Source organism: Rhinolophus ferrumequinum, chromosome 12 (genome assembly GCF_004115265.2).
Source record: "Rhinolophus ferrumequinum isolate MPI-CBG mRhiFer1 chromosome 12, mRhiFer1_v1.p, whole genome shotgun sequence".
Lineage (NCBI taxonomy): Eukaryota > Metazoa > Chordata > Mammalia > Chiroptera > Rhinolophidae > Rhinolophus > Rhinolophus ferrumequinum.
Window position 1 is genome coordinate 18,630,913 of NC_046295.1, and position 72,089 is coordinate 18,703,001.

Here is a 72,089-nt window from a genome sequence, read left to right on the forward strand (position 1 = left end):
CTTGAATATAACAGTTGGTTTTTATTTTGATTATATCATTACAAAAAGAACAAGTGTGCCAAGTGTGCAGCTTCTCTCTGCAATGGGCAGCTATAAAGAGAGAAAAGGATCAAACTGCATTTCCTGCTCCAATGAGCTGCTAACTATCCTTATCAACACGGGTGTCTAGAGCTGGGCTAGCTGGGTGCGGAACTGCATTGGTGTATTAATTAACAGGAAGTGTTCTAGTTGATGGTTAAATATCAGTGTGAACACTAAATTTCCAGTTTCACAAACTCATTCCAAATATCTGATCCTGTCTGAATGTATAACTAGAAAATATACTCATCATTATATGGAATGATGATATTGGCAGCTCTTCCAAGTAGTCAGAGTTCAGATATATTTTCTGAACTGATAAAGAATTCTACCGCGTTTCCCCTAAAATAAGACATAGCTGGACCATCAGCTCTAATGAATCTTCTGGAGCAAAAATTAATATAAGAACCAGTCTTATTTTAATATGACTGGGCATAATATAAGATAGTGTAATATAATACCTGGTTTTATATTAATTTTTGCTCCAAAAGATGCATTAGAGCTGATGGTCCAATGAGCTCTTATTTTCGGGGAAACTCAGCGAATATTGCCAACTGACAAGCAGAGGCTTTTTCATTGAAGTGTAAGAATAGTGGTAGAATTCCGGAGATATTACTACAACCTGCACAGTGTTGTACTTAACATAGTTGCCCAGGGATTTTGTGTGTGTGTGTGTGTGTGTGTGTGTGTGTGTGTGAGTGTGTGGGCGTGTGAATTGTTCACATAGCGAGGAGAAATGTCACTTTGGGAGGATTTCTTGAATCTTTGCCTCAGTTGACCTCGCCAATGCTGTAGTTTGTTTCTCTATAAATTGTGGGTGGGGAGATCGTAGTAATATGTTAATACGTTTTTGTCCTTTATCTTCCTCTTCTCTACTACGTCTTCTGCGTGGACGAATTTAGCAGCAGGAGAAAGTCTTACCAATTCTGCACTTCTTCTTTATCTGTCTTTGATTTCTAATCTTCTTTAATATATTATAATGGCAAGTGCTTAGGACAGACCCTCGTCCATAGAAGGTGCTCAATAATGTCATCCTGATTTTTAATAGTCAGATAACTTTCCAGCTATCTCATCTTCTTGAGTATTAATGATATTGAGATGACTCACGTTTCGAATGGATCCACTAATCATTTTAAATGCACATTGAAAAGGACTAATATCCATTATTCTGCCAGATCGAATTAGGGAATGAGAAGTTTGGTGGTGTTGTTTCAAATGAGTCTCCAGTGAGTTTGTTGGCACGATTTCTCCTCCTTGTCCCCAAAATGATTACATCTGGGGGACAAAATGACAGAGGAATCATGCGGCTGGTTTTGCACAGCTGACGGCTGGCCTCCGGACTAGAATCACTCTCCTTTAAGTCCCCGCCGAGTAATCGGCTCTTTCTTTCCTTGTTTCCTTCTACTGGCCCTTCATCATTCCCTTTGCTATAAGCCTTAGACTCCAGTTCCGTTGCAGTGAATTTAGCTCAATTATATGTATATATTAAAGTTTATTGGGGTGACAATTGTTAGTAAAATTACATAGATTTCAAGTGTACAATTCTGTATTACATCATCTATAAATCCCATTGTGTGCTCACCACCCAGAGTCAGTTCTCCTTCCATCACCGTATATTGGATCCCCTTTACCCTCATCTCCCATCCCCCTCTCCCCTTACCCTCTGGTGACCACTGAACTGTTGTCTGTGTCTATGAGTTTTTGTTTCTCATTTGTTTGTCTTGTTCTTTTGTTGTTTTTGGTTTGATATACCACATATCAGTGAAATCATATGGTTCAATTATATTTTGTTATTTTGACATGCGAGGGTCAGCCTTTTGGTCTATTCAGGCCTTCAGATGGTTAGATGAGGGCCACTCAGGTCAGGAAGGGTGATCATTCCGCTTTCCTCAGTCCATCTACTGAAATGTTAAGCTCATCTCAAACCACCCTCACATACACTTAGATCATTTGACCAAATATCTGGACACCCCGTAGTCCGATCAAAATGACACAGAAAATTCACCATCACAAGAGTTTAAAATATTGTGAAGCCTAGTGGATTGGGAAACCCTGTATCTCTCTAACCCCACGTGCTTGATTGAATTAGGTTATATGATTTCAACCTGACATAAAGCCATGTATGAATATTCTCTGGGACACCATGGGAGTGATGAAAGCGTTTAAGTAAGTTTTGTTTTGGTCAAAAATATCCTTGCCCGTTACAATGAGAAAGTAGCACAAGGTTTATATACAATATTTTTTGACAAGATCACCCAAAAGGTCTATATTGTGTGAAATTGCATGGACTTGATGGATACCATGATTCCCTCCCCCAAGGTGGTTGTGTATTATCAGGACAGATCAAGTGCCAATGTGCCCCTAACTGGATCCCCACATTCATAGATAGCCTCTGCCTTGTTCACCCTGTGTCTGTCTCACTCCTCCCACTAATTCTCCTCCCATCCTTCTAGAAGTGAGGTCATAAGCAAATCTGCAGCACAAGGGCCCTTCAGACCCCAGTCCCCCCAGGGAAGCTGAGAGTTCCAGGAGCATCTAAAACAAGTCCAGAAAACATGGAGTGACTGAGCTTCATGTACGTTTAGCCCCAGCCACATGCGGTACACTAAGACAGGCCTGCAGGAAAGAGGAGACTACAAGTTGTTCAACCCCCTTGGCCTCAGGTTCCCCGGGTCCTGTGATGAGGAGGAAAAAATAATGGTTCCTAGTCCATCCTGTACGCAAATCTGACTGTACCTCACCAGCTCTGGCCTTTGGGTAAGTCCCTTCTCTTCTCTGAGCCTCAGGCCTCCCCATTGCCTTTTGAGACACAACTTTGAAAATAGGAATTGTAAGAACACATGAGAAACCATCTGAAAAGTGCTATGGTGAAGGTTAGTGGTTATTCTTCAACACACCTAACTGTATGGAATTGGCTTGTGCTTCCAGTTCGTCATGTTTTTCACAGCATTGTTTGTTGGTTAAAGAATGTGACTCTGCAGCCAGAGTTCCTGGGCTGGATCCCAGCTCTGCTATTTAATAGCAGTGTGACCTTGACAAATTAATATAAGCGCTTATGCTCCTGACTTTCCTCTCTTCAATATGGGAACAATAAGAGTATTTTTTCATAGGATTTTTGTCAGGATGAAATGAGTCAATACACACAAAAGGCATGAAAGTGTGCCTGGTAAAACTAATCAGGACTGTTAGAAGTCAGGGTGGCTGTCCTGAGAGAAGAGCCAGGAGAGCTGGGCTGAGGCAATGGCTGGAAGGCAATACTGGGGAGGCTTCTAGATCTTGGGCACATTTATTTTTATGTTTTTTAATATAGGTGCTAGTTTCATAGTGTCTGCAGTACGTGAAAATTCCTTGTGCTGTTTGCTGAGGATAGTTCCAATTTCTGTGTATTACACTTCTGAAAGTGTAATACTTTCAGAAGTATTCCTGGGGTATAGTGAAAAGTATCGAGAGATTTTCAGACCTCTAAAAGCTGAGGATGTGATAGGGTCCAAGCTTATAAGGAAAAAAGCTAGTGTCTGGGGAAAAACTGGAGTGGAAAAACTGCACTAAAAGAATATAAACATCCCTCCACTCTTTGATGGTCTTTCCTACTTTCCACTTAGAATCTTTGAAAACACACACACATGTATCTATAAACATCCCACGGATATTTTAGGTGCGTATGTATTAACGTTTACCACATATATATATGAGACGCTCAAGGGTTATTGTTGGATAATAAGGACCAGTGAACGCATTCCAATGGCCATGACAAGTGGTGGCATCTGCTAGGCGGGATGGGGCGGGGGGTTTGGATTCACCTTCCTGTTATTATCCCTTCCCCACACTCATGAACTTTATGAGTGCCACGTAACTGTGACATGTGGCTGGAATTCTGTTTTCAATTGCATTGGGCAGCAGTGTGCTTTACTTTTTTTAATTTATTATTTTTTTAAGTGTGTTTTTCCAGGACCCATCAGCTCCAAGTCAAGTAGCTGTTTCAATCTTGTTCTGGAGGGCGCAGCTCACAGTGGTCCATGTGGAGATTGAACTGGCAACCTTGGTGTTATGAGCACCACGCTCTAACCAACTGAGTTAACTGGCTGCCCCAGCAGTGTGCTTTAGATGGAGAACTTTGCCTAGTTTATTGTGCATTTTAATAAACCGTAAATCTTTGTTTCCATTGCCCTCCCATCTCCTATTTCTATACAGGTGGCATCGTCTTTGTCATGTTACTGCATTCCGTGGTGTCCAGATATACCAATGTTTAAAAAAAAACACAGACAATAGTGAAGTAAAGGAACCCGAGATACAGCCCAGGAAAGAGACTGAATCTTGCTTTTCCTTCCCTTTTTCCCACTGTTCTAAACCAATTATTAGAATGGAGAGACATCAGGAATGTCTCTCATCAGAGGGAACTCTCTGGAAAGATGAGCACATCATCCATCTATGAGAACTGGAAGGTCAGGGCCTGGGGTAAAGGGGAGACTAGGGCTTCTATCCAAAACTCACAGACCATATACTTAGGTGTGGTAGAAGATTCCAGGGCAAAATCCCCAAAGCTTGGATTCAGGGCCACGGAATGGCTTAAAAGAATTCAGGCCACCCGAGGGGCAGAGACCTTCAACCTTGTCTGTCAGCCACCTTCCCATCTCAGGGGTCTCTGGGCCACGTCTCTCCCTTGTGTTGGATCTGACATATGGAGAGCAACACTGAGCCTCTGAAATACTCTGATCAGATATGACCTGATTTGTTGTCAGGGAGCAGAATCCTCTGGGATAGAGCAGCAGATGTGTCGTAGACGATCTGAGCGTCTGTGCCCCTTTTCAACAGGACCCCTGTCTGAGATATCAGTAAAGGACCACAGGCACAAAACCTGTTTCTTTTTTTTTTATTTGAGTTTGACAAAGAAGAATCAGTAGACAATATTTTGATCAACTTTAAACATGAATAATATGGAACAGATAGAGATTCATGTAGAAAGTCACACATATTCATTAATAATGTTTGTTGCTCTTCTAGAACGAGAAGGGTAAAACATAGCTTCTGAACTCTTTTTGTCATTTAGTCTTTCCGCAGCAATCCAGAGGCAGGAAGAAAACAGAGGGATCCCTGAAAGGTAAGGTTCTGCTATTCAACCCTGGGCTCCCCCAGATTTAATCTTATTTCTCTTTTCTATAAAGTCCCAGGTCCATAACTGCTGACAATGTCACCTCTTACAGCAGGTGGGCTCTCAGAGGAGAGACTCATAGCAAGAAAGCAAAGAAATCAGAACACAAGACACCTCCCTAATCCATTATCTGCTCCTCCATGTGAAAGAAACACTGATGGAGCCGGACCATGGGTCTTACTCACTAGGTGACAGTGTGAGATGTAGGGGAAGAATCATTATTGTGATGGCAAAATTTGGGGGTTAGAACTTTGGACAAATGAACTTCCCTAAGTTCCAGACTCCTTGGAGAGAGAACGTGACCCACAAACCTTGTGACAATCACCTGGGACAAATGTGTGTGAAAACACCTTAAAATGAAATAGCCCTACACATAAGTGATCTCACTGTTGCTGTCATTGAAACTTTGACCCTGAATCCTAATGCCTGGGCATTAGTCTTGAAAGAGTCTATTCCCACTGGAACATTCTACTTAGCCTCCTACATAGGCTCTTTGCTCCGACTTTCACTAGACACACCCAGGCTCCTATCTTCCCAGTTTGGAGAGCTCACCAGAAAGGCACTAACCAGACCTACTTTCTCTTCAGAAAAGGTGACTTCAGGCATCCCTCTTGCTAGTTTGTCCTCTGCAATTCCAGGGCCCCAGGGCAACAGGAAGTTGACATAAAGGAGAACCATAGGAAAAGAATATGAAAGGAAGCCTTGGGGTGAAGGATGAAAAGAGTATCATAAAGTTGGGGACACGAAGCATGTGACCTCCCATGGTTGCCTGGCCAGGCTGTCCCCATTCTCCTCCTGGATGCGCTTTTTAAACTCTTGTCTTTCACCGGCACCTGTGTAAATTCCCTTGTGAGGGTAGCTTTGTGTGGGGAGGCTCTGAGAAAGAGACAGATGTGGCTTGGTGAGTCACTCACAGAATGAACTACCAAGAGGCCTAAAGGAGAAGCTGGACTAGAAGGGTCCTGGGTGTTTGTCTAGGACACACGCTGGGCAAGAAGATGAAAAGGTTCAATACTGTGAGGAGCACCCCCACTCTGCATTGCTCTGTCCTGGGAAGCGCCACATCCACGCACAAAACAAAAATGCGCTCCCTTACTGTGTCAAGATATTACCAGAATTCCTCTTGGAGGTTTTCTTTCCTTCATCCAGATTTTTGACAGATTTTAGAAGCCCATGTTAGGCAGTTTTGGGGCATCGGGGGTGGGGCCCACTCTTGGAGAATCATGAATATAAAACACTTTAACATGAAGAAGACCCAGTTCTGACTTTTTCTTCTCATCTAGGGATGAGGAAGGGCTTACTCTAGAGCCATGCCTGCAAAGCTCCTTGGAAAAAACCCTCAAGCAGGTCAGGGAGAAGGGGCAACCACAAAAGATCCAGTCCCTGGCCTTGCCCTCCACCCCCACCTGTGGGTAAGAGAATGCTAGATGGCCGTGAGACGAACCCCCTCCAATTCTGCTCAGAGGCTGGGGAAGGCCCCTGTCTGGAGAGGACAGCAAACAGGACCAAAATCCATCAACAATGAGAATGAGGATTCCAGGAGACTCGTAGCAGGAGAAAATGAAATAGAGGATGCAGGACTGTAGACCACCCACCTCAAGAAGAGACCCCTGCTCAAGGCAGGAGATTAGTGAGGGCTCCTGGGCACAAGGCCCCAGTTCCATCAAAGTGTAACATCAGGAAGAGAATGAGGCATTTTTTTCCATGCTTTCTGGTACTGAAAAGGAGGGAACAAAGATATCCCACTTTCATGCTCCCTAGAGAACCAGTGTCCGCAGCCAGGACACAACAATCTCATCCACGAATGGCTGGTCCATCAGGCCATCTTCACACCAGCCCCAGGCTCTATCTCTCGGGAGTGTGTTTCCTCAGGTTCACTGACAAAGTCCTTTACCCTCTACTCCTAAGAAAATTCCCTCAAAGAAATGTTTCCATAAAATTAGAGAAACTTCATTGCTTCTTACATTATTCATCCCCTACAAAGGATGGTCTGTGTTTCTCAAAAACAGTGAAACTTATTCTTCACAAACATATTTTTTTTTTTCTAAACAGAGTGCTTTCTTTAGTTTCTGCTGCATTTGGGAGAAGGTTAGAGTATTTCAGTAATGGGGGCTTAGAGAAAAGAAGACATTGGCTGCAGCTCTTACTGAGAGTTGCCTTTGGGCTTCAGAGGCTGAGTGAGGGAGTTTGACAGAGGCATTGCACACCCACTACCATCTCAGGTGCCTTCACGTGTCATTCTGAATATCGCTCTTCCAAAAACAAATACAAAAGCCTAACAACTTGACATTTGTTTAGAGGCTCGAAAAATCTGAGAAACTCCATTACAGACTGTGCCTCAGGAACTGGATTGATCAGTCCCTCCGCGAGCTCCATCGTGATTCTGAACTGTAAACAGCCATGGGGTGGACAGCTTGGGGTCACACGGGCCACAGTGCCAAAAACGTCCCCCTCAGTCTGTAGGAAGAGTAAGACAAGAAAATTCACATATCCCAAGAACAAAACTAGACTTTCTCAGTCTTGAGGCCCTGAGTTCAAAAGGAGCAAACCCCACAACCTGAATATTTTAATGGCGAACACCTTCCATCTGATCCAAGGCCGCCTTCCATTCCTGACGAAGGCTAGATAGCTCAGCTCAGCTCAGCTCCCAATTCATAGTTTAGCTTCAATGGAAGCTTACAAGTGAGCACTTTTCCCCACTCCTCTCTTTGTGTGACAGGCTCTGGAGAAGCAAGGACACAGAACTCCTGGCTGTGTTTGTAGTTGAGCAGGCAGGGCCCGGAGGAGGCCAAAGTGAAGGTAGAGCAGGTAGAAGGTCTTACCAAACCTGGGAGTGGAAGAACACGGTTTATCAGGCTTGGGAAAGAAATCCCCATCTACATCAAGTAGCACTCAGCTCACTCTCCAGCTACTTCAAGACAGTTGGATTCCAAGCTGAGGATATGACAGCTTGGGTCACCTTGCTCATGACAGCTCAGCTCTGAAAGTGTTCAGGGATAAGAGCATTGTCCAGAAAACAGTGACTTTTTGAATGTCGGAAAAAGTCCCACCGCCTAGTGGACAAAGCTGGGTGAGCTTTAGAAGGGAGATGTTTGGGAGGATATGGTTGACGTGCATTATCAGAGGGACATGGCAAGGCCAAGGAACAAGGTAAGTGCGACTTAAGGATCTTCCCTGTCTGTGGTGTTCATTGGCCTCGAAACAAAATTTGAATTCAACAAGGAATTCTTCCCACTGAGGAGGTACCCTAAGAAAGAGAAGCCACTCCCTACAGAGAGTCCACACGGTGCCTGGCTTGATGACATCATTGCAGGGAAAGGGTCACACAGCCTTCAGCGACAGGAGGTGTCACTGGGCAGTCACACCGTGCCTGTGGGCAATGAGGCTGATCGTGAGTAAAAGTTTGGAGGTTGAGTATGTGGACAATGAGGAAAGCCAGGGAAGACGGAAAAAGTAATCTAGCTATTAGGACGGAACGGGAATATTCCCACCGTCGGTAACCAAGACAATTACCACTCTCCATGTAAACATCCATGCACACACCTGATCCAGGTCCCTCCCAAGGACACTGCAGCACACATGGGTGCCATGTCACCAGTAGTGCAGGGGTGGGGCATGTCTTTGAGCACAAAGACAATGTCTTCAAAGATATTTTCAGGCCTGGAAAATCCCTTTATGGGTAAGTGCCCTCCTTACGGTCATGGTTTAGGACATCTTGTCCTTGGTACAAGGTACAAGGTACAATCTTGTCCTTGGTACAAGGAGCTGGCCTCTCAGTGCTGAGTCCTCTGTGGTCTCTGCGTGCTTGGTAGAGTGATGGTGTAGGTCCTTCAGGGATGTACACGCTAATGCTGCAGGAGCAGGTCCTGTAATTTGTGATAAAAGTAGTTAGTTGCTTGGCTCACCTTGGATCCCTACTCAGCTCACTGATGTCACCAGGGCCAGGTGTTCTCAATCATTCTCCATATTCCTTACATCCATGAGATATCTGGGTCACCATCATTAAAGGGCTGAGTGCAGTGACTGCTGAAAAAGAAGAACCATGAAATGGAGTCACCAATAGGTGCAGAGTCCTCATGATGTTAAGAAAAGAGCCACTGGAGCCACGTGTTGTACCATTTCCACCTGGAGGAGAGAAGACATGAGGGTAGATGTAGCTCATCCTGGCTCCACTCTAGTCTCTTCACCTGCCTTGACTTCCATACTCAGGGCCTAGAGAAGCAACTTTACCTTCTACCGCGAGGTTCACACTTACACAGCAAAGCTTGGGAAGGTTAATGTCTGCTTTGTATTACAAAATTAATGAATAAGTTGCACATTCATCTTTTCATTTGAGTCTCTCAGCTTGAAGAGAGGATGAATAACTGAATAGGCAGAAAAGCCAGCACTAGAGAACTCAGAGGACGTGACCCTCAGGACAGTGGCCTTTCTTATGTCCCATGGCCAAAGACTACTCATCCACAGAGAGGGTGAATGACTGGCCATGGGTCACACAACAAGTCACGTCTTGCTCCCAGATCTGTACTTTTCTCCAGAAACACACGAGGGGTGAAGCAATCAGACAACATGTGTATATACAGAGGGGCTACTAAGAGATGTGCCCAGATTAGGTGGGGCACATCACAGGATGGATCCCTCACACTAGCTCTGCTTCTAGCTGTTTCCTTTTCTCTTTATCTAACTTTTGCCCACATTGACGATTTGACAGTTTTTTGGGTTTTTTTTTAAGTTTAAACACTGTGTCAACGTAAGTGTCATCCAAGTGTCCTATACCAAGTGGAAATCTTTAAAGAAGGTGCCATGAAGTAAACTTTATTGGTCAAAATATATGCACATTACAAATACGTACTGCCAATTGTCCACGAATAAAAATGGCTATATTAATCTACATTATTCAAGAGTGTATAAGTTTATAGAGATGTTCCCACACATTGACCAACACAGGATATTATCATTTTTAGCTTTTCCCCATCTTATAGGCAACCAATAACATTTAGCAGCAACCATTAGTTCTGCTTTTCCTAATTGGTGGTAGTTATCAGTCACAGTCCAGTCAGGAAAACAGAAAGTGTATTGCGGCCTTCTAGTTCCTCTCCTGTAACAGGTATAAAAGAAGTCAAAATGCAAAAAATAATCTGCTGACAAAGGAGAAATGTAATGGAATGAGGTGGAGCTCCAGCATCACGAAGCAGAGTTGAGAAGGACAGATTTGAAGGTGAGACTTAACTTCAAAACCAGCACACTAGTCTAATTGAGAGCTTTTCCCATATTTATTAGAAATTCATACTTTTTTCTGTGAATTTACTATCCACGAACAATGTACCTACGGCTTGTGTATCATCTTTTTCCTATTTAACAAAATCTGTTGTTCATTTTTTAATACAAACTGTTTTATGCAAGTAGTACATAGACACACACACACACACACACACACACACACACACACACGGTGTCAGGTCTTCAGTTAGATCCCAGATCCCATACTCACACTGAGTCCCTCCCCTCTCTCTGTCCTGCCCAGTCTGAGTTTCACTTGTGACATTTAAATTTGTGGTTTTCCTGTGTTCAGTGCCTACAATTCTTTCCAAATTTAAATCTATAGACTTGGTCCTGATTTAATCTAGTTTCCAGGGCTTTAGAAATAACTTTAATGCTGATGTATTCCAAAGATAAATTCTGGAATCATATATCCAATTGCCTACTTAATGGTTGGTATCTAACAAGCATCTCAAATTTAGGTTATTCATAAGTGAAATCTGCTTAAAAACACACACACACACAAAAACACAAAAAACAAATAACCCTATCATATTGTTTCCCATTCAGTTAATGGCAACTCCATATTTCTAGGTTCTCCGGTTAAAAAACATGAAATCATTCTCACCTCCTCTCTTTCTTTCTCATCATACACCCATCTGAGTATAATTGAGGTTTTTCATCACTGAGGGTTTTCATCCCGGAGCATGGTAAAGCATCTGAGCACAACACTTCTAAAATCTACGTAATTATATTAATATCTATGGTGTAAGTATCCTTCAATTACTCGATCAATTCTACTTGATTATGAACTATGAATTATTAACATGCCTTCTGAATTATTTTACTGGTAATTTACTTGTTATACACCCAGGATTTTTTATAATCTGAGTATCTTTTTTTTAAAATTAGTTTCAGGTGTACAAAACAATGTAATAATTACACATTTACACAAAATGATAACTGCTCTGGGGGGGCCATTACTACTACCCCTCTGACATCGTATATAGCTGTTACAATTCCAATGACTCTATTCCTTATGCTGCACTCCACATCCTGTGACTATATACATCATAAATTATAGTTGACATTCAATGTTATATAACTTGAGCTTCAGGTGTACTCTGCAGTGGTCAGGCACCTACACTGTCCATGAAGTGGTCTCCTAATAAGACAAGTGCCCATCTGACATCCTACCATATCTTTACAATGAATTTCTTTTCTTATTTAAACCTCTCAAAATGAATCAGATTTCATTATTCTCACAAAAGAAGGTGGATGACTTTTCACTTTTTTCCATGACATGTTAAAAATATTTTTAACATATTTGCTGGTGTTTTCTGATAAATTTCCTACTTTACCGCTTCTTTAAAGTACTTCCCTAGAGAATTTGTCTGTTAATTGTAAAATTACATGCTGAAAGTGACCCTAGGAAAGAGCAGGAATGCCCATAATTGTTATGAAAACACTTTTTCTAAACACCTTTTCAGCTTATCTATGTAAATCTTACCTTTAAATCCAGTCTATGCTCCTCTGTTTCCTTGTCTATCAAGACACTTATATAGATGACACTCAAATATTTTGCAGATCAAACATAATAAATGAGATGTCAAAGTATAGTTATAACCCCAAACCTTGATAATTGAGGAATTATCCAAAAAATTATCCAAAAAAATCTGGAATATGTCAAAGCTTATCATCTGTAGCCAGCACAGCACTTGTTCACCACCATGGACTGAGCTTTGGCTGAGATTTGAGCATCAGGTTAATTACTGAAAATAAGATGTGCTCCCTGTCCTCAGAAGTATGGTATTCTAGGAGAGATTTTAAAAAATCAGTATGTCAAACTACTGCACAGAAAATATTGTTATTGAGGTATATCCAAGTTCCTACAATAATGAGTCAGGGTTCATTTAATGACAAAAATCCCACCGAAGGTTTATATATTTAATATATTCCAACTTTATTCCAATTATTTCCTATGGTCTGTACTTTTCCAGGGCAAGGTGTTGCCCTTTACTTTTATCTGCCCCCCGCCCCCACTCTCTCAGGGCCTTATAACAGAGCCACTCAAATGCTTGTGATTAATGGACCCCCCAGAGCAGTAGCACTTCCACATTTCTTATACCCACCCCGTAACCTGAACAGTGTTAGGGTTATTGTAGCTCCTCAGGGTTGTTAATAAAAGTGATAAATGTAATAAGCTTAATACTGTTGTGCCAGGAAAACTGTTTGAAAACGACTGTCTTGCTGCATTTTCTCTCATGGGTTACTCATGTCTTCTCAGGTGGCCTGTAAACTTGCTAACCAGGCATCTGCTTAGTCTTTCCCTCAGCTGGCTCTATGATTAGGGCAATTGTTTTCATCAGCTTTAAAATAGGGATAATTAGAATACTATATTCTATGCAAGATACCATCTCATGTCATGGTCTCTATAACAACTCAAAGTTATCATAATTTATTAAATTATATAAAGCATTAGAGACATATTAAATATAGTTATGGTCGTTGCTACCGTGACAGGTGTATACAAAGGTGTAAAAGCCACTATTTCATGCCATCCGAAAAGGTGATTAAGGCATAGTTGTGCCTTGCTCAGCTCATAATTTTATTATGCAAAAATTCTACCTCTGAATTAAAATAGGATCATCCTTTTTAGTATTGTACAAAGGGTATTCACAAATTTTTAATTCAACCAGCGAGTGAAATATTCTCATGTCCATACTAAACAATGCTTTAAAAACACCCGAGGATATCCAGTAGGCATCAAAATAAAATGCTAACAGTGCATTTGGCACATATTTATTAATGATATATTAAGTGCAGACCTACATTACGCTGAAATGGAAAGTATCTTGATGCAAACAGATCATGAAGTTTTATGTAACTTATCCATATAGGATGACATTTTGAAAAAGTTGATAAAACTTTCCAATGAAAAACCAGGACTACGAGTGTATACCGGGAGTGCCAAAAAAATGTATACACATTTGAGAAGGAAAAAACTGTATTAAAATTGTAATACAATGAATAATGCTAGCATTCATTTGATTAATGCCATCTTTTGAGCGAATGTCATACTACACATTGCTACTGTAACTCAGTTCAACTTCAAAAGTAATACATAGATAACCTCTCTTAAAATGTGTACCTTTTATTGGCACCCACAGTATTATTACAAATTTTAACACAGCTTTTTTGTTTATTAAAATGTGTATACATTTTTTTGGCACCCTCTGTATAAAGCTAAATGCTTAGTAGAAGACGCTTACTTAAAACAAATGAGGGGAAAAAAGATTTTTTTTAGTTGAAATTAACTATTTAAAATAGTTACTGGGTCATCAGATATTGTCATATATGGCAATTCTCTTGACTGAAAATGAGATAAGCAGAGAAGTAATTTTGAAAATATTACTGATAAGCTTACTTCCATTAAAGCCAGGAAACTTATAATGAAGTTTGGTTTTGGCATAAACAAATCATTTAAACTTAATGTGAGTTCTATTATTTACTTTTAAATATTAAAACATTTTTTGATAACTAAACTTGAGGGAGAAATTAACCATTAAATTTGAATGAAATCATATATATTTATCATATGTATATATCCTAATATGTATATATATCCATATATATCCTAATATGTATATATATATGGATATATATATGGATATGTATATCCTAATGTATACATATAGGCACACATTTTTCCTTTCCCTGGGGCTTCTTTAAATCTCAGCCTTTTCCCCTAAAATCATTCCACTGGAGGGTCCTAATATTTCTTAGTTTCTCGTCCATATTGTATAATAGATGTATTTACCCTTCCCTTGAATTCTTGTCTTGCTTTCCAGAAATAATCCTGAATCCGAATACTTACCACTGCACGCTCTGATTTCCAGCCGGCGATCCCTGAATGAATGGGCACTTTTGTAAACCGGTCTGGCTAAAATATTCTCCGATAAAGGAGAGAATCCCGGCAGGGGCAGGTCCAGAAAACGAAAGTCTCCGTGCAAAGCCCGGCAGAGCTGCCCCGCCGCAGTCAGGCCCCAAAAGGAAGAGTTTACTCGCAGTTCCCGCGGCCCCGGGGCTCCTCGCCCGGGCCGGGGTTCCAGCGGACAGCTAAGCCCAAGTTGCCCGGGTGGATGCGGCGCCAGAGTCCGTCGCGCTGGACCGGGAGGCTGGTCCCTCTGGGTCGGCGGCGTCGGTTGGTCCGTTACGGCGAGTTCTGGCGCCCCCTTCCGGCCGTTTGGGGCGCAGCGAAGGGAGCTTTGCGCGCGCCGCTGAGCGGTGTCTGCGCGCTCAGTTTCACTGAGGTCTGGGTGAAGGGCTGAATTTCTGAATTCCTGGGTCTGTTTGCTGAGGCCAGTGGTGACCATCTGCTCCATCCCTCACATTTTGCCCGTTTTGTATATGCTGTCTTATATTTTTCCAATCATTTCCATATTCATCTACGTTGGTAGCATATGTATTTTTTCTTTTTAATCAACAAGAGCCACTAGCTCAGTGTTTTCTGCACAGGAATAACGGAAATGTTTGTCATTCAGTCACTCTCTGGTGAAAGGACCATGACTCTCACGGGTCTTGTTTTCCACGCATCTTATAAATTTATGGTGAGAATTAACTGAGCAACCTATGTGAACCATCTGGAGGCCTATTAAATATAGTTATTTTTATAATTCTTATTAGAATTAATTTTGTTGATCACATTTTAGGCTCTCAGAAATAATTGCCACTGGGTAATTTCATTTTGTGTATTGTATAATCAAAATACTGGAGGACAGACGTGACTTTGGATTCCCCCGGGAGGAGTTTGGTGGCAACCAGTTGCAGAAGGCTCAAGCCATCTCTGTCATCCATGAGATGACCCAGCAGACCTTCGACCTCTTCAGAATGGAGGGAGGGATCCTTTGCTGCTTGGGACAAGACCCTCCTAGTCAAATTCTGTGCTGGGCTTTATCAGCAGCTGAATGACCTGGAAGCCTGACGCATGAGGTGGGGGTGGAAGGGACGCCCCTGGTGAATGAGGACTCCGTTCTGGCCGTGAGGAAATACTTCCAGAGAATCACCCTCTATCTGCCTGGGACATTGTCAGAGCAGAAATCATGAGGTCCTTTTCTTTACCAACGAACTTGTAGGAAAGATTAAGGAATGAGGAATGACACCTGGTTCAACATGGAGATGATTCTCATTGACTAATAATGTCACATTTCCTGGTGTTTGTCATGTCAAAGACTGTCTTTTGTCTTGTTTCTGCTGTATCGGACATAAGTGTAATCAATTTGTCAAAAGTTTTCAGGAGTATTATGTAACATCATGTTCAACTTTACAGGCACTTGTCACTTATAGATGCCCGTGCTGATGGATCTGTTTATCTATTTTAATATTTATTTATTTATTTATAAAATTTTGTATATAGTATCTCATACGTGCACGGTTAACATTGTGGTGATGCAATAAAATATGTTCTTTGTATTTAGTTCTTTATATTTGTGATATTTTTTATTAAAATTTTATCATAGTAAACTTCTTGTATCAGTTTATTTTAAAAAGAAACACCAAGCCTCATTGTGCAATTTGGTTTAAAGAATGGATCGCACAATTCATTTACATATCATATTACATTCAAATTTTGGGTAACTATTGATGTTCTCTAAGCCAGGCTGTGTGTTGCCCTCACGATACAGAGGTGAACATAATGAATAAGGTTCCTGTTCTCTTGTATCTTTGATTTTTGTGGGGGAAGAACCTAAAAGAAATGATCAAAATTAATATAAGTTATGGTATCGAGAAGAAGGAAAAACAAATGAATTCTCTCACCAGCAGGTAGAGTGAAGAATGCCAGGAAATAAAAATAAAAGCAGTAGATATTCTGTACAGTTGACTGGTAGACATCTAAGTGCAAGTATCCATTGTTAGTTGGATATGTGAGTTTGCAATTTACATGGAATGCTACGACTAGAGGTTCAAATGCGGCAAGGGAAAGCCAGAAATGTAGGTGGTCATGTGGGGAGACAGTGCAGAGTGAGAAAAAGACTTCACCCTGATTCTGAGGCCCTTCAATGGGAAGGGAGAGAAGAGCTCCAAAAGAAACTGAGGGAGATTGGCCATACATTTGAAGGAAAACAAGAGGGAAAGATGGTAAGAGTGTATTTAAGAAAATAAATGTGCTTAGATGAAAATCAGTGGATTCATGAAAGATGTGGATTGAAACTGCCCACTACATCTGAAAAATAAATGGCATTGGTGACCATATTAAAGTAGATGGAAGTGTAAATAAGAGAAGTCAGTGACTCTGAAGTGGAGAAGGAAATATTGTGGGATCTGGAAAAGAATGGGGGTTAGTTTTTCTGTGAATAGTTTTCCCTTTTATGCAGTATATTTCTTTTTCTGGATGATTTCATGTAATCAATGTACTAGTAATTCATATTATTTTGTTTAATATTGTTTTTATTTAAACGTGAGTTATTTAATTACCTACAATGATAATTTACCATGTCTCGGTAATACTACTTTGTAAATAAGTTAGCTGCTCAGTTTTTGTGAACTTGTTAGGCAGGAATAGATAACTAACTCAATTTTTCATCAAAATAGCTAATTACTACTGATACTATAATGAACCCTGCAATCATTGGCTTTATTAATTAAGTTGCTTAACTTACATCATTGTGACATTGGTTTACTACAGCAGCTTTATAACACATCTGATTTCCTGGTAGAGCTAGACATGATAAGGATTTTTTAATATGATCTTTGGTAATTTTTCCTAATTTTATGAATATCACAGTTGCATGTGAATCCCAAAATAACCAAACTATCAAGGACATAAACTAATAGACTTTCTTAAAAAATGAAAGTTGGGGCTCAAGATGGAGAGAAGAGAGGGTCTTGGGCAGAGTTGCCTGATCCCCCAGGTCTGACCGCCCACCCACCGCCGCCGCTGCGCTGCGGACTTCCTGGATTCTCCAGGGGTTCGGCTATGTGTGCCTGGTGAACAGGCACCTTGGGGAGCCCAGGACCTGAGACTTAGGAGGGAATGGTGGCTCGGTTTTGAGTGACTTGGGGAGAGTGAAGAAACCCCAAAACGGAGGACTTCTGTACCAGGATCTATCGCACCAGTGGTCTGGACAACAGACCTGTGTTCGGAGAGACGTCGGCCAAGGATCCAATCACCAATTTAACTGTTAGCAGCTTAGCTTCCTTATTGATTCTAGTAACGCTGATCAGTGCTTTTGTTTTCCCTCAACTACCTCCAAAACTGTTGAATGTATTTTTTGCTGTCTGCATCTCTTTGAGTAGTATTACTGTCTGCACACTTACGTACTGGAATCGACAAGGAGACTTAGAACCGAAATTTAGAAATCTAACTTACTGTATTTTATTTTCTATCATCATGTTATGTATATGTGCGAACCTGTACTTCCATGATGTGGGAAAGTGAGACTGCCAAAGAGAAAATACTTACCAGGTCTCTTCAGAGCTATAAGGACTGTGAATAAGAGCTGGGTAAAGTCTGCTGAAGAATCTCCTGCACAAATCTGACACATGATTTTCATGTTACTTGTAAATCTAAATTTCCTCTTGCAGGGGATATATATTATAGATCACTTTGCTTTTTCTTTAAGGAGCTGATGTTGCACTTAAACATTCCAGCCCTCAGACAGCACAAGTAATTTTCACTTTTGAAATTAAAAATTTTTATAATGTAACTGCATGGCCAAAGGCTATGTAACAAATAATCTTACATTTTAAGACAAATATTCTTTTATTTCTGTTAAACTGACTATACAGTTGGTTCCCTAGGCAACCAACTTTTGCTTATAACTACAATTTAATATCACGTTAACAAAACACAGACAGTGAAAAGACAACTTTGATTGTGAAGGTCTAATTACAATAATAAATAAAATAATTTATACAAGGTTAAAAAAAAAAGAAAGTTGGAAAGTGAACCACACAATCTCTTTCTCAGTACTTAAAAAAAAATGGTCAAAATCAGCTGGAAATATAAAATGGAGCAAGAGAGAGTTGAATATACTTCAGGAATATAAAAGATTTATCAATTATAGCAGAAATCCAGAATACAAAATTTACAAAATCACCTTTACTCACAATAAAGAAATTTCCATTGAAATTCCATTCTGCCTGCATATATGTGTAACCTTGAGTAACCCACTTTGTCTTTAATAAGCCTCAGTTTTGCCATAAGTAAAATTAGTTCAAAACATTTGTATGTTTTTGTGAATATTACATGCACTCCTGCATTTTACGGCACTCATTTAGCATCCCATCTTCCGTTGAGAAAGAACTTAAAGGATAGTAGATATTTTCCTTTTTTTTGTTTTGTTTTGTTTTGTTTTTCCCAGACAGCTATATATAAGAATATAAATGCTGTCTCTTTCCATAAAATTCTTAGGACCTGTATCCTACCTTTCAGTAACTGACCTGCAAAGGAGGCAGCCGAAAAAAACAGAATTCTGTCATGAATTCTGGAGAAGGCTGGAAAATGATCATTCCTCATTTTAAAGAATTGTCTTATTTTTACAGTGATGAAATGGTGGCTTGTACTCATATCTGAGAGAGCGAAATAAATATCTAGCTAAAGGGCAGAGCAGCAGGATAGTTAATGGTTCCAGCATCTGGCACATTCCAGGATATGCTCCCATAGCACAACACTTTCCTTCCTCTCCAGGGTAGAAAGCCCCACAACCCTTTGTCATTCAATCTTTACCTCTCAGCCCATTCACACGATTGCTTTCTGTTCCCTTGTGGTTTCAGCTTAAAGCGTTCCCTAAAGAGCAGAACATTACAAGTAAAAAGCAAAAGTGCATCACATTTTGAGGTTTTGCAGAAACATCTGCATGAGAGGCTTTCCTTAATGTGTTGAGTATGATGTAATAGTAGCTGTAGCTAGAAGAAAATAGAAAGTGGATCCAGCCTGTGGGTGGGCAAAGGAAACTCCTCTCAGGAGAAACAGCTCCCTGGTGACCCAGTGGAACAAGTGCAGATACCCAGACTGGGGGGCAGGCTTCTGATCTAGGCAGATCCTACCACTTTCTGGGGATGTCCCTTCATGCTGTCATGAGCCTGCCTGTTGCCTTCCCCTGTGTCTATTACAAAGAGAAAGAGTGTGAGTCTCTGGTTCCAGGCTGGCTGGACTGTTTGGACCGGGCAGTTAAAGGGACAGAGAAAGGTGTGTTCCCTGCCTACAACCTACTGTGCAGAGCAGAGCTTCCCTGTGAATCACCCCTTCCACACACTACAGGACCCTGGGGGCAGGTAGAGCTGCCAATCCAGGAATGGAACTCAGTGCTAATCAGGAAAATCTCTTGAAACACTGATTAAACAACTCTCCGTAGTACTATATTAGTTTCACAGATTTATTCCTAATTTCAGACTTCAAATATTATTAAACAGTGAAATGTCTCATTGTCACCTTGAATAATGATCTTGACATCTCTTTTGATTAGTAGTAAAATCTCTGTATAGGTAGCAAAATGGAGAAGGCCTGATCTGATATAAGCTAAAGATTGTGAATGCATAGTGTCATTGTTACGTGAGAGCTAGTGACATTTTATTTATTCAAATATATCAATTTTGGTATAAGTTGAGAGGAATTTCTATCATCAGCACATTATCTTCCCTGAGGTATTTCACCAGGAAGTATGTGTGATTGCTAAGGTAGCAGGGAGCTCCTGCGACTGTGGAGGGGTCAGCATCTTTTCCTGAGGTAACACGCTCAACATTTGGATTTGCTGCTCTCAAACTTGTGGTTGGCCAGGGCCTTAGTTAAATCTTAATAGATTTTTATCCTCCCCTCTGGAGGATGGGAGGATGGAAAATTTTAGGAGATGCACAATGCTTGGGAACACTTGGCTTCCCAGAGTATTTCTCAGGGTTTTCCAGAAAGAGGACCAACAGGTTGGATACCCTAGGAAGACTTGCATTTCCAGACCAAAGTTTGTTAGCAGAATTCCTTCTTATCCTGGGAGATTAGCCTTTTTTATTAAGACCTTCAACTGATTGGATGGGGGCCACCCACAGTATTATGGAGAATCTGCTTTCCCCAAAGTCTACTAATGTAAATGTTAAATACCTATAATCTCATGTTAAGCACGCCTTCACAGAAACATCTAGAATAATGTTTAAACAAATATATGGGAATCGTGGCCTAGCTAAATTGACACCTAAAATTAACTATCACATGGCTCCTCCATAATTGATATCCTAACACTTTTCAAATATTATTCCTTTTTCGTTCTTTGATGGCCACTTACGTATTTTATATATTTTACTTAGTACTCCTTATTTTGTTGGTTTGTGCATGAGGAAATCCTGAGATCAGGCTCCATTCAGTGACCTTGTCAGGGAAGTCTCTGTAGTCATGTCCTGTTTTGTATGAAGAAGTTAGCAATTTGTATATATTTAAAAGGATGACCATTTCTTTTGTAAGTTAGCTATTCTCATGAGCTACAATGGTACCCCCTGGCTTTCTCTCTTTTTAAAAATCTAAACTTCCTGTCAATTTTCCATTTCATCAAGATTTTATTCTTGCCTATGGAATGAGATGAGATTTGACATTGATTTCTTAGATTGCCAACTAATCATCCTGGAAATATTTATTGAAAACTTCTTTCCACAACATTAATATCAGTATCATATATATCATAAATCTTAAATGTAATTAATGTAGTTAATACAATTTTAGAGATTATGTGCTTTAACAATTTGTTTACCTAATTTGTCCCTTTATCACACTGTTTTTAGTATTACTACTATTATCTCACTTTGTTTTCTAGACCAGGTAGTTATGCTGAGAATTCTTCTGTTCTTTAGTATTATTTGTATTCTTCCTGATTAAATTGGATCAAGGAATTTCTCTTCCACAATATCTAAAGCAAAGAATAAGTGAAAATCAGCCAAACAAAACAAAAACAATAGTAGGCACCGATAAAAGACAATGGACTCTAATTTGTGGATCAAAGCATATTTCAAACTTAATGGAATTCTAAAATATGAAACCTTTCCACTGCCAGAAATATGCAGTATAGGATTCTGTATTGAATCATGATTCTGCCAGCAATTATGTGGGATCCTGGGGAATTTACAACTTCTTCAAGCATCAGTTTTCTCAAATGTAAAATAAGGTGGAGATATTCCTAGAGTTATTGTGAGTATTAAATGAGCTAAAACATCTTCAAACACATTTACAGAGTTACGGCTAAAATATGGTAACTATTTCTTATTTTTCAAATATATATATATATATATATATATATATATATATATATATATATATATATATATATCAGAATAGTGAACTCTCCAATGTCTCAGTAACTACCTGCAAAAATTGACAGTCTGAAAAAAGGAATTCTGGGAAGTGTTGTGAAGACTAAAGTATAGTCACTACTCACATCAAAGTAAGCATGTACAGTAAGGAAATAACGACTTGCATAAATGGGTGGAAGAGAAGTTAGTCTGTAAGCAGGAATGAATCTCCTATGGTACGAGTAATAATACGTGGCACTCTTCTGTCTTCTTTCCTTGCTTTTCTGAAGTCCCTTGCCCTGTTCCCATATCAGAATCACTTCCTTTTTCTCCAATGTAGAAATTCCCAGCGTGCTCTCCTCACTTACTCCTTCTTCAGCTGCACTGCCCACCCATACAGCTGTTGCCTCCCCCTTTGTGGTTTCTCGTCATTCATTTCCCTTTAGAGTATAAAGCCACCAATTAAAAGCAAAAGTTGAATGAGAGTCTAGGTGTTTCAGAACAACTGCTATATAACGGACTAGTTTTCTCCTTCGGATGAATATTTTTGGAACTGTGAATGTCCCTGTTACCATGATGTAATGGTAGCTGTAGCTAAAAGGAACTAGAAAGTCCGGTGGATTTTACCCTGGGGATGATTAAAGCATTTACAGGGGAAGATCGCCACCTATTGGCCAAGAGGGACAACGACAATCACCAAAGGCTGCAGACCGCAGGCTTCTTTCTGTTCCTGCAAGAGTCTGATCCTCACCTACTTCTTCAGAGCTACAAAGAGGCTCTGTCCTGGAAAGATCCCACCCCAATATTTGACTAAGCCCACTTCCTTAGCTGTTGTATCTTGGAGAGGGAGAATCCCCCAGCTGCAGGCAGGGCCCGTCCGCCCTCTTTGGACAATGGGCAGCTACCTGCACAGAAATGGTCAGAACATGTTTCTCGCCTCCAGGCTTCAGCTGGCAGCGCCTCCTGAATCATCACTCCTTTGCTGTCCTTTCAGGCCACTTGGCACTAAGAGCCTGCCAGTGTGGGTGTGCCGAAGAGAGGAAATTGAGAAATATCTCCTTTTGGAAGGGGTATGATCACTTCCTTAAAAGTAAGTTGGCAGTTTTTCAAATTCATTCCCACTATCAGATCACGTCGCTTGACTTTATTATAATCAGGAGAAAATTCTCATTGTCACTTTGAGTAGTGACTCCACTTGCTTCCCTTCCACCTTGACTCAGTAGTAAGAGAGCACAACTTAAAGAAAGGAGTGTCAGAGAGTATAACTGTTGCCAACGACAGCCCGCGGAGTACCCATTTGGGAGGAATGGAAAAGTATTAAGGGTATCCAGACTGTGAATGAACAAGTTCATCAGGAAGTGGGTATGAATTGCTCAGGCAGCAGGGGTCTCTCAAATCTTTGCTTCAGTTTACAGACTCAATCTCTAGGTTGCTCCTCTCCAACTGACGGGTTAAAGGGCTCTAATTCACATGTTTAAACGATGTTTGTCCTTGCTTTTCTTTATTCCGCCACCTTTGTTATTGATCCTGCAGGAGCAGGACTATAAGACATTGTTTGGATTCACCTGGCTCTGGCTTTTGTGATTGCCTTACACCTTTCAAATGTTCAGCTTATGATTCCTTCCACTCTTTGGTTGCTGATTATTTTTCTTTTCCTGAAACTTTTACCCTTTTTTGTTGCTTTTCTTTGTATTTTAGGGGTGTAAAATTTATGATTGGTGTCATACTGTCACTGTGCCGTGAAAATCTCTATAGCCCCGTCCTGTTTCACATCCCAGAGTTACTAAATATTTGAAAGTGCTGCAGGACCAAGCTGCAGGGCTGGAGGGCTGGGGAAGGGGGAGTGGGCGCTGCGCAGCCCGCACGCCAGGTACGGGTCGAGAAGCTGAGCGGGTCTTTACACCCCCAGGCAAGAGAAGGGACGCCCAGTGCCAAGGATGGGGTGTGAGGGATCACCGTGCAGCCCCAGCTGGAAGCCCTGGAGGTGTTCCAGCCTCCCAAGCAAGATTGTGAACACGGCCCCGCCTCCACCGTCCCTGCCAGCTGAGTCCCCGCGTGCAGCGGTCCAGGTCCCCTGACGTCAGTCCAGTCGCGCACAGAAACGCAGTACAGACAACGAGTCTGCCCACCCGTCTATTCCCAAGACTTGGAAGAATCCAGGCAAGCATTCGGGATTCTGGTAGGCACTTCCACCTCTGATTCCATCACGAGGACGCTGCGCAGGCCGCGGGACTCACATTTGCTCCCAAAACCACCGTGCACATGTGGAAACGTGAAGGAGTTGAAAGTCAGCAGCAGCTCCCGCTCGTGGAAGGAGAACAGAGATGTTTAAAGCGTGGACTGCAACAGGCAGGTCCTCAGGAGGAGGAACAGTCGAATGGAATGGACCGCACTGAGTCAGCTGTTTCTCCAGGTCATTCCAGTTCAGAGGGGAGAAGAGCACGGAGTTCTCCCACGGAGACATGGCCAATAGCAGTGTCCCCAGCACCCTTTGCTCTGATAGCACAGCAGCGTGCTGAGCATAGGAAGGGACGCGCGTTACTCCAGTGCCAGGTGCAAACTTCTGTTTCAGTTGACAGAAAAACCTACTCCCTTATAACTATTTAAAAGGATTTTTGTTTACTTTTCCTTAGAATGTAAAGTCAGACAGTTCAGTTGACTCATACACCACACCCGTTGACATACAAAAGGCACCAATTCTTTGGCATTTGAAGTGGAGCTGGAAATCTTTTATCACTTCACCTTCCCTGCTCTTCTGATTTCATGCCATGGCCTCTCCTTGGTTCACAAATCCCATGCCCATTTCTGTCATCATTTCTTTTAATAGACCCCTCTAGGCAAGTCATTATGTCAAATCTCCTTAAGGCTTTGACCTTGAATCTTGGGTACCTTCAGAAAAATTCATCCCTCCAGATTTAAATTTCTCTCCAAACAGATTCATAAGTGAGTGTAATTCAAACAGTGCTATTGAGAAGATTGAGTTAATCTCAAAGTTCTTAGAAGAGGGGCCAGTCCATAGTTAGCTTGCGATAACTTTCGGTGTTATCATTTAAAATACCATCATCATTATTGTTATCCAGATTAAGAGCTGAATCTTTTCTTAATTCCCTCTCTCTTAATTCTAGATTTCTCAAGTCAACCTTTAATTTCCTGAGTGAATTCCTTAGGCAGATAAAGTGCTCAGGCAAGAGTTCCTATCCACAATCCTGCCCGAGAGGATTAGTGTTCTAGCAACTGAAGTTCAGGGGGTCAGTCCCTTGAGAGTTGGTTGGTGTGATTCCACCTTTCTTGCCTCAGAGCTCATCACATGTGGACTCAATTGAAGAAAAATGAAATGGCTGGTCTTGCAACCCGAAGGCTGGTCATTGACCCGGGAGGTACCGTTCTGTGAGCCTCTGGCAGAAGCAGCCCTGTCCTGATTCTGTGTCATTCAACACTGGCTTCCCTCCTTCCCCTCTGCCATAGATCAGGTTCCAACTTAGCCATCCTGAATTTTGCTAACTTACACTTCGTCATTTTGTCACCCAAAAAGTCACTTCCCTTCTTGCACTTTTATGACATTCAGAATTGTATTTGTTTTATTTTTGCCCAGAGCAACAGTCAAGTTTTCCTTTCTGGGCAAGTTGAAATGAGAAACAAAAAAATCTGAAGTCTTGAACGTTATAGAGAAACACAGTAAAGCCCCGTTGCCCTTCTTTTACTTTCCTTTGTTTGTATTAACCACAGGCTGAAACAGAAATTATGCCAGGGGAGCGAGACAGACTACACCCTGTAAACCGCTATGCAAAAAAATAAGATATTAAGATTCTTGTTATTGTTGTCTTTTGAATTTAAAATGAAATAGCATGAATAAGTAAAGGAAAGAAAGCTTTGTCTCCTTGACATAATAGCCCAGGCTCATGCCCTCCTCACATGAGACAGAGAAGGATGAACAAAGAAGCCCAACTGAAATATGCAGACTGAATGAACAATTGAAGTTCACTAGTTTCTGTCCATAAGTTTCTACTGAGAGATGTCATCATCTGATCTCCTGGGTCCAGCTCACAAATTTTGAACATAATGAGTGTCCAATAATTGAAGTAAAAGAATCGAACACTAAAAGTTGTACTGAAATATAAAAATTATTTGCCACTAAAGGTGAAATGATTACAATTGGATAACTGTTTCTTCCACTTATTTAGAAAAAATAAACTTGGTATCAGCAGTGAGAGATGGTTTTACTCCTGATACCTGGGGACATAAGTCAGGAGGAGGTCACCAGAGAGAACGAGGGTCCTCAGCATATCCAGGGGGTACGGCCAGGATACTAGAAAATTCGTTATTTTGCCAACAAAGACACAATCTCTCCACAGCAGGGGAATCCTAAAATCCTCAAATGTGGTCAGCCTGCACTCAGGGAGTGAGTCGGGAGAGTTTGGTTTGGGGATACTCTGTCACTTCAGAGGGAAAGAGTTTCTAGAGGTGATACCTCCCTTGTGAGTGAGGTGCTGCTGGGAAAACAAAATTATCTTGGTATTAGAATCGCCAACCTACATGCACCAGAAAAGATCCAGAATTCCTGCTGCAAGTATTGGCACGACCTGAGGAGCCCTATAGACCTGTTACAAAATGGTGGAAAGAAAGGGCAATGTCTCTGTTAGTCGTGACCTTGTGGCCCCAGTGAAGCGTAACCACATAGACCTGCATGAATGTGTTCTAGCAGGAAGAGAAACATTCCAGAAACTTACTAATGATCACCAGCCTCGGCTGTGAAGAAAATGGTAAACAAATCCCAGTCCTGGGTGCTGAAGAGCTTATTTCCTATACACGATGTGGTAAGTACCTAACAAAATACGCAAATCCTCGGGGCTGAGGGAGCCTGTCTCTCTCTGTAAATAAAGGAAGGAGGTAAAAATGTTGCCCAGATTTAAGCCCATATTTTGTTTCTAACGCTGAGAAAGCAGTATTTATATATTAAAAATGTACATGAGTATGTGCATGTGATCGAGTAGTATATGCCTACATACAGTTCTGACTTTTGGACAAAAATGTTTCTCATTTGATTGATAAATATCCATTTTGATTGGTACATTTGAAGTTTACTGGGAAACTTAAATTTCCATTACAAAATTAATAGTGTTGACTGATATCTTAGACCACATGGAGAAGTCATGAATGAAAACAAAAAAGGCAAGTGAAAGTGCAGGAAAATGTTTAGAAAATGAAAATGATTGTGTTTCCTATTTAACGGCGATGCTTAGAAAGAATGTCATCAGAGGACCTAGAGGCCAATGTTCATCCGACGCTCAGCTGAGCCAGGCCAGCAGCAGCACCCACATTTCTCCATGGCCCTCATGCTCTTTCTCCTTTCGGCCCTGGTTGTGTTCAGCTATGGCCACGGTGGGTCTCTGGGCTGCAACCTGACTGTGAACCACGATTTGGTCAGCAGGGAGAACTTCTTGCTTCTGGATCAGATGAGGAGAATCTCCCCTTCCCTGTGTCTGGATGACAGAAAAGACTTCAGATTCCCCCAGCAGGCGGTGAATGGCAGCCAGGTCCAGAAGACCCAGGCCATCTCTGTCCTTTATGAGATGCTCGAGCAGACCTCCAGAGTCTTCCTCACAAAGGAGTCCTCTGCTACCTGGAACATGACCCTGCTGGACAAGCTCCTCACTGGACTTCATAGGCAGCTGGAAGACCTGGAATCCTGTTTGGTGCAGGAGGTGGGACAGGCAGAATCTGCCGCTGGGAAGGACCCTACACTGGCCGTGAAGAGGTACTTCTTGGGCATCCGTCTCTACCTGAAACAGAAGAAATACAGTGACTGTGCCTGGGAGGTTGTCAGAGGGGAAATCATGAGTTCCTTCTCTTCATCAACAAGCTTGCAAGAAGGGTTAAGAAAGAAGGATGGAGAGCTGGGCTCACCTTGAAATGATTCTCACCGATGACTGTGCCACATCATACATGCACATGTGTTTGGTCCTTTCAAAGGGCTCTTTCTGCTTCAGTCACAGAATTGATTGAATTTAATTCAGCAGTTCTTTTGTCAGAGCATTAAGCAACAATATGTTAAAAAATTCAGCTCCAGTGTCATCGGTCCCTAAGAGGTGACTGTGTTATGCCTGTTTGTTATTTATTTATTTATTCCATTTCTTCTAGTATCTATCATATTTATATTTAAAATCACATGTAATTACATATACATGTTTACATTGTATTATAATTTAAAAGCCACATTTACTTTTCTATGTTATTAACTTTGTTATTTGTTTTATTTATTAAATTCTCATCAAAGAAAACTTCTTGAATTTATTTATTATGAAATCAAAATCCAAACCCTGGTTTTGTAAAAGATATTGAGGAATGAGTAGTAAAATTTATTTGCTCATTCACTGCATTCAGATTACATGTATAAGTTGAGTCTCTTAATGATATATTTTGTAATTGCAGTCAAGAGATACAGGCGAGCAGAGTAAATCCAGTTCCTGTTGTGTTGTAACTTTGTCTTACAGAAAGGGAGACATAATAACACCAGTAGTAATGATTCTTTTATTTCAATTATATTAAACACTGCAGAGAGAAGGAAAGGACAATGATGTTCTCACGCGAGAAGTTTAGTTACAAATGAGTCTGGAAAGGACAAATAATACAGATGCCCTTTCTAAGGTACCTGGGAGACATTTATATGCAGAAGTCTTATTGGCAGTTGGGAATATGGGTCTAGAAATGCCACGGGGACGTATTAATTTGGAATTCCTTACTGCATATCTGGTAATGAGGGCATCAGAATGCATGCGGTCACTTATCGAGTGGACAATGAGACGATGACCTAAACCTAGTCTTGCAGACCCTAAGCATTTAAGGGTTTGGCAGAAGAGAGTCTGCAAAGGACAGTGAGGTAGAGGGGCAGTGAAGCTAGAAGGATAAATAGGGAAGAGTGGGGTGACACGTTACTGAAGGGAAGGAGTGTGTTTACAAGACTGAGTGGTACTTGTAGGGCAGGTGCGGAAGAACTATCCCAGTGGGCCTGAAAACAGACACCGTTGGTGACCTCAGGATGATCTGCTTTAGTAGAATTAATGGGACGGAAACCAGGAGGGAGTAGGTTGACAAAGAAACACAAGAAAGAGAATTAGAGATACTGTGTATAGAAAATTAAGCTTGTTTCCTAAGCTTGTTTGCGAAGTGGAGTAGTGCAGTAGATGGTACCTGGAGGAGAATGTGGGTTAACATGCCGGTGCACATTTTCGTTCATGTTTTCTGAGAGTAATTTGCAAAGAATAGATGAATTGGCACAAAACATCTGAACATTTTCAATGTTTGACTTATTTGACTTAAATTATTGCCTTCGTAGGTATTTGATTTAATACATTGCTTATTTGGTTAAAAAGTAATTTATCATTGTTTTAATTAATATCCCTTCGTAGCGAATTCTTTTGATGGACACTTGCTTGTAATTTCACCTGCCTACAAAGAGCTGGACAGTTTCTTGTGCGTTTCTCCAAGCGCTCCTTAGGATGTAGGACCAGGTCTCTTCCTAGTCATATTCCTCTTCTGATTTTATATATATTGAGACCCCTTTCTTATTAATCCATTTTTACATTAAATTTGCTATTCCATTGGCAGTTTTAAAAATCTATGGTGTGAGATGATAATCTAAATTGCTTCCTGTTAGAGTGTCAAATTTCCTAGAATGTTATACTGATTGTTAATTCTTTCCTTATTAGCAACAGATACATCTTCACTCTAAATCTAACTAATTCTGATAATATAACTATTTTTGAGAGTGTTTGCTTTATTAAAACGATTACTAAACTTTAATCATTGTTATAGTTGTTTTACTACAGATACTTTTAAACTCATTTATAGGTGAGGTAGCTAAGAACTATTGGGTGAGGAAGAATTCCTTTTTAGTTTTAGTATTATTGCTTGCATTATGTCCTGTTTAACTTTAGAATTGTTCTCAGGTGAGAGCACTGGTTTCATGCAAATCATAAACACTGTGGAACCCCAAGTGGTTATTTAGTACAAAGAATGGGACATCTAATAAAAATGAATGAAACTGAATCAGACAATTTTTCTCCCAAAACCTAAGGTAAAGAACAATTTTTAAGTAATGTGCAGGAAACATCACATTAGCCAAAACAAAAAACAACCATGGAGCAAGGGGGAGTTTAGTGATTGTACAAATTCAAATTTTAAAAATGTTAAAAGCAAGCTATAAAAGGAGACTTAAGGTGTCACCCATACCTCACAATATAGGATTTGGCATTGACTTACCCATTGGGCCAGCTGGTATACACATATATGCATAATTTTACCTTTTGTTCATTTTGTTATATTGTTATATTTAATGTGATAACTTCTAGGTAGTTCTCTACTTTCACCTCGACCTGAAAATCTCTGTAGTCATGCCCTGTTTAATATCTAGAAGTTATTAACGTGTTGTATTAGAGAACGGAGAAGTGGGGCTGGCAAAGTAGAGCTGGGGGTGAATGAGCTGCTGCTGCTCTGAGCTGCTGGCCCGCCATGCTCAGGACCTGCCCAGGCTCTGGACTGTAGCTGCCTGCCACACATGTGGTCACCTGGGGAAGAGAATGAGGAGATAGGGTCATGGCTATGGTGACCATGAGCTTATGCAGGGGATCTCAGTGTAGTTTCACTGAGAGGCAGCTGATTTTGGGGGACTGCAGGAGCAGCCCGAACATGAGCAGTTTGTACATGGCCATGCCTGGACCCTCCCCACCTGCTATGCCCTCTGCTCAGGTCAAGGCACCCCTGTTCAGCCAGGCACGGAAGTGCAGTAAATAGAGGTAGCTGCAGCACCAACACTGCCCCCATGTGTATACCACACAAGCTGGTAGAGAATCCAGGAGCTTATTGTGCAGGTGTTTACGTGCTTTTAAGTTCTGATTCTACTAGGAGACAGCACCAGTCTCATGATGCTCTTTTGCTCAATAAACACAGTATCGCGAACTATGAAAAATTTGTGAGTGCCAGCAGCAGCTCAAGAATTTGAAATGTAAGAAACTCGGCAAATTCTAGTACATCAGGGCTCTTGATTGCAGATTAAATAGAAGATGTCAAGTTTGTTACATTTAAGTTACAAATGTGTTGATTGGCCTGCTGTTTTTATGGTTCTCTACCTCCAGGTACATTTTGAGGCAAGTTGCAGGTTGGCTGGCTATTGGAGAAGGCAATCAGAGACTGAGATGGGAAATTCTATAAAGACTGAAAATAAACACTTGATGTAACACCACATGTGTATGCCACCCAAGTTCAGTTTTTAGAAAACACTGATGGCCAGACTTAGAAAGAAACATCCTCAGGATGATAAAACTGGTTTGTAACAGGTATAAGGAAAGTGATGACCAAATTAATTGTGCTGTAAAATGTCTTTCATAAGGGCATGGAGGCTGTTATTACTGGAACAAATGGCAATTAGGGAGAAAAAATTTATTATTTATTTATTAAGACTGTCCTGAGGGAAAGGATGCTCAGATTCTTAGTAATCTCTCTGGTTCTAGTTGGTAGCAATATTCCCAGAATTGGTAAAAGCTCTGGAGTCAGAAAGTCTGGGTTCGATTTGAGGCCATGACCTTGGAAAAGTTATTTAATCTCTCTGTGGCTTCGTTTCCTTTCCGTTAAAATAAGTACAATGAAAGAAGCTAAATCAGCCTGTTTTGTTAACAGATGCAAAGATGGGAGAAATTGAGATTTAAAGACCATAAAGGAAGAGAACTATACATATTAACACATTAATTTTCAAAGTCTGTCCAGGAAAAATTCATAAGATGTAAATCACATGAGGTTAAAAGAACTTATAACATATAATACAGTATAAACATTTTCAACAGAGAAAAGAGCTCAAAAAAGTTTAATAATCCAATGAGAATCTGGGCAAAAGAATATAAAGTAATTTACAGAAGCAGGCATAATCGAGTAGATATTATACATGTGCCAAATAATCAGCCTCCCTTGTGATCACAGATTTTGCAAAGAAATGGAATTTCAAATGAAAAAGCTAGTAAACAACAACAAAAGGATTGCTTGGTAATAGTTGGGTAAGAGTGCACATTTGTACAGAGTTGGTAGAAGTGTAAAAATTTCAAACATTATTGGTGATTAGTTTAGCAACATCTATCAAAAATTCTAAACCATCATACCCAACAAATATAAGAGTAAGCGTCTATCTTACAGAAATACTAAATGAATCCCACTGAATAGTAATATCATACTTCCTCGTGTCTGTCCTTTCAAGGACTCTCATTTCTGCTATAATCATGACCTGAATTCAATCAAATTTGTCAAATGTTTCAAGAGTATTATCTAATATTGTGTTTCACTCTGAGGACAGTAGTCTCAGAGAGATGACCATGCTGATGGTCTATTTATCTGTGTAAATATTTATTTATTAAACTATTTATAAGGTTTAAATTATTTTTGTTCAGATAAATATTATGTGCACCTTTATGTTGTGGTTAATATAGCAAAGTACTTATATCCTTTATATTTAATCAATTTATTATTTTGCTTTGTTCATTGAATTTTTACTATAGAAATCATCTTGTATTTATTATTGAAAAAAGAAATGCCAAACCTAAATGTGCAACCTGATTTAAGAGTGGGTGGTACAATTTATTTACCCATTATTATTATATTTGTGTTATAAGCAAAAATAGACTTCCTCTAAGCCAGAGTTTACATTGTCCTCTGGATATGGCAGTGATCCTAACAAATGCAGTTTCTGTTTTCTTGTGTCTTTGATTTTTGTAGGGAAAGTAATATAAACACAATAATCAATCGATTTTAATTGAATATTAATTATTTTAAAAATTAATACTCGTTAATATTAGAAATTAATATTAGTTAGGTTTAATGCTAAAATGAGAAGAAGGAAACTAGAGGGCCTTACACTGGCCATCAAGAGGTACTTCCAGGTACTCCCTCTCTACCTGAAAGAGAAGAAATAGAGTAAATGTGCCTCTAGGAAGTTGTCAGAATAGAAATCCTCTGATCATTCTCTTCATCATCAAATTCGCAAGAAAGAAATGATTCTTTAATTAATACAGTTATTGAACTGATTGTCTTTACCTAACAGATTAAGTCACATTGCCCATATGTTGTCATTTTAAGAACTCTTATTTCTGCTTTAGTCACAGGATGCAGTGAGTTAAATTGTTCAAAATATTTAAAATTGTCTTCTGTTAAGATGAATATCTCTAGGGGCATCATTCCTTAAGAGATAGCTATACTGATGTTGTGTACATATTCATATATTGGGGAACTTCTGGTTTCTCGTTCAACATGTAACGATCTTGGAAGTTGTCATTCCCGACTTCACAACAACAACAACAACAACAAAAAAGCAGAATGAATTGAAAAACAACAACTCTGCCTAGATCCATCAAGAACTGAGGTCCCTGAGCACTGCCCTGATAACTGGAGAGAAAAGGAATGCAGAGAACCACAGCTGAGCTGGAACAAAAGCCCGTAGCTGGAGCTAGTATTGGTAGGAACATTTAATCTGTAATTGTAGGACTGTTGGAGATTCCGTGGATGAGTTTGAAAATGAAAAACTCCAGGGACCCAGATTTAGAGGAATCCCACATTTTTGTTGAGTTTTACCTCCAGAAACCCCATCAGGTTTTCACTTTGAAGATCCGTGAAATATCTCCTGGTTTTTCCAGCAGAAGAGGGGAAAAGTAATCATTCAGGAACGTTCTGTTCTGAGTATTCTGTTCCCCTTAACAGAGGCTTGCCCACAAAGAAAACTATTTTAACAGAGCCTCTCCCACCTGGGAGAAGGGAAATGTCTAACTCCAACCCCCTCCAGACTTCCTGTCTCACCTAATAAGGTGGTAAAAAAGAAAAGAAAAGAAAAGAAAAAGGCCGAGAAGCACTTGTGAAGGCCATATCCCAGGAATACAGTTTCACTAAAAGACTGAGAGTAATCTATAGGATTATAGAACACCTCCCTTCCCCCATACCTACCACCACATCAGTAGGGTTCCTGTATAATAACAGGGGATTACAACTGAAAAGAGCTGCAAGAATCAGACTTTATTTAAGAAGGAGTCTCTAGGGAAACCCAAAGACTACAGGGTTTGAGAAAAAAGCAAAGCCACAAGAGGAAATTTTAGACTCTGACACCAGTAGCTACAGCAAACAGTAAACACAACCCAACTTTTAGTGAGGTAAATGCAAAACTTCACACAAAAAACCAATGGACTTCATTTCCATTTACCCACAACATCATGGTCAGCTTTCAACAAAATCTTTCAAGGTATACTAAAAGGTAAAAAGCACACTTTGCAGAGACAGAACAAGCACCAGAACTAGACTCAGATATGGTAGAGATTTTGAAATTATCAGATCAGGGATTTACTAACTGTAATTAATATGCCAAACGCTCTAATGTATTCATTTATCTACTTTATCTACATCATACTGTGTATTTAAAATAGTTCTGTTCATATAGTATCAAGCTCATCTTCATATATTCCAGTATAACAAAAAATGTTTACCTTTATCTTTTATCAAAGATTTTCTTGTTTATTAAATTTTCCCCCAGAGACACTGTGGATTTGTTTACTCTTGAAAAAGGAAATAACCTGAATTTGGAACCCATATTGAAAAATGGAGGATGAATTCAACTCACTCATTCCTTTTCCACAGTCAGTTATGTTTTAAAACTGTATATTTCTATGCCAGATTATGTGATAATTCTGAGATGATAGAGATGAAAAAAGCAAATGCAAAACTTATTCTCTTAGAGCTTTAACTTGGAAGAGAAAGAGATATAAAAACAGTAATCATGCTTAACAAATTTCAATTATGTTTCATGCGACAATGAGAGGTAAAGGACAAGGAATTCTCACCACAAGCTTGAATGAATGATGTGTTGAAGAAAGAGTGTCCAGCCTATAGAAAAGTTTTATAAGAGTTTATTTGAGCCAAAGTTTTGAGGACATGCCTGGAAGCCAAATCTCAACCGATTTGAAAATGCTCTGGAAAATGGCAGTTTTGCAGTTCCTTATATGCATTTAGAATCAAAGGAAAAATGTAAGGAAGGTTATATGAAATCTATTGGTGGTATATTGAGGTGGGGAGAAAGCAAAGCGTGGAAATCTCTAGGATTGGATAAAAAGCAAAATGGAGAAACACATACGTCTTTTACATTGGTGGGTACAGGATAGTTCATAATTAACATTTACTGCACATAAACCTGGTATGTGGAGAACACGATAACAATGAAGGGTTCTGTGGTCTTGTGCTCTGGTGCCTGCAGTTGTGCCTTTGAAGGGCCTGGAAAAGAAAAATACTCTCCCGTTTCAAAGGTATGTTATCCTGGATGCATAAGAACAATGGACAGGGCTCACTTAAGGTAAAGATTATTCTTTTCTAACTAAGGAAGCTATAGGACTGGCATACCTGCTACCACCTGCCCAGTTAGGAATTTATGATCAGACACCCTATGTGATCACTTTTCGTCACTGAGCTTGTCAGGCCTGCCATGTGGCCCCCCCTGAGCTTGTCAGTTTTATTACATAGCCCCTTTTTTATCCACAGATGTCAAGAAGGAAAAGAAAGAAGACTTACACTGTAAAGTGTCTGTGAAACATCTGAAGACAGAATTCCACTGGTACATGCATATGTAGATCTGGGATCTCCAATAATGTACATCCTGGAGATATTAATTTGCACTTGAATTCTACAAGCCAGGAGGGACTGGAACCAAATATTCAAACTAATGAAAGAGAGAAATTATGAGCCAAGAATAATATACCCAGCAAAGATATCCTTTAGACATGGAGGAGGAATAAAGTCTTTTCCAGACATACAAAAGCTAAGGGAATTTTCTAACACATGACCTGCACTACGAGAAATACTAAAGGAAGCTATTCGACCACCATCAACAAGGACAATTTGTGGCAACCAAAACATAAAAATGGGGAGAGTAAATGCCTGAACCAGAATATTGGAATGGAGAAAGTAAGCATGCTGAAGAAAATGGAATACTCTAAATATCAAACTTTCTTTTACATAAACTTAATGGTAACCACTGAAAAAAAATCCAGAACTGAAATATATACTGTAATAAAGAAGAAACATAGGGAAAAATTATAGAATACCACGCACAAAAATAATAGACAACGAAAAGGCAAAGAAACAATGGAGACACAGTCTTACCAGACAACTAAAGATAGAATGATAAGAAATCCTCATATATCAATAATCACCCTAAATGTAAATGGACTGAACTCACCAATAAAAAGGCACACAAAAATTGCACTTGTTTATTGCATTTTTGGAAATTGGGGTATGGTAATACATGTCATTACTTATGAGAAGGTGACCTACAGCTTATGAAGATGTTCAACTTTTTAGGTGAAAAGGAGAGCCTGCAAAAGGCAGAGAGGGAGTAGTCAGCGCAATTAGGAGACAACGAAGGAAGAATGATCTTCAGAAAGTACCGAAAAGAAAAAGAGTTTGAGAATTTCATAAGATAAAAGTTATTATTTATAACATGTGATATAAGATTCTGCATCGAATTTAGATTCTGTCAGGACACATGTGTGATACTGAGGAATTCACTTAACTTCTTGAATCTCAGTGTTTTCAAATGTATGATAATGTGGAAACAATCCTAGAGTCGTTGTAATTAAACAGACTGGAACATTTAAAAGCACTTAGCAGAGTATCTTCCACTGAGTGAGGGCTTACCACACTGTGCCTATTTTTTTTTTCCATGTAGATCTGTATGAGAATAGTGAATTCTCCCATCCCTCTCTCTGTAACTGACTGCAAAACCCTGACATTCTGAAAAACAGAATTGGGATAAAGTGGCTTATCAATTTTGTGTAATTATATACATAATAATATATACATACATATATACATGTATACTATAAAATGTATATACTCTATATACCATAAAATATGCTTTTATATATATATGTATTTGTGTGTGTGTATATATATATATATACACACACACACACACACACATATATATATGTCTATATCTGTGTATAGTATTCATTTGTTGATTCTGATACCTGGCACACTTCCCCCTTCCTATTCCTTCACTGGCATATCTTTTCCTTCCTCCCAAGTGTAGAAATCCCCCGCGAGCTCCCCTCATTCACTCCTCATTAAACTGAAACTGCCCATTCATACATACAGCTGCTTCCTTTTCCATTAAAGTTTCTGGCTGTCAATTTCCCCTTAAGAGTACAAAGCCACCAATTGAAACCACAAGTTGAGTGAAATTTCTAGGTTTTTCAGAAACTCTCACGAGAGGCATTTCCCCCCTCCCTGTGAATATGTTTGGGAAGAGGGAATGTCCCTGCTGCAATGATGTAACAGTAGCTGAAGCAAAAAGGAAATAGAAAATAGGACCCATATTACTCCGTGGACTATTAAAAAAACTATACAGGAAGAGTGCCACCTACTGGCCAAGATGAACATAAACAGCGACCAAGTCTAGAGACCTGGCTTCTCCTGTTCTATGCGTGTCTATCTTGCAGATTTATCTCAAGTTTTAAAAAAGGTTCTTTCTGACCACTGCGCTATACATCTGAAGCTGAAGTTTCATAATACTGAATGGCAACTAACTATAATTATATATATGTATATATATATAATTCAAGGGATGTACAGTATAGGGAATGGTACAGTGAATGGTTTTGTAACAGCTATATAAAATGTCAGAGGGGTAGTAGATGGGGAGAGTTATTACTTTGTGAGGGGTGTAAATGTCTATTACATTGTTTTGTACACCTGAAACTAACAACAACAACAAAAAAGCTTCTTTCTTGGAAAGAAGGGACGCTAATATAAGGAAGAAGCTCTTTTCCTTATACTTTGTATATTTAAAAAATACTTTATTTTTTAGATCAGTTTTAGGTTCACAGCAAGTGAGAAGATACAGCAATTTCCCACATACTACGTGCCCATTTACGCATAGCTTTCCCCATTATCGACATCTCCCACCAGATTTAACATTTGTTTCAACTGAAAAACCAACATTTACACGTTATCATCACCCAGAGTCCATAGTTCACATTTAGGTTCACAGTTGGTGTGTATTTTATGGGTTTGTACAAATGTATAGTGACATGTATCTATCATCGTATCAGTGCCCTAAAAATTCCTCTGTGCTCCACCTGTTCATCCACCTAACACGTGGCAACCATTGATCTTTTTACTGCTTCCATAGTTTTGCCATTTCCAGAATGTCATGTAATTGGAATCATATAGTTTGTCGCCTTTTCAGATTGGCTTCTTTCACGTAGCAATGTGAACTTGTTTCCTTCGTATCTTTTATGTTCTCTGGGCAAAAACTATGATGTGGCTCCACATTCTCACCTTACCATGAAAAATCTCGGTGGCCATGTCCCCATCATATCCAGAAGTTACTGTTATATGTTCGAAAGTACTAGAGAACCAAGCAGGAAGGAGGGCTGGTGAGGAGGGATGCTGAGGTGGCAGCAGAGGGGCACAACCCACAGGCTTGCCCAGCACAGGCAGGTCCCTGAGCAGCGTGACTGGAGAGGTGGCACTGGGATGCTAGGCCCTTACGCTGGTTCCCTTGCAGCTATGATAGATCACAGGTCTTCAAACAGCCGGGTCTTGTGAGCACAAGGAGTGAGAGCGTGAAGGTGGCCACGCCTCCACCCTCTCCACCTGCAAAGCCCTACTCGCTGAAGGTCAAGACTGCCCAGCCCAGCTCAGAAACAGTGAATAGAGGGAACTCTGACCACTGTCTACACTCAACGAGGTGGTAAAGATTCCAGGAGCTCCTCTGGGCCTCTGTTTAGCGGCTTGCACATTCTGATTCCACGAGGAGGAGGCTGCACCAGGAGGAGGGTTCTCGTATGCTCAAAATAGAGTTTTCATAACACCCATCCCTGTTTTTCCGTATTATTAACATCTTATATTTAGTAAGGGACATTTGTCACAATTAATGAAGCTATATTGATAATTATTGCATGGAGTCTACACTTTATTCAGGTTCTCTTAGGTTTTACCTACTGTTCTTTTTCTCTTCCATGATCTCTACCAGAATCCCACATTTCATGTAGTTGTCAAAACTCCTTAATCTCCTCTGGGCTGGGGCAGTCCCTCAGAATTCCCTTGTTTTCCATGTCCTCAACAGTTGTGAGGAATGCTGGTCAGGTACCTCAGACTGTCCCACAATTGGGATTTGTCTGATGTTATTCTGATGATTATGGTGGGGTTACAGGTTTTTGAGAAGACTACTTATAAAGTGCCATTTTATTCACACTGTATTGAGGGTACATTCTGTTGACATGATGCCATGCAGGTGTCAGGAAGGGTCTCTAGTCCCGCTCCCCACATAAGAACGCAGGATATGGTGAGACCAAAAAGGAACACCCATGGAGCCATAGATAGGGGAGTCATACCACTATTTTCTCGCTGGCGGTTGGGTTGGAAACACAGGAGGCAGGAGCCACATGATCCACAACCCACCGTCCACTTGTCTCTGCCAACCAACCTCACTTGCTGGCTGCAATCCTCTCTGCAATCCATAATCCACACTCCACCACGCCACGCCACTACACCACCCTTTGCTGTCTTAACCGTGGCAGTTATAACAGTGGCTAATGGCTAACCGGTAACAGCCAATGGCCAACTAGTCACAGCTGATGACCATCTACTACCTGAGCCAGCACCTTTCTATGTGACGCCAAGAGCCTGGAAACTGCTCTCTGGGGCTCTGTCCCCACACATGAGTTGTCACTGCTGATGTTCACCTCCATCACCTGGCTGTGGTTGTGTTTTTTTTTTTTTTTTTTTTTTACTGTGAAGTTCCCGTTCCCCTGTCCAAGTTGTGCTCCACGGGGAGAACCCATGGTTGGATTCAATGCTTGCTTCTAGATAAACCCCACAGACATAGCAGATCTTTAAGCAGCACTTACCTTGTTCGCTGACCTTGTCACTTTAACCCCAAGATCCCCCAAACACCCACCTTCCCTAAAGCCCAGTCAGTTCTTCATCCATGATGGATAGTTTTCCTAACATTCAAAAGCCACTATTTTCAGAAAAACATTATCTCTGAACACTTTCAGAGATGGATTGTCTTGTGGAGGTTGAGGTGGGGCAAGGTGACCCAATTTTCACGTTCTTAGCTTTGGACCCAATTCTCTTCCAGTGGCTAGAAGTGACCTGAGGGGCACTTGAAGATAGGCGGAGCTTTCTTTCCCAAGTCTGATCACGTGTCTTCCCTATACTCCCAGGTTTGTAAGCCCTTATATTTGTTCTGCCTCCCCTTGTGTTGCCTCTTTCCCCTGCCCCTTCTAAGCACACAGAAAGCCAGGAATTCTGGGTTTTTTGTTCTCAAACCTGTGACATGGGGAGAGGAAATGGGAGTTCATGGTCAGCTGTACATTTGCCTTGAGGCTAAGTTAGAAGTGGTGAGAAGCAGTGCTATCTCGTCAGCCTGCATTAAGAATAGAGGGGAGGTCTGGGGGCAAGGGGAAGCTATTCCCCACCAAAAGATTCAAAGTCATGGGGATTCTCCTCACCTATCTGAAATTAGGGTCTGAAGAGTCCAGTCCATTTTTGGGATATGTGAAGTTTCTTGTCTTTTACTGTTCCTAGAGGCTGAGTGGGAAACTTCCGGTCCCAGAATGCCTGTGCAACCCCAATTACTCCACCCCGTGACCATACATGTTTTCTAGATACTGAGGAAGCAGAGGGAAGGATGAAATCTAGGTCCTGAGACATGGTTTTTGGTTTTCCCACTTCTAAAGCCTCTGAGCATTTGTACGTTTTGTTGTTGTATTTTTGTGGTAGGATTATATTAACAGAATTTAAAAATAGAGATACATTCAGAAATACAACTAAAGGAACCCGAGATGACAGAGGGGGTACAATGCCACTGCTAACATCCCTCCCTAACCCTGATCACCTTCCGAAAGTCAAGGCTGGCTCTCAGTGAGAGCTAAGCTGACCCTTTGTTACTCTAAGCCTGAGCTCCTGACTAGCCCTGAACTTCCTTTAAATATGGCTGAGGCAGAAGACACAAGTCTCCTTTTTAGAGAACAGCAAGCACATTTGGAAATAGATCTCTACATATAATAGACACAATCTACTTCAGAAGATGTGGTAATTGAGAACCAAATGATTTTCTAGAAACATTTTGGGAGGGGAGTGGTAGATGAGGGTAAAGGGGATCAAATATATGGTGATGGAAAGAGAACTGACTCTGGGTGGTGAACACACAATGTGATTTATAGATGATGTGATACAGAATTGTACACCTGAAATCTATGTAACTTTACTAACAATTGTCACCCCAATAAACTTAAAAAAAAAGAAAAAAGAAACATTTCTTTGAGAGAAATTTTGCAGGTAGTAGGGAATGCGGGAGGACTTTCTGGCTGACCTCAGGTAACATGCTCCCAGAGGCAGAATGTGGGGCGGGATTATGGATAGCGTGACTGATCCATGGCTGTGCTGTGGGGAAACTCCTAAAGACATGCTGGAGCCATTGTCCAAGGCTTTGCACAGCTGAGACTTTTTGGGTCCTCACTTGGAACCTTCGAAAACCAGTGAGACCACTGGAATCTATAGGGTGTTTCACATTATGGGAATCGAGGAGATCCTGAGAGAGAACGGGATCAGGGGATGAGGTGGGTTCCAAAGACAGAGTAGGGTCTGGATTGGGAATAGGGTCCTGGATCTGAGTGCATTCTTGGTGTAGAAGGAAAAAGGTTAAATGGTGGGATGAAAAATTGTCCTGACAATGTGGGATCCAGTGACAAAGGGGGCTCTGATCAAAGAGAGGCATACAATGGTTATATGGTGAAAGAAAGGAAAGTGGGTGGTATAGTCCAATCAGAAGGTGGAGGCCAGAGAGAGTTACCCCTTAATGGATATCAAAGGTGACCCTGAGAACCATCTTCCTGATTCTGAAAACAACAATGTCTTCTTCCTTGGTTGCTCTAACCCGTCCCTCAGAGAAAGGATGTTGCTGTAACTGGTCCAGAAAGCTACCCACTAAAGGAAGCTTGTGCAGGTATCTGCAAGAGATAGGAGGTACAATGTGCATTTAAAATCAGGATGGGGACAGGCAAGGCTGGCAGGGTCACATTTGCCCACCCGTCTGACTTCATGATATTCTTTTTATCCCCACGCCAAGGCTTGATTTCACGTCCCTCTTCCTATGGTTCTCCCTCTCATGTCAACTCTAGGTTGCATTGGGGCCCGGGAATTTCACAGGTAACCTAGGGAGATGGATGCCTGAAATAACAGATGAGATGAATCACCTTTTCTGAAGAGAAAGTAGGTCCAATGCCACATTAGCGCCTTTGCAGTGAGGGCTCCGAACAGAGAAAAGAGAAGCCTGGTCACATCAGGTGAAGGAGGACCTTGTAGGAAGCTGAGTAGAATGTTCCATTAGGAATGGATCCTTTCAAGATTACATTCTGAATGCTCGGGGATTAGGATTCAAGGTCAAACGTTCAATGGCAAGAATAGTCAGGCTCACCTACATTTTGCACTATGTCACTTTAAAGTCCTTTCACACACATTGTCCCAAGTAATCATCACAATGAGCCCGTACTCTCTCAAATGAGGAATCTGAAGCTTAGGGAAGTTGACAACTTGGAGTATGTCCAAAAGCAGGACACAGAAATTTTGCCTCCAAAACCAATAGTCCTTCCACTACATCTCACAGCACCACCTAGTGGGCAAGATCCGTGGCCCCAAATCAATCACAGTTCGGTTCCCACGAGTGGGCAGAATAGGCATTAGGAGAAGTGTCCCAGGCCTCACAGTCCTCCGAAGAAGCTCCCCTCTGAAGTCATTCTTTTCTGAGAAGGCCCGGTTCTGGGAACTGACCTCCTCTGTGATTGTAGACCTGAGCCTCACTGAACAGCAATATTTAGGTTAATCCAGGGAGTGCCTGGCATTCGGCAGGAGAACATTATCCTTTCAGGCTCCAGCTTTTCCTTCCTGCTTCTGTGTTGACGCTGAAAGACAAGGAAAATGACATGGGAGGACAATTTCATTCTCCTCTTCCCAAGAGAGCAGCAGACATTCATTATTCGTGAATTGTGTGAACATCTACATAGATCTCAGATCTGTATTCTTGCTAGGTTATTCAGCTTTAAAGTGCGTAAAAGGGTTTTCTACTGATCCTTCTCTGAAAAACTCAAAGAATGGTTTACTGCACCTGGCCCTTTTGAAATATTTCATGCATTAGTCCTCTGCTGAAGAGAACACAGCATCTCAGATCTTTAGGATCACTCATGCTCCATTTGATAGGACTCCAGCCCTGAGGACATATCAAGTAGATATGATTAGAGACTTTCAGAGCCTCAGCGTAGCTCTCTATGTTGGCCTTGACATGTAGAGAGTCCTGGCCAGAGATACCCAAGCTGGGAGGGTGACTGATGAACAAAGGGTAAGGACCTGTTCTCCTTGGGTGTCTTAACAAGTCAGTACATGGACCTTGAATCAGCAGTTTGACACTATCCTGGAGCCCTCTACCTCACCTATTCATTGAAAACATCTCACCTTCCTTATTACATTTGGATCCACACTATCTAAAACTGAATTACTCAAGATAATACAATTTTCTTACACAAATTCCTTTTTTTTATTAGTTAATTTATTGTTTTAACCACTCCATACCCTTTGAATCACTCTTTCTTTTGCTTTTTGCTCTTTTTATTTGGAAGTTATTGTTGTATTTTTTGCTAGTTTTGACCTAAATGGTTAAAGAATCTTTAAATTTTTATAATTACACAAGAACTACATAAAATATTTACTTTGATGTGTGTATATATATTTTAAAATTCAGTCAATTCCACTAAATAAGAACCCTTGATCGCAGGGGATCACTTCCAATTTCCAGTCCCTTCAAAGGGATGGGTAACCTTTTAGAACGTGTGTGTGTGTGTGTGTGTGTGTGTGTGTGTTTGGGTGTGTGTGGTATTATACCAAAACATCATTGAATAGTTTTTTTTAACCAGATATTTTCTGAAAATATTTCAACTTCAGTCTCAGTACATATAACCTGACCTAATTTCATATAACCAATGGATGTACCATTGTTTAATTACTATTTGATGGTTATCCTCTTCTGGATACTTAAGTACAAACAATCCTGCAATAAATAGGCAAGTGTGCCTTTACACCTATGACAGAATATGGCACTAAATTAGGCACCTAGGAGTAAAACAGCTTGGTTTTTTGAATGCTAATATCAGCCAAATGTTATTAGCCAATACGTCCTGCACAAAGACTACACTCATTTCAAAGCATTGAATATATATTTCCACAACATCACACCAATTCTATATATAAAAGATGTTTTAAAATTTGAATTCGTCTTTCTCTAATTAGCTGTATTAGTCATTTTCTAGTCAGGAAAAAAGAAAACTACACCACTTGTTTTAACAGAGAGAATTGAATATAGGAAATAGAAAAAAAAAATATGTTGGAAACCAGTGAAAGGTAAAACGTGGAGGCTTGGGGAGCCAAGGGGAGAGTCTGAGGTTCTTAGAACCTACAAGCTTGCAGAAGGGGACACATGGAACTGGCATCAGACTTCTGAGGAAGAATGCTAATCTTGCTGATGCTGGTATCGTGGGAATTTGGAGAAGGGCTATAAACTCAGAGGTAGGACTCACCGATGGTACCTTGGTGAATGAAAGGAGGATGAATCAGAAAAGGCGAATGCAGAAACATGCTGCAAATGGCAACCGATGTTTGTTGCTGGAGTGATTGACAGGTTACAACAGAGTAAGAAAAGAGTATGGCCCGCCCTCCTCTTTCAACCCGACAGGAAACAAGCTGGGAAGGGTAAAACGAGGTTTACAGAATCCTGGCACCATCAGTACAAAGCAGGATAGAAAAGACTGCATTTGGAGCTGAGACACAGTAAAGAAGCCAGCACAATAGTGAAGTTGAGAATCTTTCCCTGTTTGCTGTTGTGATTTATAATAATAAATATATCTTTGGTCTTTGTCCCATTTCTGGGGCAGAGCTCCTAAAACCCTTGGACAGAGAGAGTCTTTTATAGAAGTCTCTGTAAAACCTTGATCTAACTTTGGCTCCCAACTTGTAGGTTTCTCTCTATTCTTTGGAAAAATCTTACAGCCAGCAAGCAAAAGAATGGGAAGTAGTTGCATGAATGAGTAGTGAAGATAAAGGGAATGAATGAGCAGGACACTGCAGAGATTTTTACCCTGGAGTGGAAGGAAACTGCTACAGTATGGGAGTGAATGAATCAATCAAGGGAAGATGAGTCTAAATTGCATATGGAAATGCCAAGGACTTAGAATAACAAAGGTAATTTAAAAGAAGAATAAACATAAAAAACATATTTCCAGATAACAAGAATTATTTTAAAGCTACAGTGTAGTGGTATTGATGTAAGAATAACAAAGAGAAAAATGGTGGAGGATAGAGCGTGCAGAAACAGACCCATCCAAATATTATTAACTGAGTCACAATTATTGTGTCATTTAAGTGGAAGAAGAAATAGCCTTTCCAATAAATGGAGCTTGGACAACTGGCTGTCTACATGGGAAAACAAAGAACTTTGACTCATACCTCAAACCTTACCTAAAAATTAATTAGAGAGAAATCATAGACCTAAATGTAAACACTGAGACTATTTCTCTGTATTCTTCTAGAGTATTTGTAGCCTTAGCTTTTGTATTTACAATGAATTAACGATAACAAATGTAAGGAGTTACCTAATATATGATGCCATTTATATGAAATTCAAAAACAGGCAAAGCAAATATATGGTAATGGTGGCCACAGATTTGGTTATCTTTGGCCTGGGGTTATTCAGTGGGAGAGGGCCCAAGCAAGATTTCTGAGATTCTGAAAATGTTCTATCTGGATATCATACATATGTAAAAATACAACAAGATACATACTTAATATTAGTGCATTTTACTACAGATAAGTTATACATCAAAGCAAAAGTTTAAAATCAAATTAAAAAAAACAACCTTCTTACTAGGACTATTTCTGCACAAGCCATTCAGTCTCAGAGATAACAGCTACTGCCCACCACTTATGGTTTTAAGTTTGTTCACTGCTTTACATACAGTATCTTAGTTCTTCCTCTCAATTATATTTGCAACCTGTAGGTATTTTCAGTATTATTAGTACTATTACTATTACTAAATAGGTTACATAATTTTCCTAAGAAGACTGTAATAAAATTCAAAAGAAATTTATAATGCTACTAGGAAACTATGTTAGATCTGAAATACTATGAAGAATATAAGAAAAATACTTGAACTTATTTTTTGATTATTCACCATTTGTAACTCATCATGAACAAATATGTCAGATTTAGGTATGTTCTCTTTAAGAATAGTGACAAAACAATAGAAAAAAGATTGAATGACTATTGAAATAAAATAAAAAACTGGATATATTTAGCTTATGAAATTAATAAATTGGAAAAATCTGGTATTTACATAAAAATGCTCTTGGCCAAGGATATGGAAACAGAGGAAAGATGGCAAATGCATACAAGGATGAACAAGCCATTATGACCCTCAAAAATGATTATGCTAAATTTGTGCCTTATTCAACTCAATGTCGATTTAATCGGTAACAATGTTGCTTTTGTAACTTAAAATATGATAACCTTTTTTAGTATTGTACAAAGGATAAATGCATTTTTTTCATTTTGCCTGTCCTAAAAACCACATTAAAAACATATATAGATACTTGATGGGTATCAAGGTCAAATACAATCATGGCAAAATGCAATCATGGCACTTCACACACAAACTAAAGATGTCTACCAAATATTTAAAGATATAATATCAATTGACAAAGTACCATATGCTGAACTCTAAAACATCTCGGCACAACTAGATTGCACATTTTTATCCATTTAATTTGGTGGGATATTTTGAACCAAATTAGAAAAGTTAATAGCTTTACAATTAAAAGAAAAATCTATAAATAAAGAAGCTGTCTTCATAGAAGGCCTACCTTTTTCTTACCACAGGGAGAGAACGTATCCAAATTTGGAAATGGCCTTGAAAATTTTATAGAAAATACCAGTGATATGGGATGCTGCAATATAAATTTCAGTGGGCTGAAGTTAGTTAAAAATTACTTAAGATCACAAAACATTTCAAAAACAGTAAACAGTGAAAACAAGATTATCAAAAAGTATATTTTGAAAAGACTATTGATTAGTTTCCTTCTATTTGAATGAAGAAAGTAAAATGATAATGAATTCCGGTTTTGTTATAAATAAAACATTTAAACTTAAAATAGTGTGAATTTTAATACACCTATTTTTTAACTACTTTAACGCTGTAAGAAAAATTAACCATTAAAAAATGGTAAGAGTATATAGGGGTACAGTTTGTATCAGGGTCCAATAAGTCTCAGTTACCAATAAGTCTCAGCTCCACTGGTCTTGTTCCCAAGTCATTCCACTGGAGGGTCCCCAAATTTTGTAGATTCGTGTCCAGATTGTAGATGCGTTTACCCTTCCCCTGAATTCTTGTCTTGCTTTCCAGAAATAATCCTGAATCCGAACACATACCACTGCACGCTCTGATTTCCAGCGGGCAATCCCCGAATGAATGGGCACTTTTGTAAACCGGTCTGGCTAAAATATTCTCCGATAAAGGAGAGAATCCCGGCAGGGGCAGGTCTAGAAAATGAAAGGCTCCGTGCAAAGCCCGGCAGAGCTGCCCCGACGCAGTAAGGCGCCAAATGGAAGAGTTTACTCGCAGTTCCCGCGGCCCCGGGGCTCCTCGCCCGGGCCGGGGTTCCAGCGGACAGCTAAGCCCAAGTTGCCCGGGTGGATGCGGCGCCGAAGTCCGCCGCGCTAGACCGGGAGGCTGGTCCCTCTGGGTCGGCGGCGTCGGTTGGTCCGTTACGGCGAGTTCTGGCGCCCCCTTCCGGCCGTTTGGGGCAGCGCAGCGAGGGAGCTTTGCGCGCGCCGCTGAGCAATGGCCGCGCGCTGTGTCTGCTGAATCACTTAACTCAATGGCATAAATCTATTCAGTAATAGTATTGCTGATGCTTTGCTCCAGTTCCTCCTGGCCTCATGGCCGTGAAAAGCAGGGAATCTTCATGCTTTTGAGATATCTGAAAGACATAGCTTCTCAGTCATGCCAGAATGACAGGATCTGCTTTAATTTTTTTTCACTACAAAATAGGAGATATCAGCATCCAGAAGACACAAGCCATTTGTTTTTACATCAGATCCTCAACCTGTTCCACACAGAAGACTACAGTACAGCTTGGAGTAAGATCTGCTGGTTAAATTACTCTTTAGCCAGTCTGGAACAACTGGAGCAGAAAATGAAAGCAGAAAATCTTCTGGCTTGTCCTTTCTTAGTAATGTGGTCTGAAATTACTTCCAAGGAATCAGCAGCTATCAAAAGGAGAAGAATATAGCTGCTGTGCTTTGGAGGTTGTCAGAGGGATGAGTGAAGTGTGCTTTCCCCCCATTTTATAAATTCCAAAGAAAAATTAGGAAATAAGAAAATTATTCTCATGACACTCTAATCAATTATATTATTGACAAATCCAAGAAAGCAAGCTGTACTGTATTATCAGTGCTTGCTGTAAAATATCTAAAATCAAAATTAAGGCTTTATATTTAAGATATATTGAGTTTCTAAAATATATTCAGAAAAGTAAATGATCTATGTTTCTTAAGGAAGTAAACTTATGATAATACATTTTTTATGTATATTTTCAATTTTTTGGAAGATATTCGCTGTCCTTAGAATCTAAAATATAACTTCTTATGGAAAACTTTATATTCTTTTGTTACAGACTTCTGTCTGTAAAGGTAATGTTAGCTGGACACACAGATAAATATGAAAATATCAGTATTTTGAATATAACCAAATTTATCTTTCCTTCATGTAACACCTCAATGCAAGCATTCCTGATCAGATGACTGTTGGTCGGCTCTCCCCCAAACAGTGATTCAGGGACCCCAGTACCTTCTATTTAGGGCCTTTGCTATTATCATCAATGTGTGACTTTAAATGTGGTTGTGGTGCTTGGGTTTATTCCACCCAGTTGTAAAAGGAAAAAGCATGGTAGGTCACATGGGCATCTTTTCATGGGCCAGACCTGTGCAGAAAAAAACTTAACTTCGAACCACAATCAATTGACCAAGGTTCCTTTACATGGCCGCACCTAACTGTAAAGAGATTGGGGAAGGGAATCTGATTTTGTGACCAGTAAGAAGATACAAGTTTGGTGAATAAAACCATATATTGTTATTGACCACAAATCTGATTCCACAAATTAAAGGCAAGCAAGGAATGTGAGAGGAGAGGGCATGGCCCTTTAAAAGGGAGAGTATCATGGGTTCCCTATGGCATAGTTGAAGCACATCCACTTCTGGACTGGAAGTACATGCTTACAAACCAGTCTCTGTTCAAGCTCTCTGCTGGTTGAGGCCGTGCTGGTTACCTCACAGCCCTCCTACACCATTCCACCTCTCGGTAAGTCCCCGACAGAATGCTTCTGGCCTATTGTTATTACATGGAAGCTTTAGGATGAGAAATCTTGTCCATTTATCTCTGCGACCTGGGCAATGTGTGTAGGGCAAAAGGGGTTAGTCGAGATTCACTAGTCCCTCTTACTACCTATGTGCTACAACTTGAAAATATCCTCTTTAGGCAGCTACAGCAACACATATTGCAGAGACCCCCCCCATAGTCCCAGAAATCTGGGTGCATATTTAGCAATGTTCTGGGAAAAGCTGGACCACGTGAACAGAGAGTCATACTCTAAGAAATGTACTGAGTAGGAGTAACTGTGTAGGGAACTAATGGTAACATGCCTGCTTCTCTTTCCTTTTTAGAAACTCTGCTCATTGTTAATGATGTAGCATAACATAATTAGAGTGATTGGAGTTTGCAGTTAGACTGTTTTGGGTTTGAATCTTGACTTCGTCACTTGGTAACTGTGTGGTCTTGGATACATCAATGTGTCTAAAGCTCATTGTCCTTAACTAGAAGTGTGAACAATAAAAATTATACATCTACATTATAGAATTGTTGACATCATACACTTTACAATAAATGATACACTTTATAATCAGATGAAATATGAAAATAGGAATTTGGACTTTTTGAGGAGCTCTGCAGTGTTGGTGTCATCAATGTTCCTGCTCTGGTTCTCCAAAGGATGGGGCGTTAGGACCTGGATAAAGTTGATGACGATTGTTGCTCAGTGAAAGTAACTCTTCACAGCCTATCTTGGGATCTCACTTCCAGGTCGTGCCTGGTACAAAATAAGTGCTCAAAGATTATCATCCAAAGCTCCAGTCTACTATACAGTATAATTTCTTGTTTCTTTACCAACACATATTACTCTGTCTATGATCAATAAAGACTATCTCTTACACATGTTGTCATATCTGCATTACTTGAGATGTTTTGAGAATTTACACCTGGCTCTCCCTTCTCTTAGTGCTAGGGAGACTATTTTGAATTTATAGATTCAACCTCTAAATGGATACACTGAGAGATAAGAGATAGAGCTGGGGTTTCAGCTAGTTCCTTACAGTCTAATTGTTGGTCATATGCCTTTCCTATAGGGGAAGAGAGAAAAAATTTACTTAGTGAAAAGAAAATTTGCATGTGGTGTAGTGTAAAGAAAATTGCCCTGGCAGACCTGGGTTATTAGATTTCCAAGATAAACCTTTAACTTCTGTGGGTCTCAGGTGATTTATCTACGTGATATTGGCCAGGTATGAGAAGATAGGAGGCTTGGTCCAGTTGTTCTCTGAAGTCATTTTCCTATCAGGGTCCTATGGGAAAGTTCTAGAGGAAATATGTCTTAGGGTGGACTGTGGGTACTCCTCTGTTACTATTTGCTCTTCACCCCCCCCTTAAAAGGAAAATCCTACTATAGTAAGATCATCCAAGGGATAGTTATAGGATACCTGCAAGGTAGTTTCTTAAAAAAGATTAAGATTCATCCAAGAGGATATTAGGATACCTGCAGGTAGTTTCTTAAAAAGCTCTGGATCCTTCCAAGCTTCTTTCCTTCACCTGGGAGGTCTGGAGCTCTACTGGATTCACCTGGAATCTCAATCCCATCTTCTCATACCTTATGTCGATCCCTTGCTTTGAATTGTTTCCATGTTTGTCTGATTTCTGTCCCACTGCTTTCTACCTGACTGCTTTCTTTCTACTTTCTCCCTTGAACTTGATGGGTAGCTGGAAGGTCACTTCTCAGTTATTCCAGAGGTTCCAGCTCATGTTCTTTCTTCTTCAGCATTTGTAGTGAGACTTAGGGATTCGTCACCATCAGCCAACTTGGTCCTGGACCAGAATCCCAGGTCCAACTTATTTGAAAGGGTTATCAGAAACTTAGCTCCAAGGGATGGAGATGAAATTCAGTTTTCTAAGAATGATTCTTTGATTATTATCGAAAGGTTTTTGAACCTGGCTGGAAAAAAATTACATTTCTAACCTTGACATGAGCTACTGACCTCACTGAACCTTCCTCCATGGTGAATTTTCTTCTGACTCTAAAAGCTTTGATGCTCGTTCCCTTGTAAACACGCTGGCTGCCACTCTCAATCCTGCAAATTTGTCTTTATCACTTCAGCTCACACAGGCAGTGCTCATTGTTACATGATCATGATATAGCTCATGTGATTCTTTCTGGAGATAATGTCCAGTGAGCACATACTTTCAACAAATGCATTCTGTGAAAGAAATTGATATGTAGAACTTGAAGGTTATTGATGGGGAAGGTCGGTGAGCAAACAGCAAACTCAAGAATCTTTGAGAGAAAACAGGAACCAAATCCTAACCCCTTCATTCCAAAGTTCAATTATTAAAACTTGACTAATTGTCTTAGTGCAGTTCTTGATATTGTAAGTCAGGCCCAGGGATAACAACAACATTTACAAATAATATTTTAAATTAAGTACAAATGTCTCTTTTTTGTTTAAATTAGGCTGTTTATACAAATATCGCAATAATATACATTAACTTACTTTGGGGTGAGAATATGATAAATACGTGAATCTAATAATATAAATTTGACTATTAGAATTACTATTATGAATTAGAACTTTTTCAATTCACTATACATTTGTTTCTTTGTTTGAAAGGAGCAGGGCATCAAAATGTTCTTTTATTTCTTTTTGTTATTTGAAATGGATTTTTTAAATTAATTTATTGGAGCAACAATAGTTAGTATTTCTAACTTCCTGCCTTTTTCCCAGCAGGAGTCATGGAAGGGAGCCCAATACACCCAGCCTCTACGCCAGTACTTGACTTATATCCAGTAGATGGCAGTATAACACCAACCTTACATATTTTTGGTTAAGGAAGGAATTCATCGCTCACTACCTAGAGCAAGACTCCAAAGCTGAGGGCCTGAAGCACAGAGAAAGAATGTTGCTTAAAATTTTTGTTCTCACATTGCTTTAGTTGATCCAGTTCATCACTAGATAATGAATCACTGAAGAAAAGGCTACTGAAGGCGTTGATGAAGTAACCCCTGCTGCTCAGAGCTAACCTGATTTACCTACCTTCTTGGTTCAAGGTTGAAGGTGGGGGGAGGAACTGGTGTCCAAAGGGATAATATACGTGACAGTCACATAGATTTTTCTTTGTTTCCTTAATTGTAAGAGTACCTTGCTGCAGTTTCAATATAAGTATCGGAAAACATGTCGGAAGCTATAATGATTAGTGATGGCGACAGTATTATCATCCTTCAAAAAGGTTTTGCATTCCAGGATGAGAACTGTCTTCAGAGCAGTTTACAAAGGTAGATAAGAATATCAAACTCATTGCTTTATAGTCATGTGCTTTATCTTAAAATGAGAATTGTTTAATTCAAATTGATATCTTATTGACCATGTGACTCCTAAAATTACCTGATGATTAGATTTAGAATATGTAGCACTAATTTATCATACTGCATCCAACTAACTATCATTCTAAGAGCATTCAAATTAATATAGTTTTATTTTCTACAATAAAGAGTCGCTAAATCTAGACTTTTTCATCTGTTTATATATGAACATAAACTCACATGCATATCTATTTATATTATGTCTCTTATACACACTATGCTGCCTAAAAGCCATAATCCTAGTAAGAACTGGTAGTGAATAGGAAAATCAGTTAAAATTAGTTAAAAATTTTTTAAAGCATTATGCAATTTTTTATTCCAAACTTAAGAGAAAATTAAATTGCCTTTAAATATAGTCTTAATGACAAATGGAGAGTTGGAGGGAGTATGACAAGTTTCAAAACATAAAGTAATACAAAAAGTAAAGCATAAACCAAATAAATTTGAGACCCAAACACATAATGGTTAAGATAAGAAATATAAATTGCTTAAACTTACCTATTAAAAAATACCTTTGATTGATTTTAAACATAATCCCATTATTTTTTTGCAAAAGGAGAAAAGTCAAAATTCAAATAATACTAAATATCTAATACCAAAACAGTGAAAGAAAAGATGGGCAAAGACAGAGCAAGAAAGTACAATAAAGGAAAGTAATTAGAGGTGGCACTATTAATATCAGTGAGATATTGACAATGATTAATATTAATGGCTATGAGAATTCAATGAAAACGTGTCAAATTTGAGAAAGAGGGTAAATATACTACATAGGAAACAAGTCTGATTTACTCGTGTGTGTGTGTGTGTGTGTGTGTGTGTGTGTGTATTTTAATTTATATAACCAAGCAATTCATTTGTTAATGTCACATTGTCATCACAAAACTTTTTAAATATTGGGAAATTGTCAGGTTCATAGTGGTAGATTTTCCAAAATTCTAATTTTCTATTGAAAGCTCAACTGTTATAATTGGCAATAAATGTTTTCCTTGAAGTGACAGTTTCATTGTATAAATACCTTGAGAAAATATCTGTCAAATGCCCAACTCTTAATATAGTTTGTCTGTTTGTCATTCTTTCAAGTAAAAATGGATCTGTGAAAGAGTGGCTAGTTTAGGTCACAACTCAAACGACCATATGAGTGCTTCCCCTCAAAATAATCATCATGCATGCATGTAGAAGTGCTTGTCACATAGAATATTAAAATCACTATCACAGAGAATATTAGAAAGATATGTACTGAAAAGTCAAGATTTAATAACAATAATCTTACTATTTCATTAAGGGTATTCTTAAATGAAACTGACGTGTTTTTTTTGTTTTTTTTTACTTCAAGTATATTATAGTGAAAAATATAATAATTATAAGTACATTTTGATGTTACTGCCTTGATTGACATTTAGGCATGGAACTAAAACAGTGGTTTTACCCACTATTGTTTTGCATTATCAGTGCAAGTTGTTAATGTGATGAAAAAGGCAAATGATGTCTTGACATTATTACAAAAATAACTTTGACCTTGTGGATCCCCTTAAAGTCTCTAGTGGGACCCCCAGAAGCCTACAGACTACACTTTGAGGACTGTTAATCTAATGAATTAAAATATCTAATACCAAATAGATATATCTCTAGTCAACCAGTCTCTAGCTTTAAATCTTTGGCTCTTAGGATAAAATCTAACATCTTTAACATAGTCTATCTTGGGCCCCTTTCCATTTCTCCAGCCTCATTACAAGCCATAGTCTCTATCCATCAGCACAGTCCATCCACTCTGGCCTTTTTCATTTCTTTAATGTACCAGGTCCTTTCCTGCTACAGGGCCATTCTCTGGGTTTTGTTTTTTAACCCTGTGAACTTTTGCCCCTCATGTGATAGTTTAACTTTTACTCATCCTTCAAGGCTCAAATTTTGTATTACTTCCCTGGAGAAAACTGAAGGTAGCCATGTTACTCACTGTCATAGCGTCTTTCACTTTTCTTGTGTAACCCAGATCCCAAATGTAAATAATTATACTGTAACTACTTCTTTAGTGGTTATGTTTTTTAGTATAATGTAAGCTCCATAATAAGGACTCTATCCCCAAGGCTTATGAATGAATGAATGAACTGTATCACATACATTTACATTTAGTTTGCGGAATTAGGACTCTGGGGTAGGTTTTGTTTTGTTTCTTTTAAGGAAGAGATATTTCCTAAAATAAATTTATAAGTACAAAAGTAAAATTTTTTACTAAAAAAGAAAATGTGAACATATTCTTATACAAAAATAAAATACAAATGCAAATGCCATAAAATGAATAGATAAGTTTATATTAATAAATAAATACATATATACGCACACACATAGATACATATTTTTAAACATGAGGTTCAGCCACAGGGTACCAGTTACATTCCTCCAATTCTGAAATAGCTTGACATAGGTATGCTTAATATTACTGATAAAAATATGCCAAATATGATTCAAATTATTTTATAGCTGAAGCAAAAAATAACAGTTTTAGAAAAGACTGAACAATTAAGAGTCTGAGCTGAGAATCAGGTTCTTTCTTATATCATGAGTTTTCTTATGAGGTTGTTAACAAAGAAAAACCACTTCCTGATTTCCACTCTGACAACCTCCCAGGCACAGTCACTGTATTTCTTCTCTTTCAGGTAGAGACGGATGCCCTGGAAGTATGTCTTCATGGCCAGTGTAGGGTCCTTCTTACCCACAGCAGATTCTGCCTGTCCCATCTCCTGCACCAGACAGGTGTCCAGATCTTCCAGCTGCTGATAGAGTCCAGTGAGGAGCTTGTCCAGCAGGGTCACGTTCCAGGCAACAGAGGACTGCTTTGTGAGGAAGAGGTTCAAGATCTGCTGGAGCATCTCGTAAAGGACAGAGATGACCTGGGCGTTCTGGACCTTACTGCTATCTACTGTCTCCTGGGGGAATCTGAAGTCATTTCTGTCCTCCAGACAGAGGAAAAAGGAGATTTTCCTCATTTGGCTCAGAATCATGAAGTTCTCCCTGCTGATGAGGACATGGTTCAGATGCAGGTCACAGCTAGTAGAGAAGATGGGGCTGGAGAAGATCATCACCAATGCCATCAGTGAAGAGACTGAAAAAGCCATTGGCAAATTATAGGAAGAAGCTCTTCTGGTTGAGATGGAAGATTGTGAACTTTTTTCCAGCTTCTCTGAGTATCTTTTCCATCTGCATGTCTTTTAAATACTGAGCAGTATGGTTTCAATATTTTGACTTTTCACCAAATCTTTGTACTTCCCCATTTTGGGCTTTCGTTTTTCTTCAAGGGCCTGGAAAATTGTCATTAGTTTCAACTCTTTCTGTATTCTTATAATTGTAGTGTAGTTTATTCATGAAAAACTTAGAAGTCCTAATTCAATGGAATGCTTATCATATTAATAAAAAAATGAATTTGGGTGGGTTCTGGTCAAGATGGTAGAGTAAGTGGATACTATGCTCGCATCCTCCTATGAGCACATCAAAATTACAACTGAATTATAGAACCATCAACCTGGAGAACCATCTGAAGGTTAGCTGAACTGAAGTCCTACATCTAAGGAAGTAAAAAGAAGCCACCTTGAGACTGGTAGGAGGAGTGGAGACAGGGAATGGGCTGGTCCCCATACTCATGTGTGGCAGTTGAGAATTTGGAGGGATATCTCAGCTGTAGAGCCCCCCCAAGGAACGAGGGACCCCAGCCCCACACTGGGGTCCCCATCCCAGAGTGCCAGTGCTGAGAAGAAGAGCCCCCACAACATCTGGCTATGATAATCAATGGAGATTCTGTCCATCTGTGTGAGATAGAAGGCTGCTAGAAACCCAGGTGTCCTCTTAAAGGGCTCACGCACAGACCCACTCTCTCACAGGCACTCACCGTGGGCTCCAGCAGAGGGACAGTAGCTTCGGGGGTGCTGAAAACAGGGAGAAGCTGAGTTGTGGGCTGCAGGACAAGGGCTGGAGGGACAACCACCATTGTCTCTGTACTGAGCCTGCTTCCCATGAGGCTGAGGGGCTGGCGCCATATTTCCTGTGTTGAGCCCTCCCCCACATGGCCAATTCTGAATCTGCATTGGCTTGGTGAACGGCACTTGCCCCACACTGGTGACTCCCTGAGACCTAACTCATATATCGCCCAAGGCTCTTTCAATGATTGAGCTTTATGAGCAGCCAGCAGGTGGCAGCAGACCCTTTTGCTGAGTGGTCCCAGGCCTGGTACTGGTGACAGCCAGCCTCGGTTTGCAGTATAATCTCTCCAACACACCTCCAGGCTTAGCACAGGCAGCAGTCAACTGCGGATTGCTTTGTAGCTCTTACCAGGTAGCCCCAGGCCGGTCATACACAGTGGCTGACATTGCTGTACCGGAGCCACTCCCCAGAGCCACCAGAACCGACACGCCTGGTGGCTGGCATCAGACCACAACAGAGAACCACCCAGTTGACTCACAGGCAGCACACTCAAAGGGTGGTCTTGGCAGGCAGAAGATCAGATCCCACTGGGGGAAATTCTGCTACGTGGAGTCAACCCCTCCACAGCAGCTTGTATGGTGTGGTCATGGCCAATGCACATAGCCAGTCAGCTTGAGGGTCAACCCCATTCACTGATGTGCCAACAGCAATCCAAGCTCAACTACAACAGGAAGGCATGCACAACTCACACTAAGGACACTCCTGGATTGCCCAGCTCAGGTGACCAGGGAGACTGCATCATGGGCACCATAATGCAATTACTACATAAGTCCACCCTGCCAAGACTGGGAGACATAGCAGATCTACCTAATGCATAGAAACAAACACAGAGAGGCAGCCGAAATGAGGAAACAAACAAACAAAAAAATGTTCCAAATGAAAGAACAAGAGAAACCTTCAGAGAAAAGAACTAAATGAAATGGAGGTAAGCAATCTACCAGATACAGAGTTCAAAACACTGGTTATAAGGATGCTCAAGGAAATTAGGGAAAACTTCAACAAAGAGATAGGAAATATAAAAATAGAGATAGAAATCATAAAAAAGAACCAATCAGAAGTAAAGAATACAATAAGTGAAATGAAGAATACACTAGAAGGAATCAACAACAGCTTTAGATGAAGAAGCAGAGGATCATGTCAGTGATTTACAATACAAGGTAACAGAAAACACCTATCAGAACAGAAAAAAAAATACAAAAAAATGAGGATAGTTTAAGGGGTCTGTGGGACAACATCAAGCCTACCAACATCTGTATCATAGGGGTACCAGAAGAAGGAGAGAGAACAAGGAATTGAAAACTTGTTTGAAGATATAATGATGGAAAAGTCACTAACCTGGTGGAGGAAATAGATATACAAGAACAGGAAGTGTAGAGAGTCCCAAAGATGACTCCAAAGAGGCCCATACCAAGACATATCATAATTAAAATGGCAAAGGTTAAAGACAAAGAGAGAATCTTAAAAGCAGCAAGAGAAAAGCAGTTAATTACCTACAAGGGAGCTCCCATAAGACTGTCAGCTGATTTCTCAGCGAAACTTTGCAGGCCAGACGGGTTTGGCAGGAAGTACTCAAAGTGAAAAGCAAGGACCTACAACCAGGATTAGTCTACCCCGTAAAGCTATCATTTAGAATCGAAGGATAGAGAAAGAGTTTCCCAGACAAGAGAAAGCTAAAGGAATTCATCAACACCAAACCAGAATTACAATGAATCACAGAGGGACTTCTTTAAGATAAAAAAAGATTAAAAAATATGAATAATAAAATGGCAATAACTACATGTCTATCAACAATTACTTTCAATGTAAATGAATTAAATGTTCCAATAAAAAGATAAGGTGGCTGGATGGATAAGGAAACAAGACCCTTACATATGCTGCCTATAAGAGACCCACTTCAGATTGAAAGACATACACAGATGAAAGTAAAGGGTTGAGAAAAAATATTTCATGAAAATGAAAAGAAGAAAAGTTGGGCCAGCAATACTTATACCAGACAAAATAAAGTTTAAAACAAAGGCTATAAGAAGAGACAAAGAAAGACCCAGTAATCCTACTTCTGGGTATTTATCTGAAGAAACCCAAAACACTACTTTGAGGGGATGTGTGCATCCATGTTTTCATTGCAGCATTGTTTACAGTGGCCAAGATGTGGAGGCATCCTGGGTTTCCATCAATGGATTAATGAATAAATAGTAGGTGGCACATACATACAACGGAATATTGCTTGGCCATGGGAGGGAATGTATTCTTGCCATCTGCAGTGGCTTGGATGGACCTGGAAGGTATTATGCTGAGTAGAGTATGTCAGACAGAGAAAGACAGACGCAATGTGATTTCGCTCATATGTGGAATCTAACGAGCAAAATAAACAAACAAACAAACAACACAGAAACAAACTGATAGGTACAGAGAACATTTTGATTGTTGCCAGACAGGAGGAGATTTGGGGGTTGGGGAAAAAGGTGAAGGCATTAAGAAGTACAGATTAGTAGTTATGAAATCGTCATGGGAATGTAAAGTAGACCATAGGGAACATAGCCAATAATATAGTCATAACTACACATAGTGCCAAGTCACTTCTTAAATTATATAAATGTCTAACCACTATGCTGTACACCTGAAATTAATATAAAATAATATTGAATGTCAACTGTAATTGAAAAATTAAAAAGCGGGGGGGAAGGTGAAGGGGAATGAGAGTTTTAAATTTCCAGGTATAACAAATAAGTCATGGGGATGTAATATACAGCATGGGGAATATAGTCAATAATATTGTGAGAGCGTGGTACGGTGTCAGATGGTTGCTGGACTTACAGTGATCACTCGTTTAGGTATATAAGTGTTGAATAACTATTGTATACACCTGAAACTAATATAATATTGTATGTTAATTACATTTTAATAAAAATCTTTAAAAAAATAAAAACAAATGAGATATCACCTCACAACTGTCAGAGTGGCTTATCATCAACAGATGAATAAACAAGTGTTGGTGAAGATGCGGGGAAAAGGGAACCCTTGTACATTGTTGGTGGGATTGCAAATTGGTGCAGCCACTATGGAAAACAGTATGAAGGTTCCTCAAAAAATTAAAAATAGAACTACCTTCTGACCCAACAATTCCAATTCTAGATATTTATCTGAAGAAACCCAAAACACCAATTCGAACAGATATTTACACCCCTTTGCTCATTGCAGCATTATTTACAATAGCTGAGATATGGAAGCAACATAAATATCTATCAATGGATAATTAGCTAAATAAGAGGTGGTACATATATATACAATGGAATATTACTCGGCCAAAAAAATTAAATCTTACCATTTGTGACAACATGGATGAACCCAGAAGGTATTATGCTAAGTGAAATAAGTCAAACGGAGAAAGACAGATACCATATGCTTTCACTTATATGTGGAATCTAAAGAATAAAATTAATGAACAAACAAAACAGAAACAGACTTATAGTGCAGAGAACACATTGATGGTTGGGGGGCTGGGTGAAAAAGGTAAAGGGATTAAGAAGTACAAATTGGTAGTTACAAAGTAGTCATGGGGATGTAAGGTACAGCATAGAGAATACAGTCGATAATGTAATACCTATGACCCATGGAATATTGAGGGATCACTTTGTAAATTATATAATTGTCTAATGACTATGCTGTACACCTGAAACTACTATAAAATAATATTGAATGTCAACTGTAATTGGAAAAAAAAAAGACTTTGAACTAGTGATAGAGCTATCTGAATCTTTCTTCCTGATGTGAAGAACAACTTTTAAGGAGTTTACTAGGCTTCTTTGTGAAGTCTTTTTCCTGCATCTGGATATCCCTCTTGGAAGTTGATCAGGTGTGCAAGATACTTGTCCTTTATATGCATGGATCTTACCTTATTTTCTGCTGCAAAACATTTAGTTATATTTGGTTTTATTTACTCTATTTAACTGAGAAAATTATTGAATATTTACTATGTGCCAATTATTACACAAAACTCAGGCTATTCCAAGATAGTCAAACCTCTGATCTTGCTCTCAAGAGCAGTAAAGTATAATCACTACTACTGTCCAGGCACTCAAGCAGTTGGAATATGTCTTTCTGCTTTGTGACAGCCTCTTTGTCCTAGCCCAGGACATTGTCCTGTCTCTGCTGAAATCATGGCTAAGCAACTCATTTTTTCTTTACTATTTGTATATAATTTTTAAATTATGACCTCTTCTTTTGTATTTCTCTTTTCACTTCGAAAAAAGTTCTCCTAACACTCCTGCAATCTTTTCTATTTTTACTTTGAGGTTTGTTGCACAAAAGGAAGGAGCAGGAGGAGGAGGAGAGAAACATAAGGGAAGAAGAGGCGATACATTTCCTGTATGATTTTCAAGACATCTGGATTTCCTCTCTCTTTTAACATTCCTAGAAAGTGAAAGTAAGCAGTTATGGAAAAGTAATGCACAAAGGCAAACGGAAAGTAATGCTGAAAATTAAAGAAAAATGAAGTGACATCTTCTCTATCCAAATGACAAACTGTCACTTTACACAAGTCAGGGATTGAGGACTCTACAGAGTGACAGGTTTCAAACCAGCCCTCGTGAAATTGTAGCTACAGACAGGTACAGAAGGAGGGCAGCTGGCTCTTTAAGGCAGGCTATGACTTAAAGGATTAATCAAAGAATCTATCTATCTATCTATCATCTATCTATCTATCTATCTATCTATCTATCTATCTATCTATCTATCTATCTATCCATCTATCTATCATCTATCATCTGTCTATATCTATTTTTGTCACTGTCCATGGAGATTATCAGATTCCGGGGATTTAGCCACAGCAACTCACTCAGAAGAGACCAGGTTGTAGATTGGAGGCCATTTTATTAATGTATGAGTCGTCAGCTATTACCTGGAAGCTAATAGATGTTAGTCATTTGGACAGGGCATTCCCTGTCATGTGAACTCAAGATTATGTTCACATAAGAGATGAGATTGAAAATAACAGTGTTTGTCAGTGAGGAGGGAAAGCTGATCCTTACGGAAACTTCCATTCAGTTCCTGTAGTTGGATGTTACTTAAGCAATTTCTATCAATCTATCAAACTTAAATAAAATACAGGAAACCCGGTTATCTTAAACATTTAAATACTTTTTACAAACTTAATAAAAGTCAAAATGTTCTCTGTATCTGTGAGTTTGTTTCTGATGTGTTTGTTTATTTTGTTCTTTAGATTCCACATATAAACAAAATCACATTGCATCTGTCTTTCACTATCTGACAGACTTCACTCAGCACAGTACCCTCCAGGTCCATCCATTACACCACAGATGAGGGGAATACATTCCTGGCATGCAGGGTGTCATGCGGGGTCTCAGCTCCGCATGACATAAGAACGCAGGACATGGTGAGGCCAAAAAGGAACACCCACAGAGCCATCGATAGGGGAATCATACCACTATATTCTACTGGCGGCTGGGTTGGAGACACAGGAAGCAGGAGCCACACTGTTCGCAACCCTCACTGCTCCACTTGCTAGCTCAACCACCGTCTTCTTGCTAGCCCCCATTTTCTGCTAGCCACAACAGTTATATTAGTGGCCAATGGCTCACTGGTTACAGCTGACGGCCAATGAGCCACAGCTGATGGCCATCCAATCACAGTTGATGGCCATTTACTACCTGAGCCAACACCTTTCCATGTGAGGCTGAGAGCCTGGAAACTGCACTCCTGGCTCTGTCCCCATAATTCCCTTCCATGACCAAGCAATATTCCATTGTATATATGTACCAGTTACTCTTTATCCATTCTTCCATTGACGCACACCCAGGCTGCCTCCACATCTTGGCCATTGGAAACAAGGCTGTAATGAACATATGGATGCACATATCTCCTCGAACTAGCATTTTGGGTTTCTTCAAATAATAAACCAGAAGTGGGATTACTGGGTCCTTCTTTGTCACATTATAGCCTTTGTTTTAAACTCTGTTTTGTCCGGTATAAGCATTGGTATTTTTGTTTGTCTGTTTCCATTTTAATGAAATATCTTTTTGTATCCCTTTACTTTTAGTCTCTGTGTATCTTTTGATCTGAAGTGAGTCTCTTGTAGGTAACATATGTAAGGGTCTTATCCATTCAGCCACCCTATGTCTTTTGATTGAAACATTAGACCCTTTACATTTAAAGTAATTGTTGATAGAGATGTAGTTATTGCCATTTTATTATTCATATTTTTAATCATTTTTGCTTCTTTTTAAAGAAGTTACTTTATCATTTCTTTCCCTGGTGATGAACTCGTTTAATTTTTTCTTGCTGGGAAGCTCTTTCTCTACCCTTCGATGCTAAATGTAGCTTTGCTTGGTAGGTTAATCTTGGTTGTAGGTCCTTGCTTTTTTATCACTTTGAGCACTTCGTGCCAATCCCTTCTGGCCTGCAAAGTTTCTGTTGAGGAATCAGCTGATAGAGTTATGTAAGCTCCCTTGGAGGTAACTAACTGCTTTTCTCTTGCTGCTTTTAAGATTCTCTCTTTTAATTATGATGTGTCTTGGTGTGTGTCTCTTGGGTTCATCTTGTTTGGGACTTTCTGCACTTCCTGGGTTTGTATATCTATATCCTTCACCAGGTTAGGGATGTTTTCCATCATTATTTCTTCAAATAGGTTTTCAATTCCTTGCTTTCGTTTCCTTCTAACACCCTTATAATGTCGGTAGGCTTGTGTTGTCCCACAGGCCCCTTAAACTATCCTTAATTTTTTGGATTCTTTTTTTCTGTTTGCTGTTCTGAGTGGGTGTTTTCTGCTACTTTATCTTCTAGCTCAATCCTCTACTTCATGTAACCTACTGTTAATTCCCTCTAATGTGTTCTTTATTTCAGTCAATTACTGATATAAAGAATGCATGATTATTCATTTCTGACTGGTTCTTCTTTATGGTTTCTATCTCCATTTTTATGCTTCCTTTCTCTTTGTTGAAGGTCTCCCTGAGATCACTGAGCATCCTTATAACCAGTTTATAATCCTTATAACCAGTTTTGAATGCTGAGTCCGGTAGATTGATTGTCTCCATTTTGCTTAGTTCTTTTTCTGGAGCTTTGTTTTGTTCTTTCAGTTGGGACATGTTTCTTTGACTCCCCGTTTTGGCTGCCACCCTATGTTTGTTTCTATGTATTAGGCAGAGCTGCTATGTCTCCTGGTCTTAGAAGAGTGGCCTTATGTAGTAGGTGTGCTGTGGGGCCCAGTGAAACATTCTCCCTCATCACCTGAGCCAGGTGCTGCAGGTGTGACCCTTGTGTGGGTTATGTGTGTTCTTCTGTTGTAGTTGAGACTTGGTTACTGTTTGCACATCAATGAGAGGGACTGACCCTTGGGCTGACTGGTTGTGAGGACTGGCTTTTATTACAGTGGAGGAGCTGTTGTGCAGGGGCTGATCCTACAGAGCAGGGTTCGCTTTAGCAGGACTCTGGTGCCTGCCCATTCTGACCTTTGAATGCATCCTTGGAAGCTGCCCGGTGATGCTCAGCTCGGTTAGAAGCCAGCCACTGAGTGTGCCGATTCTGGTCCTGGGAGGGGCCCTGCCCCAGGCCAAGTTCAGCTGCAGCCTGTACCCTACCCAAGGCCACCTGGAATGAGCCACAAAGCAATCTACAGATGGCTGCCACCTGGACTGGGCTTGAAGGCACCTAGGAGAGGCCAAGCCTTGAACCAGGGCCCTTTATGAGGAATCCTTGGGTCACTGGCAATCCTGTGTCTCTCAGCTACAATCTCCACTGGTATTCACAGTCAGAAGTTGTGGGCACTTCTCTTTCTGGCCCTGGAACCCTGGGTTGGGGAACCAGATGTGGGTCCTTTCTCAGGGGGGACCTTTCTAGCCAAGATATCCCTCCTGATTTTTAACTGCCACACATAGGTATGGAGACCCATGTAGTTTAGTTGTAATTTTCATGTGGCTGTGGGAGGAGGCAAGCTAAGCATTTATCTACTCCACCGTCTTGACTATAAATCCCGAAGATGATCATTTTCTGATACACTTCCCAAATTCTAGGTCTGCTCACTCTTTTGAAGATGTGGTTCCTTTTTTACTAGATATGAGACAGTGAAACTTCTGTGAGTCTCCTCAGTGACAGATATCTTGCTGCACACTCAAATATGGGCATTACTGCCCGCAGAGTGCTTTATAGTCTAGCAGGTAGTCAGATGTGAAATAATTAGGTTGATTAATTAATTATAAGCATACAGAGTGTAGTTAAAGAAGAATGCTTAAGGTGAATGAGGAATAATGCGGAGGCAGGATAGTATAGCAGTAAAGTGCCACTTATATAAATAAATTGTGGCTTTTAGCAAGTTAAATAACATCCCTGAATTTTCAATTTCCTTATTTGCAAAATGTAAATAATTATAGTAATTATCTCATAGGGAAGCTAGCTGAGCAGATTAAATAAAATAATGTTTGTAAAACACTTTGCTGAGAGTCTATATATAATTAAAGATTGCTGCCATTAATATTATTAAAAATAATCGGTGTATTACAGATTCAATGAAGACAAGTCATGATAAGCTATGAATACCATTGCAGCCCCATTATCCCTGGGCATGTGGTAAGCTATCACTTGTCAATGGAATATCTAAGGAGATGAGATTACCTATATTACCATACATTGACTGAGGCAGAGTTTTTATTGTGAAAGGTTGTACGTGGTAGAGAACAGGGAGAATCACACACTGGCAAACTCGAAACTTTTAGAAAACCAGCACCTAACGAAGTGTCTGGCAGATCATAGGAATACTATAATTTATTTTTAACAAAAGATATCTGTGACATTGTTTCTCCCCAAATATCTTCAGTGAGCTTAAGACCAACTCAGGTGATATCTTTAAGGTACATATACCGTTGAATTTTTTTTAAAAAGAGGAAAAGTGGAAATAAGAAGCAAGTAAGAAAAATTATAATCTTCCCTTTTATAAGCTATTTTATATTTCCTGCTGTCCTGAAAATGCCACCATTTATTGCATGAGTGTTTCTTTCTTCTCTGACTTTGTCCAGGCTTTTCTCCCTTAGAACAACCTAAGAATTGTGAAAAATACGTTATAATGCTATGGAAGATACTGCATTGGTACATGTAGTTTGGAGTCCCCCATCTAGGCACTCATGTCAATAAACATACATTTTTAATTGGCTTCTTAAGAAACCAAAAGTAGAAAGGGAAATGAAAGAGAAATAAATTGAAAAAAAAACCCAAAACAACAAAAAACCCCAGAAAATGAAAGTTCCTATCCTCACTATTTAGAAGGCACTCATCACCCCAAGTCCTCAGAACTTGCTTAGACTTCCCCTTCAGGCAATCCTGCAGAATCTCCCAGCTTCTCCATGGCCCTCTCTATCTCTGTGCTGCTGGCCCTGTGGATGCTGTGCTCCAGCTCGGCCTGCTCTCTGGACTGTGACCTGCCTCTGAGCTCTGGCAACCTGGAAACCTTCACACTTTTGAGTCAAATGGAGGGAATCTCCATTCTGTCCTGTCTGACAGACAGGACTGACTTCAGATTTCCTCAGACACTTGTGGACGGGAGCCAGTTTGAGAAGATGTAAGCTATGGCTGTCATGCATGAAGTGTTCCATCAGGTCCTCGACCTCGTCAGCACAAGTGGCTCTCTTATGACTTGGGATGAGACCCTCCTGGATACATTCCTCATTGGACTTTATCAGCAGCTGAGCGACCTGGAGATGTGTTTAGGGAAGGAAAAGGCGGTGGCAGAGTCACCTCTGGCAAGTGAGAACTCCAGACTGGCTGTGAAGAGGTACTTCCGAGGAATCAGCATGTATCTGAAAGAGAGAGAATACAGTCATTCTGCTTGGGAGATTGTCAGGGTGGAAATCAGCAGGTGCTTGTTCTCTGTTAACAAGCTCACAGGAAAATTCAGGAAATAAAGAAGACATTGAGCCTGAAAACAGTTCATCTGGTCAACCAAAATGGCTATTTTCTAAGACTCAACGTGCAATCTTCATCTCTATTTTTATAACAGATGATAAATAAGTAATAGCAAATGTAAAGGATTATTGTAAAACTATATTAAATGTTGTAAGTTACAATAAGTTGTTTAGAACAATCCATTTGCTATAGCTGAAAAAAAACATGTAATTTTTATTTAAATTATTTAAATATTTATGCTGTTCATAGTATTTAAATATTTATTGTTCATAAAACACTTGTTTAGTATTATATTTTGTATGAGACTACTGTTTATTTTTAAGTTATGGTAAATACAAGCAATTTTTAAAAACCATTTTTATTTGCACATACATGTTGAATAAAAACCGAAAGCTGGATCCCACAAAATACACCTAAGCAAGATTCCTGAATAAAGAGGGAATAGGGGTAGCCTGGCATGAATCATAGCACAATGGACATGTCGAGGAGGGACTGAATGTGGTTCCTCGAAATGCAGCTTAGAGGTGGAAGGGTATCTGGAGGAAAGCCGAGGGCACGGGCACAACTGCCTGCTTGATGCCTATAACAACTGGACATGCTTCAGGGTTTAATGGAGAACCATCAGGTAGAGATATTTGTTATTGCTGTTATTGTCATTAACTATGCATATAGCAGTTAGCCGGTAAATAATTATTCACCTCTGAGTCTTTTGTAGTAATTATTAGGTTGGTGCAAAAGTTATTGCGGTTTTTGCAATTATTTTTAACCTTTTAAACCGCAATTACTTTTGCACCAACCTAATATTTAGATAAATTCAGGTACCTCTCAATCTTTGGTCAGTGCCTCTATATTTCAAGAGCCAGGGAGAAAGAACTGGTTAAACATGCAGAGAAGCTGACTGGGAATGTACAGGGTCTCAAAGACCACAGGACAAGATTTTTGGGAGATAAAAGTCTTGCATAGATAATAACAACGAAACCCCAACCTATTTAAAAAACGGGCAAAGGACTTGAATAGACATTTCTTTAAAGGAATATATGGCCAACGAGAACATGAAAAGATATTTCAATATCACTAATCATTAGGGAAATGGAAATCAAAACCGTAATGCAAATCTTACCTCACACTCAGAATGGCTACTATTAAAAAAAAGTATTGATTAGGATGTGGAGAAATTGGAACCCTGTGCACTATTGGTGAGAAGATAAAATGGTGCAGCTATTGTGGAAAAAAGTATGGTGGTTCCTGAAAAAATTAAAAATATAATTACCATATGATCCAGCAATTCCACTTCTAGGTATATACCCCAAAAAGTGAAAGCAATGTCTCAAAGAGATGTTTATACACTTATGTTCATAGCAGCATTACAATAGCCAAAAGGTAGAAGCAATCCAAGTATCTACTAATAGATGAATGGATAAACTGTGGTATAGCCATACAATAGAATATTATTCAGTGTTAAAAAGGAAGGAAATTTGGGGATGCAAAGTACAGCATAGGGAATTTAGTCAATAATATTGTGATGACTATTTATGGAGTCAGATGGGTATTAGACTTATCAGAGTGATCACTTCATAAGTTATGTAACTGTCTAATCACTATGTTGTATACCTGAAATTAACATAATGCTGTATGTGAACTGTAATTGAAAAAAAATAAATACTTTTTTGAATAATGAAAACTAAAATTAAAAAAAAAAGGAAATTCGACACATAATTGAACCTTGAGGACATTATGTTAAATGAAATAAGCCAGTCACAAACAGATAAATACTGTATGATTTCAATTAGATGAGGTATCTAGAATAATAAAATTTACATATGCAGAATGTGGAATGATGATTGCCACAGGCTTGGGAGAAGAGAGCCTGGGGAGTGGTTCAATGGGTACAGAGTTTCAGTTTTGCCAGATGAAAAGAGCTTTCACATTCACATTATACAATGTGAATATACTTAACAGTATTGAACTATACACTTAAAAATAGTTAAGATGCTAAATTTTATGCAGAGTATTTGATCACAATTAAAATTTGAAAAGAATTTTAAGTCTTGCATGGACACCAAAGAATCATATCATTTTGGGTAAGGGCATGGGGTTAGTTCAGAGTGTGAACAAATGTTTAAATTCTGGCTTCCCACTGATTAACTGTATGACCTTGGGAAATATTCTTAACCTGTTTGAACAGCTTCAGTTTTCTTCTCTGCAAAATAGGAATGATAATCCTTTCTTTGCAGGACTGTTAACTGATTAAAGGACATAATGTACGCAATACAGAACAAAACTTGGCCTTTAAAATGGATTGTTATTATTGCTGCGATTAAACTGAGAAGTCTATTGAATTTGCCAGTCAGGTCCTTGGTGATCATGAAGAGGTTATGTCAGAAATGAGTTAGTGACAGACTGAGCCCTATTCAGCAGTGAGAAAATTGAAGGCAATATTAAGGAAGTTATTTCATCACAGATAAATACAGGAAAAATATCTAAACAAGGGTCTCATGGAAACTTCTCAGATTATGAGCTCCCATCATTCTCTCCTTGCTCTAACTTATTGCTTTTCTTGCATGTAACACATGCTCATCCTCTAGCTTCTTGCATATAACACTTATCAAGCATTGCCTTACACTGTTAACAAATATTTCATTTTTAAAATCTACCGTGTTTCCCCCAAAATAAGACCTAACCAGACCCTCAGCTCTAATGCGTATTTTGGAGGAAAAATTAATATAAAGCCCGGTCTTATTTTAATATAATATAAGACCAGGTCTTATATAACACAACATAATATAATATAATATAATATAATATAATATAATATAATATAATATAATACCAGGTCTTATATTAATTTTCGCTCCAAAAGACACATTAGAGCAGATGGTCTGGCTAGGTCTTATTTTCAGGGAAACATGGTACATAGCAGGGAGAAAAATAGTCAAGTGTAAATGTTCTCAGCTCCTTCTTTAACCCTGGTTTTTGTCTCTCAGCAATTAGTGTTGGGTTCATTGGAGTTAAGGATGAAAATGTACAACTGAAATTCCTTCCAGGAGAAAGAAAATCTGAACAGTTTGGAGGGTTGCAGGAAGAGCAAGGCGGGCTGGGCTGTGCAGAGAGACAGGGAGAGATGTGAGGACGAGTAGCTGCCATCATACATGTGCCTTTAAGAACTAAAGAGGATTTCTTAAATTTATTTATTTCTACAAAATACACTTGAATGTACTGTCATTGTTAAATTTGCAAACAATTCATAGAAGTAAAAAGCCCACCTTTGACCTCTTGGAGGATCCATCCCAATCCCACACTGCTAATATTTTAATGTGTATCCTTCTAGACATTTCTCCTTATATTTAGTAAATCTACACATACAGAAATATTTAGATTATATTACATAAATATTATTCCATATATATCAATATCTAATTTATTTGTTTTACTTAATAATAGATCTTAGAGATCTACCTCTATTAATACATAAAAATTTATTGTGTTCTTTTTAATTGCTGCATTGTGTATTCATGTGTAAATTCAATGCATTGCTAATCCATATTTCAACAAGATTTTTAGATGGAACTTGACATGCTGACTGTAATATGTATCAGGAAGAAATATTTGCAAGAAAAGCTAAGAAAATCTGAGAATGGAAGAAATGTACAGATAAACTTGACTTATGAAATATCAAATGATCCCTCTAAGGCTATAGAGACAAAAACCAAGTGACATTATTTAAGAATAGACAACTAGATCAAGAGAACAGAATAGACATAGAGGATAAGACAATTAAATTAGTGGACCTTTGAATATAATAAAGGCATTTCAAATCAGTGGGAAAGTGAGTGTTGTGGCAATTAACTGAGCCATTTGGAAAATAGTACAATCCCTCTGTCACATTCCCATAGGTTCTCCTTGTCGCTTTAGGACTAACTCTATAATCAAAAGTGGGTAGGGGATACCTGACATCAAATTATACTGCAAGGCTACAGTAATCAAAACAGCATGGTACTGGCATAAAAACAGACACATAGATCAATGGAACAGAATAGAGAGCCCAGAAATAAATCCATGCCTATATGGCCATTTAATCTATGACAATGGAAGAAAGAATTTACGGTGGGGTAAAGACTGTCTATTCAATAAATAGTGCTGGGAAACCTGGACAGACATATGCAAAAAAATGAAGCGGGACCACCTCCTTAAACCATATACAAAAATAAATTCAAAATGGCTTAAAGATTTAAATGTAAGATCTGAAACCATAAAATTCCTAGAAGAAAATATAGGAAGAAACTTTATAGACATTACCCGGAGTAAGATTTTTATTGATATATCCCCTCGGGCAAGGGAAGTAAGAGAAAAAATAAACATGTGAGATTACGTCAAACTAAAAAGTTTTTTCACAGCAAAGGAAACCATCAATAAAACGAAAAGGGATCCTACTGAATGGGAAAAGGTATTTGCCAATGATATATCCAATAAGGGGTTAATATCACAAATTTATTAAAAAACTCACTCAACTCAACTCCAAAAAAACAAACAACCCAATTAAAAAATAGGCAGAGGACATGAAGAGACATTTTTCTGAAAAGGACATACAGATGGCAAACAGACATATGAAGAAATGCTCAACCTCACTAACAATCAGAGAAATGCAAATAAAAACCACAATGAGATACCACCTCACCCCAGTCAAAATGGCTATCATCAATAAATCCACAAACAACAAGTGCTGGAGAGGATGTGGAGAAAAGGGAACCCTTGTGCACTGTTGGTGGGATTGCAAATTGGTGCAGCCACTATGGAAAACAGTATGGAGGTATCTCAAAAATCTGAAAATGGAACTACCTTATGATCCAGAAATTCCACTCCTAGGTATCTATCTGGAGAAATCCAAAACTCTAATTCAAAAAAAATTATGCACCCCATGTTTATTGCAGCACTATACACAATAGCCAAGATATGGAAACAACCGAAATGCCCATCAGTAGACGACTGGATTAAGAAACTGTGGTTCATTTATACAATCGAGTATTACATAGCCATAAAGAAGAAAGAAATCTTACCATTTGCAAGAACATGGATGAACCTAGAGAACATTATGTTAAGTGAAATAAGTCAGACAGAGAAAGACAAATACCATATGATCTCACTTATATGTGGAATCTAAAGAAAAGAATAAATGAATGAGCTAATCAGGAACAGTTTCAGAGACATAGAGGAAAAACTGAGGGTTGCTAGATGGGCGGGGGGGTGGGATAAGGGGGAAGGTGAGGGGATTAGAAAACAGTCAGTAACCACAAGATTGCCACGGGGTTACGAAAGTTAATTTGGGGAATGTAATCAATAATGTTGTAAAGATTTTGTAGGGTATCCAATGGACACTTGCCTCGTTAGGGAGACCACCTCAGGGAAGATGTAGATGTCTGATCACTGCACTGTACACCTGAAGCTGAAGCTGAACAATAATGAATGTCAAGTACAAGTTTATATATATATGGTTATAAGAAGTGGAGTACAAAAAAAAAAAAAGAAGTGGAGTACAGCATTCGGAATAGAGACAGTGGAAATGTAATGGCTGTATGCGATGTCAGAGGGGTAGTAAATGGGGGCA

At 39.5% G+C, this 72,089-nt stretch overlaps 4 protein-coding genes and 2 pseudogenes across 4 annotated transcripts; 4 read left to right on the forward strand and 2 right to left on the reverse strand.

Moving 5' to 3' along the window:
* The first annotated feature begins 15,012 nt into the window (after nucleotides 1–15,012).
* On the forward strand, nucleotides 15,013–15,642 carry LOC117031498 (interferon alpha-5-like; annotated as a pseudogene).
* Nucleotides 15,643–16,429: 787 nt separating this feature from the next.
* On the forward strand, nucleotides 16,430–17,921 carry LOC117031499 (transmembrane protein 243-like). Its single transcript, XM_033122005.1, has 2 exons — nucleotides 16,430–16,621; nucleotides 17,571–17,921. Exons 1-2 carry the CDS (start codon nucleotides 16,430–16,432, stop codon nucleotides 17,919–17,921), a joined length of 543 nt encoding a protein of 180 aa, XP_032977896.1.
* Nucleotides 17,922–27,075: 9,154 nt separating this feature from the next.
* LOC117032235 (interferon omega-2-like) lies at nucleotides 27,076–27,660 on the forward strand. The gene has a single exon (XM_033123581.1). The coding sequence runs from the start codon at nucleotides 27,076–27,078 to the stop codon at nucleotides 27,658–27,660; it is 585 nt and encodes a 194-aa protein (XP_032979472.1).
* A 13,401-nt stretch (nucleotides 27,661–41,061) lies between these two features.
* LOC117031500 (uncharacterized) lies at nucleotides 41,062–51,253 on the reverse strand. Its single transcript, XM_033122006.1, has 3 exons — nucleotides 51,215–51,253; nucleotides 47,151–47,763; nucleotides 41,062–42,735 (listed from the first exon to the last, which is right to left on the reverse strand). Exons 1-3 carry the CDS (start codon nucleotides 51,251–51,253, stop codon nucleotides 42,698–42,700), a joined length of 690 nt encoding a protein of 229 aa, XP_032977897.1. The 3' UTR covers nucleotides 41,062–42,697.
* Nucleotides 51,254–55,158: 3,905 nt separating this feature from the next.
* On the reverse strand, nucleotides 55,159–55,722 carry LOC117031501 (interferon omega-1-like). Its single transcript, XM_033122007.1, has one exon. It carries the CDS (start codon nucleotides 55,720–55,722, stop codon nucleotides 55,159–55,161), a length of 564 nt encoding a protein of 187 aa, XP_032977898.1.
* Nucleotides 55,723–65,928: 10,206 nt separating this feature from the next.
* Nucleotides 65,929–66,486, forward strand: LOC117031738 (interferon alpha-2-like; annotated as a pseudogene).
* The last annotated feature ends 5,603 nt before the right edge of the window (nucleotides 66,487–72,089 follow it).

Excerpts from the sequence above, each read along its gene's own strand:
- LOC117031499 (XM_033122005.1), top strand. The coding sequence starts at position 16,430 with ATGCTACGACTAGAGGTTCAAATGCGGCAAGGGAAAGCCAGAAATGTA. Across the intron at positions 16,622-17,570 it reads GAAAACAAGAGGGAAAGATG|GACTTCTGTACCAGGATCTA; the intron begins GTAAGAGTGTAT and ends CCCAAAACGGAG.
- LOC117032235 (XM_033123581.1), top strand. The coding sequence starts at position 27,076 with ATGGCCCTCATGCTCTTTCTCCTTTCGGCCCTGGTTGTGTTCAGCTAT.
- LOC117031500 (XM_033122006.1), bottom strand. The coding sequence starts at position 51,253 with ATGGAGGAAGGTTCAGTGAGGTCAGTAGCTCATGTCAAG. Across the intron at positions 47,764-51,214 it reads GGTCAGTAGCTCATGTCAAG|ATTTATGCCATTGAGTTAAG; the intron begins GTTAGAAATGTA and ends ATTACTGAATAG. Across the intron at positions 42,736-47,150 it reads AGTGGAGCTGAGACTTATTG|CGTCAACACAGAAGCAGGAA; the intron begins GTAACTGAGACT and ends CTTGTCTTTCAG.
- LOC117031501 (XM_033122007.1), bottom strand. The coding sequence starts at position 55,722 with ATGGCTTTTTCAGTCTCTTCACTGATGGCATTGGTGATGATCTTCTCC.